Here is a 72,089-nt window from a genome sequence, read left to right on the forward strand (position 1 = left end):
GGAAGGACATAGTGTTTACATTGGACCAGGTCAACCTGAAGGTCATGGTATAGATAATGATTACGTTCTGTCTCTGGTTTATGAACAGGAAACTTAATCAGAATTATCACTTTGCAGTTACATCTTACGATCCCTGTTGGAATAGCATACGTGCAAAGCACTAAGTGCAAAATAATTAAGAGATTTGAGAGAATCGAGGTGAAGGAACTGTTTCCTCGAGGCATAACCTTAAAATTAAACTCAGGCCATGTTTGAGCAAGAAGAAGTTTTTCCACATTAAAGTGGAGTGGGAATCTGAAACTCTCACACTAAAGGATGATGGATGCCACAGAGCAACTGGAGATTTTTATTGTTTGTTCATGGGATGAGGGTGTTACTGCCTTGGTCATTGTTTATTGCCCATCCCTAACTGCTACAGTTAAAGTGGTGGTGGGTGGCCTTCTCAAACTGCTGCAGCCCTTGGGAGTGTAGATACATCCACAGTGATGGGAGGGAGGGTGTTTCAAGATTCTGATCCAGCGACAGTGAAGGTTTGAAGATTGTAGGGAATATGGAACAATGATGGGTTGAGGCACAGATTAAGTGGGTCCAGTTGAAAGGCAAGAGGCTGCCTGGCCGATCAAGCTAAAATGAGCAGGTTCAACTGTACCGTTCCTCACTTCTGTGGTAACAGGATCATGAGGAACAGATACATGGTTAATACACTGAGAAGGCTGTTCATGGTCATAGCGTCCATTCCAGTCAAGGGCTGTGACCTTTTTGAGCTGGGTAAGAATTTGGAAAACCAAAAAACAAAGCTCCTTCATCCAGCATCTGTGGAGAGAGATCAGAGTTAAGGTTTAGGGTCAAGTGACCCTTGCTCAGAAGAAGGGTCCCCAGACCTGAGACGTTGACTCTGATTTTTTAGATTACTTACACTGTGGAAACAGGTACTTCAGCCCAATAAGTCCACACCAACCCTCCGAAGAGCAACCTACCCAGACCCATTCCCGTACATCTAACACTGCGGGCAATTTAGCATGGCCAATTCACCTGACCTGTACATTTTTTTTTGGATTGTGGGAGGAAACCCGACCACCCGGAGGAAACCCACGCAGACACAGGGAGAATGTGCAAACTCCATATAGACAGTCACCTGAGACGGGAATTGAACCCGAGTCTCTGGCGCTGTGAGGCAGCAATGCTAACCACTGTGCCTATCCAATTTCTCTCCACTGATGCTGCCAGACCTGCTGAGCTTTTCCAGCAATTTCTGCTTTTGTTTCTGATTTACAGCGTGCGCAGTTTTTTTCGGTTTATATTAAGCTCCTTTGTCCAACAGATTCCATTTGTCTTTGCAATCGCTTTTGGCAATTTGGAGTGAATTTAGTTTCTGTATCGTGACCAGCATTCCCTCTAGATTCCTTTCTGACTGCGACTTCTGGAATTGGAAGTCCACACCTCGATTGGATTGCTGATGCCAGTCATAGAATCCCTACAGTGTGGAAACAGGCCCTTCAGCCCAACAAGTCCACACCAACCGTCCGAAGAGTAAGCCTCTCAGACTCATTCCCCTACCCTATTACTCCTGATTAATGCACCTAGCTTACACATCCCTGAATACTGTGGGCAATTTAGCATAGCCAATTCACCCGACCTGCACATCTTTGGACTGTGGGAGGAAACCGGAGCACCCAGAGGAAACCCATGCAGACACAGGGCTGGAATTGTACCCGGATCCCTGGCGCTGTGAGGCAGCAGTGCACACCACTGAGCAACTGTGCCACTGTCAGACTGCGCAGAACCTTGGAGCAGGATCTCTGGACATTGACGTAACCGTTCTTTGTAGGATCTTGCTATGTACAAATCGGCTCCCATTGCTCGCCCACATTTCAGCAGTGACCACGCCTCATGTAGGACCTCTTTGGCCACCAAGTGATTTTAGTTAAGACATCCTGAACATATACAAATGGGAAAGCATTTGCTTGCTGGCATCAATTAAACATTTCACAAATGAGAGCGATTTGGAACAGATGCTCCAGATGCATTTCCTGATGGTGATGCGCAAAATAGATTGCAATTCAATGTGTATTCTAACCGAAGCACGAGGCCCAATGACATGTGATAGGGGGAAGCCAGCTTATTAATTGACTCCCAGCATAGCACCACTGGGATTTAAAATTTCTTCAGACGTTCCCAGATCCTCACCCTCCACCTTTGTCAATCCTTATTTCTGTAACCTCATTCAGACCCTCTGAAATGTCCACACCTTTTATCCTGGCCTCACGTACACCCCTAATTGCCTTTGCTTTGGGAGGTTATACCTTCAGTTGTCTTGGTCTGCAGCTTCCTCTATAAACCTCTTTGCGACCCCACTTCTTTCTTTCACATAAAATGTTCCATAAAATCTATCTTTTTGGGAAGCTATGGTATCCTTATGTGATTTAGTAGTGAATTTTTGTTTTGAGTTGTGTTCCAAATTTCACATGCCTTCCTCTCCCCAATATTCTTTGATTCCCCTGCCTAACAAAAGCTGCCTTATAAATGCTGGTTGCTGTTTACTTCGGAGCTCCACAGTTTTTGTAAGATTTTCCTCCTTGAGAATATTGCCAGGAAATTTCTGTTTCTGCTTCTAGCTTGGATAGGGTGTACCAGTGGTATGTGGCATGCACATCAAGAGATGGGCATCTAGACATTACCAAGGCTGAATATTTGCTTTATCTGAGGGCCTGGAAACAACCTGAACCAGAGCAAGTATAGAAGCCCCACAGCGTGGAAAGAGGCTATTCAGCCCATTGAATCTCCACCAACCCTCTGAAGAGCATCCCACCCAGAAACACCCTATCCCCTGTAACCCTGTCTTTCCCCCCAGCTGATGCACTTAACCTACACATCCCTGGATACTACGGGCAATTACCCATGGTCACGCCACCTCACCTGTACATCTTTGGACCGTGGAGGAGACAGTGAGGACAGCAGATGCTGGAGATTAGAGTCAAAAAGTGTGGCGCTGGAAAAGCACAGCAGGTCAGGCAGCATCCGAGGAGCAGGAGAGACGACGTTTCGAGCATAAGCTCTTCATCAGGATTGTGGGGGAGGCCCAAGGGGGCTGAAAGATAAATCTTTGGATTGTGGGAGGAAACCCACACAGACATGGGGGGAGCGTGCAAACTCCACACAGACAATCACCCGAGGCTGGAATTAAACACAGATCCCTGGTGTTGTGAGCAGCACTGCTAACCACTGAGCAGCCCATAGGTGGCAAAGTTTCCTTGTGCATGTAGCAGTCAGGAGCCAACAAGACCTCTCAGTGACCTTTCAGCCCACTGAGCTCTGCCTTGGGTGGCTCAGTGGTTAGCACTGCTGCATCACAGCCCTGGGGACCCAGGTTTGATTCCAACCTTGGGTGACTGTCTGTGTGGAGTTTGCACATTCTCCCCATGTCTGCGTGGGTTTCTTCCGGGTGCTCCAGTTTCCTCTCACAATCCAAAGATGTGCAGATTAGGTGAATTAGCCATGCTAAGTTGCCTGTGTTGTTAGGTGCATTAGTCAGGGGTAAATGTAGGGGAATTGGTCTGGGTAGGTTACTCATCAGAGGGTAGGTGTGGACTCATTGTGTGGGAAATAGAACCCACTCACTTGAATAATTTCAGTCTGAGACAAGATCTGAAGCAACAGTATCGTTTATTATACGCTTGCAAGCGTGGTGCCTAAAATAGACACGCAGAGTTTAGCAAGTACATACTTATATAAGATTCGTTTCTCTTTCCCTCCTCCCATTACTCCAAACCCAGTGCCCATTACTATTGTTTATCTCCTGCCTTATCCAGCCTTGTGCATCACAAAGTACAAGTTTTACTTGGCCATTTCACCACATCCTGCTGTGGTCCATCTGTTTCCCTTGCTGGTAACATTTCCTCCCATTCTTCATCCATACTGAGCCTTATGACCTTTTAATTATAGTTTGTTTTTGTTTTTGCAGAAGTGGAAAACAGATGCTTATAACTACTGTTTGTACAGGCATATCTAGCTTAACCTACAACCCCCTCCCCTCACAGCACCTTATCTATTTACCTGTAACATCTACCATTGTTTGCAGGCACATTTCATTCTTGTATGCACATTTTAGCTAATACAAAACAATTATATATTTCCTTCACATAGTTTTCATTCTTGTTGACTCAGCTCTTGGTTGAAACAATTATGCACTGGAGTGAGTTCAGTGGGCGGCACGGTGGCACAGTGGTTAGCACTGCTGCCTCACAGCACCAGAGACCTGGGTTCAATTCCAGCCTCAGGCGACTCTCTGTGTGGAGTTTGCACATTCTCCCCGTGTCTGCATGGGTTTCCTCCAGGTGCTCTGGTTTCCTCCCACTGTCCAAAGATGTGCAGATTAGGTGAATTGGCCATGCTAAATTGCCTGTAGTGTTAGGTGAAGGGGTAAATGTAGGGCAATGGATCTGGGTGGGTTGCGCTTTGGTGGGTCAGTGTGGACCTGTTGAGCCGAAGGGCCTGTTTCCACACTGTAAGTAATCTAATCTAATTTACCTTGCATAAGTAATTATGATTGCAGAAATAACAATACTTTACCTATATCCCACAATTGGGTCAAAGAGCCTGTTTCCATACTGTAGGGAATCTAATCTAGTATTTGATTGTGGGACTGAAAGAAAAAAAACTTGCATTTATATTGCACCTTTGATGGCCACTGGACGTTTCAGAAAGCATTACAGCCACAGTGTATGGTTATTGTTGCAAAGCAGTAGCCAGCTTTGCGAACAGCAAGTTCCCACAAGCAATGAGGCAGTTCCCAGAACACCATGAATAACCCCTTTTCAAAATTCTGCCCCAGAGTATTCCACCCAAGAAGGCAGCTGGGACCCCCATTGAGATCTCACCCATTAAATTCTGACAGTGTAGCACTGTCTGTATACCACACTGGAGTATCAGACTTGATGGTACACTTAAGCCCTGGAGCAAAACATAAGTCCTGAACCTTAAGACTCGAGAGTCAAGGCTTCAACCAACTTCGCCACGGCTGACATCTGCCTGAGTGAAATTTTCCGCTGTATCGTCGGGATTGATTTAGAGCAGAATAGTATCAGTGCTCCCTTCCGCAGAACTGATTGTGTTAGCTTGCTGGAACATGTTTGTAGCTTTTTGCATTGTCATCGTGAGTCTGGCAGTCAGGCTAAACCTCTAGGGTGTAGCTTCTAATACGTTTGAACTTTGGATGCACTCAATGTTGAAAAAGGGAAGAGGCTGTGTACTCTCAGTAGTTGCTTGCAAGCTGGCAAGTCATCTATCAAAAGATTAGTGCCTACAATAGAAAGCCTGCCTGGGTTTTGATGTTATTATATATTGAACAACAGCTTGTATTCGTAACCCCTTTAAATTCCCTTAGCTTCTTCCTTCCTCACTCCCTCTCTCTTTCCATCTCAAAGCTGTTCACAGGAGAGTTGACAAACAAGATTTGCCATGAATACATGAGTGGATAGGGAAAGTCAACAACAAAAGCATCATAGAATCCCCACAGTGTGGAAGCAGGCCATTTGGCCCACTGAGTCCACACTGACCCTCCAAAGAACATTGCACCTAGACACACCCCACTATCCGTTCCCTCTAACCCTGCCTTTCCCATGGCTAATCCACCTACCCTGCACATAATGGGCAATTTCCCAAGGGCAATCCACCTGCCCTGCACATCTTTGGACTGTGGGAGGAAACTGGAGCACCTGGAGGAAACCCAAGCAGACACGGGGAGAATGTGCAAACTCCACACAGACAGTCACCCGAGGCTGGAATTGAACCCGGGTCCCTATCACTGTGAAGGCAGCAGTGCTAACCACTGAGCCACTGTGCTGCCAAAAGCTTGGCCAAAGAGGTTTTAAAGGAAAAAGGAGAGCCGGATAGACTTAGGGAGAGAATTCTGAGTTAAGGAATCCAACAAAAGTGCAGTTAAAGGCACAGTTTCCAATAATGGAGTGACTAAAATTAAGGATAGTTACATTCCCAGGATTGGGTGAGTGCAGATAACTTGGAGAGTTTTGTGGGGGTTGGAGAACATTATGGAAATACAGGAGGGGCAAGGCCATGGAGGCATTTGTAAGTGAGGTTGAGAATTTGAATATGAATGCTTTGCTTGAATGGGAGTCTGTGAGTGAGTGAGCTCAGTGTGATGGGTGAATGCGATGATTGAGGACACAGACCACAGGCTTGCAGAGTGAGAACTGGAGGGTCGCCCAGCAGTAATGAGAACGTCTCAGGGTACGTAACAGGGCATTTTTTTACATTCACTAAGATTAGATTATATTACTTACAGTGTGCAAACAGGCCCTTCGGCCCAACAAGTCCACACCGCCCCGCTGAAGCGCACCCACCCAGACCCATTCCCCTACGTTTACCCCTTCACCTAACACTACGGGTAATTTAGCATGGTCAATTCACTTGACCTGCACATTTTTGGACTGTGGGAGGAAACCGCAGCACCCGGAGGAAACCGACGCAGACACGGGGAGAATGTGCAAACTCCACACAGTCAGTCGCCTGTGTTGGGGCCTGAGGTGGGAATTGAACCTGGGTCTCTGGCACTGTGAGGCACAGTGGCACATGGGCGTCGTTGACTGGGCAGCGTTTATTGCCCGTCCCTAGTTTCCTCTTGAGAAGGTGGTGATGAGCTGCCTTCTTGAACTGCTGCAGTTCACATGCTGTAGGTAGACCCACAATGCCCCTAGTGAGAGAATTCCAGGATTTTGACCCAGCGACAGTGAAGGAACCATGATATATTTCCAGATCAGGTGCCTTGAAGGGGAACTGGCAGGTGGTGTTCCCATGTATCTGTTGCCCTTGTTTTTCAAGATGGAAGTGATCATGGGTCTGGAAGGTGCTGTCTTAAGATGTTTGGTACATTCCTGCAGTGCTGCTACTGAACGCTGAAGGTGGAGGGAGTGGATATTTGCGGGTGTGATGCCAATCAACTGGGCTGCTTTGCCCTGGATGGTATCAAGCTTCTTGAGTGTTGTTGGTACTGCACTCATCAGGCAAGTGAGGAATATTCCATCACACTCCTGACTTGTGCCTTGTGGATAGGCTTTGGGGAGTCAGGAGGTGAGTTACTTGCCACAGTATCCCCAGCCTCTGACCTGCTTTCATAACCACTGTTTAAGTGGTGAGTCCAGTTGAGTATCTGGTCACTGGTAAACCCCATGAGGTTGATTTTTAAAGAAGCCTGGTACCCAGCCAGTTAGGGAATTATGTACTGTGGAGCAATGGTAATGTTATTGGTTCTGGTAAGGCTCAGATTAACGCTTTTTGGTGGTGGTGGTGGTGGTGGAGGGGGCGCAGGTTCAAATTCCACCACAGCAATTAATTTAATTTACGTTCAATTAATGAAGTCTGGAAGTGAAATGTAGTGTTGATTACGGTCATCACGAAACGATCGCTGATTGCTGTAAAAATGCATCTGATTCACAAATATCCTTCAGGGGAGGACATCTGCCCTCATTACCTGGCCTGGCCTACATGTGACTGCAGACCGACAGCAATACGCTCTCAAGCAAAATTAGGGAGGGATAATAAAGACTGGAATTGCCACAACGCCCACATCTGAAAGCAGTTGAGGCCAAAACATTGAGTGTTTCCCAGAAGGAGATAGATAATAGTTCTTAGGGCTAAAGGGCCCAAAGGAGATGAGGAGAAAGTAGGAACAGGGGACTGAGTTGGATGACCATCATGATCATATTAAATGGAAGAGCTGGTTCAAAGGGCCAACTCCTGCTCCTCATGTCTATGTTTCTAGGAATGAATTAATAAAAGTTGGATCAGGTGAAGTGCCGGGTTTTAAAGATTGCCTTAAAAGAGGGAAAGAGAGATTTGTGAAGGGAATTTTCCTGTCATAGAGATATACAGCACGGAAACAGACCCTTCGGTCCAACCTGTCCATGCTGACCAGATATCCCAACCCAATCTAGTCCCACCTGCCAGCACCCGGCCCATATCCCTCCAAACCCTTCCTATTAATATACCCCTCCAAATGCCTCTTAAATGTTGCAATTGTTGCAGCCTCTGCCACTTCCTCTGGCAGCCCATTCCATACACGTACCACGTACCTCTGTGTGAAACAGTTGCCCCTTAGGTCTCTTTTACATCTTTCCCCTCTCACCCTAAACCTATGCTCTCTAGTTCTGGACTCCCGAACTCCAGGGAAAAGACTTTGTCTATTTATCCTATCCATCCCCCTCATAATTTTGTAAACCTCTATAAGGTCACCCCTCAGCCTCCGACGCCTTACCATTAAGTGTATCAGTCCTGCTCAGATTTGCTTTCCCAAAATGCAGCACCTCACATTTAAATGAATTAAACTCCACCTGCCACTCCTTAGCCCATTGGCCCATCTGGTCCAGATCCTGTTTTAATCTGAGGTAACCCTCTTCGCTGTCCACTACACCTCCAATTTTGGTGTCATCTGCAAACTTGCTAACTGCTTACATCCAAATCATTTATGTAAATGTCCTCACCATGGGGAAGAAACATTCAGATGTAGGCTTCAGAATAGCATGGTGTCTACAGCAGGATCACTGGAATGTATGCATATTTTACTGCAGTTAAAGAGCTCAAACACTGAGCTGCACATATAGCTGTTCAACAGTGAATCAAGCAGCCTTTGAGAATGCACTTGTGCTGCTGCCTCAAGCTCTCGATTGTAACAATATCCTTCCACTGAATGTGCCACTGAAAATATAACACCTCACGCATCATGTCTCCACCAGAGCAGGAAGTTATCTGGGGGAGGTGGCAAGGATTACAGCAGAAGATGTAGGCTTTCGGGGAGGTGGGGATTTGTAGCAAGGTGGAACTGGTTGTTGGTGTTGGTTTTCAGAGGTAGTTTCCAATAACCTGTGACTCAGCCACTGCTGTCAACTGCAGAAAGAGAGAGAAATACAATTCACAGAATCATTGCATTATTACAGTGCAGATGGGGGGCATTCAGCCTACTTTGCCTGTACCATTACTTTTATCGTTATCATCATCCAGTCCAGCTCTGTTACCTCGTACAAATTTCCTATCTTCTTCCTGTATCCTGAACCACCATTACTATCCAGAACATCATCCAATTCCCTCTTGAATCCTCAGTTGAAACTGCCTCCACTACATTTCCAAGCAGCACATTCCATACCCGAATGACTTGCTGTTTAGAAGTGTTTTTCTTACATCAATCTTGCTTCCTTTTCACATCATTTTGAAACTCTGCCCTCTTGTTCTTCATTCTTTTACAAGCAGAAACAACTTCTCCCTTTCTACTCTGAGCAGCCTGCTCATGATTTTGACAACCTCACCCAGATCTCCTCTCAGCCTTATTCTCGACAGTCCCAACTTCTTCAATCTGTCCTCCTCACTGAAGTTTCTCATTCCCGGAAAGATTCTTGTAAATCACTCCTGCCCTTTCTCCAATGCGTTCACATCTTTCCATTAATGTGGTGCCCACAACTGTACACAATCCTCCAGGTGGAGTCTAACAAATGTCTTCAATGCCACCTCCTTTCTCCAGTTGCAAGAGGTGTGACTATGAGCAGCAAATTTTAGGGTTGGCAGATTTTGCAGAGGCATCGCAACGATAACTTGTCTTTACTGAATGGCATTGACATGAAAGAGTGCCCTTCCATCTTCCCCCTCCCAATCAACTGAGAGAGGCCCAATCAGATGTAAGTTGATACTGAGCCATTGGGGGCCTTATCGCTGGACTGTTAATCCGAAGAGAAAATGAGGACTCCCGATACTGGAGATCAGAGTCAGAACTTTTGGCACTGGAAACGCACAGCAGGTCAGGCAACATCCGACGAACAGGAGAGTAAATGCTTTGCTTATAAGCCATACATCAGGAATGTGGGGGCCGCGGGGGCAAAGGGGGCTGAGACATAAACCTCCCCCACAGCCTTACCCCCTCCCATTTATCTCTCAGCCCCCTTGGGCTCTCCCTCCCCCCACATTCCTAATGAAGAGCTTATGTGTGAAATGTCGACTCTCCTGCTCCTCAGCTGCTGCCTGACCGGCTGTGCTTTTCCAGCATCACACTGTAATGTTCTGGGGACTGGGTTCAAATTTGAATTCAATAAAAAATCTGGAATTAAGAGTCTAATGATGACCATAAATCCATTGTTGACTGTTGGAAAAACCCATCTGATTCACTCATGTCCTTCAGAGAAGGAAACTGCCAACCTTACCTGGTCTGGCCTACATGTGACTCCAGACTCAGGTCAATGTGGTTAGCCCTTACGAGCCTTCTGGAATGAGTGAGAGCCAGCGATACTCTCATTCCATGGTTGAATAATAAAAATAAAGCTAAGTGGCTAAAAGCTGGGTCAAAGAGATAATTTTTAAAGACAAGCAGATTGAGGAAGAGAGGTTAGAGGAGGAAACTCCAGAGCGTGGGAACCATACAGCTGAAAAGTCACCCCCACCCCCATTGATGGGGTAAATGGAATGGAAGGATGCCCATGTTCAGAGAAATGGAGAACCCTTAGAAAATGATACAGCTAGATGAGGTTCTGAGAATGGGTATGGTGTGATTGGAACATGATTTTGAGTGTTTTAAAACTGGGGGATCTAGGAGCCAACGCAGGTGGGCAAGCACAGGTTAATGCTCTTGGGACAGCAGTTCAAATCTCACCTCAGCAGCTCAATTTAATTCATAAATCTAAAATTACAAAGCTAGTCTCAGAAATTGTGACCGTGAATTTAAAAAAGCATCTGGTTCACTAATGTCCTTTCGGAAATTTGTCATCCTTACACAATTTGGCCTCCAAGTGACTCCAGACCCACAGCAATGTGGTTGATTCTTTACTGCCCTCTGAAATTCTCTTGCAAGCCTTCAGTTCAAGGGCAATTAAGGATGGGCAATACATATTCATTGTTGCTAGTGGTCCCCCCCCCCATCCCATGAAAGAATAAAGAGAATAAAAGTTCCATATAAATGCAAGGATCAGTGGTTATACATTCTGATCTTTACATCTCCCCAGCCACATTTTGAAAGTACCTAATGTTATGAAGTTCTTCATTCATAAAATTTCTGAGGATTAATCTTAAAAAGAATTGTGGACCGTGGTGCATTTGGATACACAAATCTGTTTTTCATAAAAAAAGATGTTGGGACTTTATTTAAAAAGGACACTTCTTGAAAGTCACATGGTTTAAGATAATTCCTCAGCCTTGTTTACTGGAAAGCACATGTCTGGGTCTATGGCTGTTTTAGATATTGTTCGGAGTTCTGTTAGGGTACAGTCTGCAAAGGGAGACAAAAGCTACTGAGCTCATCCTCTACCTTTCTGTATGAACCCTTTGTTGTATCCAGTGGGATAACTGAAACACTGAGTCAACTGTTCTCTTGAAAGTCTACTGAAGGAGTTAAACTCAATTAAATGAACTGCATTTGAAGATGCCAGTGACAAATGTCTGAGTTTAGTGACGACCCATATCAGGATGATGACTGAAGGCCATCTTCAACATCCCATATTTCATCTTCTTTTTCCTTTAGGAACTAACTACTATGGGCCAAAATGTCATTTTTTTCTGACAAAATTAATCTCCAGAGAGATTATTTTTCTTTAATCAGTGGTGAATACTGAAGAAACCCCTGGTTGATGGATCGTTTTATCGAAATCTAATAAACTGATCATATCAGGAATTGTGTAAAACACTGAAACATTAATATTGTGACAGGTGGAGTAATGGGGGACGAGAAAAAGTTAGTGCATTGATCCAAACTCGGTCAGAGCACGATTTGCTCAATTGTAATCCTCTCTGTTTGTAAACAACATGGGGGCTATCATGCAGCCTTGCTTGATCCCAATGTGGACTTTGTAGGGATTTGCAGTCATAAAGTCATAGAGTCATAGAGATGAACAGCATGGAAACAGACCCTTCGGTCCAACCCGTCCATGTTGACAAGATATCCCAACCCAATCTAGTCCCACCTGCCAGCACTTGGCCCATATCCCTCCAAATCCTTCCTATTCATATCCCTCCAAATCCATCCAGATGCCTTTTAAATGTTGCAATTGTACCAGCCTCCACCACTTCCTCTGGCAGTTCATTCCATACATGCACCACCCTCTAAAAAAAAAGATACCCCTTAGGAATCTTTTATATCTTTCCCCTCTCACCCTAACCTATGCCCTCTAGTTCTGGATTCCCCTACCCCAGGGAAAAGACTTTGCCCCTCATGATTTTATAAACCTCTATAAGACCACCCCCAGCCTCCGAGGCTCCAGGGAAAACAGCCCCAGCCTATTCACCCTCTCCCTTAGCTTAAATTCTCCAAAGCTGGCAACATCCTTGTAAATCTTTTCTGAACCCTTTCAAGTTTCACAACATCATTCCGATAGAAAGGAGACCAGAATTGCACGCAATATTCCAAAAGTGGCCTAACCAATGTCCTATACAGCCGCAACATGACCTCTCAACTCCTTCGCTGTCCACTACACCTCCAATTTTGGTGTCATCTGCAAACTTACTAACTATACCTCTGCACCCAAATCCAAATCATTTATATAAATGATGAAAAGTAGAGGACCCAGCACTGTTCCTTGTGGCACTCCACTGGTCACAGACCTCTAGGCTGAAAAATAACCCTGCTCCACCACCTTCTGTTTTCTACCTTTGAGCCAGTTCTGTATCCAAATGGCTAGTTCTCCTTTTATTCCATGAGATCTAACCTTGCTAATCAGTCTCCCATGCGGAACCTTGTCGAATGCCTTACTGTAGTCCATATAGATCACGTCCATCGCTCTGCCCTCAACATGCTTTTTCGTTACTTCTTCAAAAAACTCAATCGTTTGTGAGACATGATTTCCCACGCACAAAGCCATGTTGAGAATCCCTCATCAGTCCTTGCCTTTCCAAATACATGTACATCCTGCCCCTCAGGATTCCCTCCAGATTCCCTCCAACAACCTGCCCACCACCGACATCAGGCTCACTGGTCTATAGTTCCCTGGCTTGTCCTTACCACCTTTCTTAAACAGTGGCACCACGTTAGCCAACCTCCAGTCTTCCAGTACCTCACCTCTGACTATCAATAATACAAATATTTCAGCAAGAGGCCCAGCAATCACCTCCCTAGCTTCCCACAGAGCTCTAGGGTACACCTGATCAGGTCCTGGGGATTTATCCATTTTTAAGTGTTTCAAGGCATCTAGCACTTCCTCCTCCGTAATATGGATGTCACCATCTATTACCCTACATTCTATATCTTCCATGTCCTTTTCCACAGTAAACACTGATGCAAAATACTTATTTAGTATCTTCCCCATCTCCTGTGGCTCCACACAAAGGCCGCCTTGCTGATCTTTGAGGGACCTTATTCTTTCCCTCATTACCCTTCAGTCATATAATGATGAAACCCTTGCAGGATTGTAAGGACTTTTCTCTGACATCCACTTACTGGAGAACAACATCTAATGTCATAAAATCAAAGAGTTGTACAACTTGGAAACAGATCCTTCGGCCCAACTCGTCCTTGCTGACCAGATATCCTAACCTAATCTAGTCCCATTTGCCAGCACTTGGCCCATATCCCTCTAAACCCTTCCTATTGATGTACTCATTCTTTAAATGTTGTAATTGTACCAGCCTCTGCCAGCACCTCTGGCAGCTCGTTCCATACACACACCACCCTCTGCAGGAAAAGGTTGCCCCTCAGGTCCATTTTAAATCTTTCCCCTCTCACCTTCAACCTATGCCCTCTAGGTTTGGACTCCCCCTACCCTGGGAAAATAAAACTTGGCCAATTCACCCTATCCATGCCCCTCATTATTTGATAAACCTCTATAAGGTCACCCTTCCTTCGCAATCTATTGAGTCCAATATTTAATTGGCAAGGCTGATGAAGCCTGGTGTTCTTCTCCCTGTCTTTTCTAGGAATTTTTTGAAGAGAAAATGAGGTCTGCAGATGCTGGAGATCAGAGATGGAAATGTATTGCTGGAGAAGCGCAGCAGGTCAGGCAGCATCTAGGGAACAGGAGAATCGACGTTTCGGGCATTAGCCCTTCTTCAGGAAACGTCGATTCTCCTGTTCCCTAGATGCTGCCTGACCTGCTGCGCTTCTCCAGCAACACATTTCCATCTCTTTTCTAGGAATTGTCTGACAACAAAAACCATGCCATGGATGAGTCCCTCTGGGAGGCCAAAGACCACACTACATCTCTGGGAAGATTTCCTCAGCCACAGGGAGCAGGTAATTCAGGGGAACGTCCGTCTGGATTTTCCCTGTTATAGACAACAGGGAAATATCTTGGTAGTTGTGCTGCAAAGGTTCTGAAGGGGTTCATATTGAAAGCTGCATTGGGCTTCATTTAATCTAAACAAGGACTTTGGTGAGGAAGGCCAGAACAGTGTAGGATCTCAGAGAATGAAGGTCTCAATCCTAAATCTACCAATAGTCTCAGTAACAATGTTGAAGTGACACTTGTACCTGGGAGTACCTGCCCTTGGGAGCTGCCAGCCAATCTGATTGATCAGCTGCTCCATTGCCTCTGATGGATGCAGGCAGGACTGCAGGAAGAAACCCAAAAGGAACATGAGAAGGGATTTCACAATGGGAGGGATTTGAGGATGGGGTTTGTGGCCAGGTCATGTCAGGCACTAGTGCAAATTGGAAGGGTGGGGTGGCTTCTTGGAGTGAAGGCAGGAGATTGGCATCTAGGAATCACTGTGTGCAGGCAGGGTTCAGTCAGTCAGTGTACTGAATACAGATTGAGAGAGAAGATCTCATATCTCATTGTGGAATCTGTGAAAACCCAGGCCTGGAAAATAGTTTGCCATCACTGAAGTCACTTCAGATGACCCTAACCAGCAAAGTTTGTGAGAAGATGCCATTGAAGGGGTCAATAGAATGAGCACTACAATCCAAGGGATATCACGCTTGTAGTGATTGTAATGAGGTCAGCCAGGTGGATTTCGTAGAATATGAGTTCCCTGATTAGGGCAGTTAATCTGGTCTAATCAGGGAGCCCTGGCTGACAGATATAAGCAGGAGTGTCAGAGGTTCTGCTCACTCTAAGAGCTGGCTCTGAGAAGCCAGACCAGCGTTAAGTACTATGCACGTGTAAATAAAAGGATGACTTGGTGACGGGATACCAATCAAAATAAACATCTAATTAAATGGTCACTGGGTTCTAATGGAGGTTGATAGCAGTGTGGCTCTCTCAGTTTTTAAAAATTTCATTCTGGACTCCAACCCCTAGGTTTGTGTAACTCCTGAGCTAGACTGAGAACCTGCATCGAGGAACCTTTACAGATTAAGGTTACAACTTCGGTTCCGATCTCATATGAGAAGCAGCTGGTTCAATTCCCACTGATTGTAGTAAAAGGCTCGAGCCCAAGTCTGATGGGGCGAAATAGGTTGAGAAAGATTCACCTAGATTGGCTCAACATTTTTGAACAGAAAACAGCTGCCTGAGTGAAGACCTAATTAAATACCCGGAGGTTTTTCAGAAAGGTCTAGGGACTATCAAAGGAGCCATGGGCCCCTTACAAATTGACCAGGAAACAAGGCCCACCCAGTGCCACTTGCCCTACATGCAAAAGTAGAGGCAGAAATCAAGAGGCTGGAAAGTGAAGTAATCGTCAAACCAGTAAGTTTGTCGAATGGGCAGAACTGGTTGTACCAATTGTGAAGTCTGACAGGTCAGTTCATCTTTGGTTTTAAACAAATAGTAAATCGCTGCTCACGGTTCGATAAATACCCAATCCCTCACATAGAGGACTTGTACACAAAGCTGGCATGGGGGCTGTCCCTCATAAAGTTGGACATGAGTCCTGTGCACTTGCAATTGCGGTTAGATGAGGATTTCCAAAAGTGTGCTACAATTAATACCCATAAGGGTTTGTACCAACATACAAGGTATCATCAGCTTGCGCCATTTTTCAGCGGATTATGAAGAATATTTTAAAAGGTCACCATTTATTTGGATGATGTGCTAATAACAGGGAAGACCAATAAAGAGCACTTCGAGAACTTCGACATAATCCTCAGATGTTTCTCCAAGGAGGGTGTAAGCCTTACAAGGGAATAATGTTGACAAGATTGGGTTACATGCGTTGGAAGATAAAGCGAGGTTGATTAAAGATGCCTTGGTTCCAACCTCTCTGCTGGAGCTTCAGTCATTCCTTGGATTAGTGAATTATTGCGGAAAGTTCATACATAACCTGGCCTCCTTCCTGACATCCTTTACATCTACTATTGAAAAAGGGTCAGACTTGGAAATGGTCTCGTATCCAAGAAGTAGCCTTTAGGGAAGTGGAGAAGGAGCTATCATTGTCTGAGGTGTTAGCACCCTGTCATCCCAAGCAAGATCTGGCACAGACATGCGATGCCCCCCCCACACGGTATCAGGGTAGTGTTGACTCACAGATGGCACAATGGAGAGAAAGGCCCAATAGCTTATGCTTCCTGGACCTTGGCTGATGCAGAGTGTAAATACGCCCAGAGAGAAAAGGAATTTTGGAAGTCATCTTTGGTGTGAGGAAGTTCCACCAATACCTTTACAGAAGGAAGTTTGTAATAGTGACAGACCACAAACCCCTACTAGAGCTCCTCAAGGGGGACAAAGCCATACCGCCCACAGATTCAGGTCGAATTTAGTGGTGGGCTCTCATTCTAAGTGCGGACAATGACAAGTTGGAACGCTGCCCAGGAGGACGAGTAGCAAATATGGATGTCTTAAGCTGCCTCTGGCTGGGAGAGGCATCAGCAGTGGTGCCACCATTGGAAGAGTCAGTTCCAGTTTTAAACTTTCCAGACACCCTCAGATCACTGCTGATATGTCACAACACCAGGGAGCGGTAGAACCCAGCTACCATCAGTTCTGAGGAAGGGCCACTCCATCAGAAGCACTAATGGTGATTTCTCCCCACAGATGCTACCATGTTCAGAAGCTGAACTTTTCCAGCAACTTGTGTCCTTGTAATAGGTAGAATCTCAATTACTTTGAAGGCAGGTATCTCACCGGTGGTCCAACAGACAATATTCAATCAAGGTCAGTGAAATACAATATTCCCAGTGAGGATTTGACTACAGCCCAAATAGATAGTGTGACTGATGAGGTGAGCTGAGGAATTCTGCTGAGTCATGTGGGCTTGGCTTTTTGAAGATGGGGGAGGGGAAAGGCACGAGCTGATTCTCGCCAGTCATCACAGCAATGAGGTGTGCATGTGAGAGCGGCCAATGTGAGCTGGCTTCCAGGGGAAGTGAGCTAGACAGGTTGGAGTGTCAGTGATCACAGGCAGCAGAGACTCCTCCCCTGATGAGGTTGTAAAAGGCTGCTGCCTGGGATTTGTTTCGTCAGTGAGAGGGGCAGAGCGATTTGAGTGAAGAGCTCAGAAACCTTGCACCCGATGTGTTTGTCAGAAAGGCGCTGTCGGTGAGACTCAGCAGGTAGGGAGTTACATTTTTGCTGTGTTCAGACTTGGGACTACGCAGTGAATGTTATGAAGACTTCATTATTTCCGGGGGGAAAAAAGCCATTTTTGTGTAAATTTTAAGAAAAGCACTCATTCTTTTCTTCTCTTAATGGGTAATGTTTTTAGAACCAGTGTCTTTTAGTCGGTGTGTGGTTTAGGAGGAGCAGAAAGCTCTGAATCTTGTGTGTGTTTCAATGCTATTTCCGCGGGAGAGCGAGTTTGTGTGTCAGGGAAATCGTGTAGCAATATGGAGCTTTCACATTGCTCACTGCCAGATTTAACCCCTTGCCTTCTCCAGCAGCAAGCTGTTAGCTCTCCCTGGCTCTTGCTAAGGTCCACATCTCGCAGATGTTAATTGCAGGGTTTCTCTGGGAAGACTGCACACGTTAACGGGGAAATAACCTGAGTTTTTTTTTCTAGATAGAGGAAACTTGCCCATTGAGACGCGAAGTCTGAAGCGTGCTGCTAATTCCACTTTCTTCAAATGCACAATCTGACCAGAACCAGCAGGGTTAAAAAAAATGCAGCTTCGGAGAGAAATGTTTGGTCTCCTCCCAATGTGCCTTTCCCAAGGAAGGGTTGAATTTGAGAGTATGGTTACATGTCGAGCTGTACAATGAAGGGACGCTGCTGTGTACTACATACTATATCGGAATTAATCTGCACTTCCTTTCTCTTGATAGTGACAAAGCAAAAATTGTCTCTACCAAGCAGGTGATGAGAACGAGTAGGCTAGAAAATGTTTTTTTAAATCGAAGGTGGGGATGTTTAGGGGAAGGCAGAGTTATGAAACGAAGACCGCAGACAATGAGAACATTCGGCCTGTTGTGCCTATACTGGCCCTCTAGCCACTCGTCTGTCTTTCCTTCCTGTTCTTGGGGTAGGGCAAAATGCCAAGGTCACAGTGACAATCAATTCCCTTTGAAAGCTTGCCTGGAACTTCTCCTTAATACACAAACAATGCATTCCCGATCATCCTTTTTTATATATTAAGGAGAGATGTTGTCATTAGTAGTCTCTCTGTCACTTGACCAATGGGACAGTTTAACTTGTCCAGCTATTGGTGAACTGGGTACAATGTTGAATGTTACGCCCTGCTCAATTTAAAATGGAAATAGGTTAGCTGATTTTACATTGTCCAAATTTAACTGATTCCATTGTTAGCCACCTACTATTAATCAGTGAAAATCTAATTTTAAACTTACTCACACGATAGAACTCTGATCAGCATGTTTTATATCCTTCATCCACCCCCTTCATTTTATTGAATGAGGAGAGATGTAAAACTGACTGCTCAATTACTGAGCACTAGCAAAGTTCTTATCAGTGATCTTTGTGCATGGTCCGGAGGAGGCAATTTCAATATGGAAATAAGTTCATGAGAAGTTCACTGATTTTTATCCCCAGGAAACTGTACTTATAGCCTCCATAGTAGTTTTACAATATACTTTATTCATAAGTGCAAATGTTCCAAATCCGATCTGAACAGTCTATGCCGAGGAAAGAAATGAAACAAAACATTGGAGTTGACATTTTTTAGCTCAAGTTGCAGGAAACAAAGGCATTTTATACTTGTGCGGAAAACTATATTAATGTTTGTGTTGGGGCACAGAAGCTCTGACTATTGAATGGGTCCTCACTGTGAAATGTCTACCTACAGGATCACATTCCCTTCTGTGTCTCTCAGAACCAGACCTGAAGTGGGATTGGTAGCAGCCTGAGACAGCATCTTCTGGAGTAGGGTGATTGGAAAGTATTTTAAACCCACCCACCAATTCATCAAAGGACTTATGAACGAAAAGTGCTGGGCTTCTCCTCTCTAAGCAATATCCTGGACAGAATTTGTAGCTTTTTATTGTCTGAATGATTGTTTTGAGGTGTGGGTCACTTCACCTGAATGCTAGCTTAATTGCAAGCTTTGAATTTGGGATTATTATCCCACGCTTCCCCTGAAGAAAGCTGCTCAGCTTGGAGTTGAATTACCAGGAGGTAGATGCCCTGGTGGGAAAACTGGAACAAAGCAGTCTTTCTCCTAATTAAAATATTGCATCTGATAACCTTGCCAGCCAGTTTGATATTTTTCTGATTTTGTTTTTCCCCCACTTAAATTCACTGTTCAGATTGTGTACTTTCAAATTGCCTTTTTACTTTCCGGTTTTTTAAATTCCTTATTACAGTTCTGCTTATGTGATTTTGAAACTTAAATGTTTAGGCTTAGTCATGGTTTATGCAAGAATTCAATTGTGAAGTAAGGTCCTTTGATGGTGAAATAGAATATGAATGTTCTCGAATAAGTGTGGGAGTGAGTGTCCAGTTCCTGTATTGGATCAGATATAACTACATTTGTGGGTTTGAAAAACTAATACAAATTCTGCCTGGGATATTAATATTGAGCAATTGGCTGACAAGGTGCCTTTTTTAAATGGGTAACTTTTTTAACACCATTTTTATTTTGACTTTCAGCTTTATGGTTTTTTGACTTAGGATGTGTGTAAAAGATAGTTAATAACTTTGCAGATGACACCAAAAAAAGACATTGAAGAAGGTTACCTCAGATTACAACAGGATCTTGATCAGATGCGCCAAGGAGTGGCAGGTGGAGTTTAATTTAGATAAATGAGGTACTGCATTTTGGAAAAGCAAATCTTAATGGTAAGGTCCTAGGGAGTGTTGCTGAACAGAGACCTTGGAGTGCAGGTTCATAGCTCCTTCAAAGTGGAGTCGCAGGTAGATAGGATAGTGAAAAGGTGTTTGGTATGCTTTCCTTTATTGGTCAGTGTATTGACTACAGGAATTGGGAGGTCATGTTGCAGTTGTACAGGACATTGGTTAGGCTACTTTTGGAATATTGTGCAATTCTGGTCTCCTTCCTATCGGAAAGATGTTGTGAAACTTGAAAGGGTTCAGAAAAGATTTAGATTTCCTACAGTATGGAAACAGGTCCTTCAGCCCAACAAGTCCACACCGACCCTCTGAAGAGCAATCCACCAGACTTATTCCCCTATGTTTACCCCTGACTCATGTACCTAACACTATGGGCAATTTAGCATGGCCAATTCACCTAACCTGCACCAAGGATGTTGCCAGGGTTGGAGGATTTGAGCTATAGGGTGGGGCTGTTTTCCCTGGAATGTTGGAGGCTGAGGGGTGACCTTATGGAGGCTTATAAAATCATGAGGGGCATGGACAGGGTCAATAGACAAAGTCTTTTCTTTGTGGTGGGGGAGTCCAGAGCTAGAGGGCATAGGTTTAGTGTGAGAGGAAGGATATAAAAGAGACCTAAGGGGCAACTTTTTTCAGAGGGTGGTACATGTATGGAATGAGTTGCAAGAGGAAGGCTGGTATAATTGCAACATTTAAAAGGCATCGTGGGTACATGAATAAGGGTTTAGAGGGATATGGGCCGGGTGCTGGCAGGTGGGTCTAGATTGGATTGGGATATCTGGTCGGTGTGGACAAGTTGGACTGAAGGGTCTGTTTCGGTGCTGTATGTCTCTGACTCTGATTCTATAAATGGAGACCATTTCTTATTGTCCCGCTCTTGACCATTTCTATTGTTTTCCAATGGCCAACCCCACTCCAGTTTTCATAGAATCCCTATAGTGTGGAAACAGGCCCTTCGGCCCAACAAGTGCGCACCCACCCTCCTAACATTAACCCACCCAGACCCATTCCCTGAACCTATTACTCTCCATTTACCCCTGACTAATGCACCTAACCTACACATCCTATGGGCAATCTAGCATGGTCATTTCACCTAATCTGTGCATCTTTGGACTGGGAGGTAACCGGAGCACCTGGGGGAAACCCACACAGGCACAGGGAGAACTTGCAAACTCCACACAGCCAGTCACCCGAGGCTGGAATCGAACCTGGGTCTGTGAGGCAGCTATGCAAGCCACTGCGGCCCCTTTGCATCATGCAAAGGTATGAACATCTTAAACCCTCTGTTATCTGAATTATTGTTTTGAAGTTTGGCTCCATGCAAGGTGGAAAGATAATGTATTAGGTAATCTGAGTTAAAATCAATGGATACATTCTGCACAAGCCTGATCTTTGGCAGGGAGGAAACCATTGTTCTCATACAGCAATGCATTCTTTTTGACCATGTCAATTTCACAAAATTGTGATTAATGGAGTAATTATAGGGAACTGGTTGTGTGAGGAGGAAAAATAGTGTTAACTTCTCCATTAATTTCCCCCTCCTGCTGAAGTTTACGAAGAAGGCGTACCTCCGAGTTGGTTGGTGATGAATGAAGCCGGTGAAACGGAGGGGCCCTTTGACTATGATCTGATTGTCATTGGAGGTGGCTCTGGAGGCCTTTCAGCTTCAAAGGTATGGCATGAGTCAGTGATGACCATCTCTTTGAGCCTGTAGTCTCGTACAAAGATTTGTTAATGTGTGAGGTGTCTGACACTGAACTGAGGTGAATGAATACAATGCAAAATCTTTCACACTGAGGATCACTTGTAACAAAGTACAGAAAACATGCAATAAAGAGTATCCCACTCATGTGAGTATGGAATAACACCCAAACTAATTGAGTGAAGCGTGGATGGTGCTGTAATGGTAATATCACCGTTCTGGTTGACTAGAACTATTAGATATTGAATTCAGATTTTACCAGAAACCTGGACTCTAATTTCCCCTAATGGTGACCATGTGAACCCTGTTGATTTTAAGTTCATCTGGTTCACTAACTTCTATTGGGGGAAAAGAAGCTGCTTACCTTACTGCCCTGGCCTGCATGTGACTCCCGACTGGTGGCTAACTGGGATGGGCAAGAAAGGCAGACCAAGCCAGAGATGCCTACATCCCATGAAAGAAAAGGTCAGGTCAACTAATGTATTTTTGGTTACAATATTTTAAAGAACTTCTCTTGAGATCCTAACAATAGAGAGACAATTAACTGAGTTTAGTTCTCTTTTGAAAAAGTGATTAAGACAATTGTAGTAAGAAGTTTCATGCTTTAACAAGTGGTCTGTTTGGTTTTGATGGTCTTATGTTCGTCATAAACTGAGACCATCAACTGCCATCAAAACCAATTACATTCGTAAGACAACCTTTAGCAACGTATTGCCATCATTGTCCAATACAGCTTGCACGTCACATCGGCCCCATAGCAGGTTTCTGTGTGAAAGTCAGTCGAGACAGGCAGGGTGCTGTAGACCAGTGCATGGGAAGTTAGCAAAAATCATGCAATAGCTGAATGTGTCCACATTATGGAGGTGGTGAAGGAGAGTTGGAGCAACATGTGGCTGAATCCGGTGGAAGGGCTTCCAGTAAATTTCTCGAGTAGTGGGAACAGGTCAGGGAAAATAAAGGGAATTCTAAGAGCTGTGGCATTAGTTTAGTCTCAGGGAAAAAAAGTGAAGAACCTTTTCAGGGTCATAAAGTGTAAAGAAAGGTGACTTTTGGGTGAAACAATAGGAGATTTTCAGGTGGCAACATTTTCTGTTTTTAATTCTTGTGCAGTAGGATAATATTTAAAGCATGAAACCTCTGACTAGAATTGTCTTAATCACTTTTCCAAAAGAGAACCAAATTTGGAAAATTCTCCCTTGAGATCCTAACAAGGGAGAATTTCTTTAAAATATTGTAATGAAAAATACGCTAGTTGGCCTGACCGTTTTTGGCACCACCATTGTCCCCATAAGACGTAGGGAGCAGAAGTTAGGCCAGTCAGCCCGTCAACTCTTCTCCACCATTCAATCATGGCTGATAAATTTCTCAACCCCCTTCTGTTGCTTTATCTCTGTAGCCCTTGGTCCTCTTGATATTCAAGAACCTATCTATCTCCGTCTTAAATATACTCAATGACTTGGCATCAATGTTTTCTGTATTAATGAATTGAATTTTATTTGCTGGACCTCTTTTTTTCAGTGACAAATAACACTTAGCACTGGAAACTAACTGACTGGAAATCTGAAATAAGGTACTTGCCTCTGAAAGCCGTTTTATTGGGTTTTCAGTATTTGGGTTTTCAGTATTTGAGTTCTCTGCACTTGCTTGAGACACCTGATGTTGGTACCAGTCTACTTCCAAAAAAGTTGGGCTGAAGTCTAGATTGTGTGGTTTTCGGAGGGTCTGTTTTTTTTTTTAACCCCCCCCAAAAAAATCAGGTATTCTGCATATTGGTTGTCATGTTTTAAAAATTAAACCTGCTTAATTGACTAAAATGTTTGGGGTTGTCACAGGCAGAACTAAAATTTTGGTGCTTTATTTAATGGACACTAAGGCATTCAAATGCATTTTTTTTAAATGTCTGAAACCTCCTAGGAATGCACATTTTGCAAGCAAAGCCATTCCATCCCTCTGGAAAAGGATGAGGGCAATGTATATGCATGAGCACAATTGGAGGTGCCTGAAAGCTTTTTAAACAGTTGTGATCTTCCTGAGAGGATATGAATCACTTATGTTGATCTGAACTATGCAACAGTGGGATGAGTTGCATGAGGTTTGTTCAAGGCTGAATTAAGGTTTTTTTTAAACATAGTAAGGTTAAAATAAAAAACTTGTACCAGGCACCAATGAGGCCATTCCTAGAGAACTGTACAGTTTTGGCATCCTTACTCTAGGAATGAGCTCTTAGACCTGTGTAAGCACATTCGCAGACCCTTCAGTCCAACACATCCATGCTGAACAGCTATCCTAAATTTAATATACTCATATTTGCCCTGCGAGGGTATGCAACCAAGGCTCATTAAATGAACTCTCATGAGACAACTCTCTAGGAATGAATCTCCTTTTTTTTTTGAAGAAATTAGGCACTCCAATAAAACACACCGAAGTCTTGACCGTGACAGGATGGATGCTAAGTGTTTCTGAGTTGACCATTGGAAGAATGTCTATACAGAGACTGCTAACCACTTAAGATAGGTGAGGAGTTACTCCTTCACTCAAAGGGTTATGAATCATTGGAATTCTGTTACCCAGAGGACTCTGGATGTTTAATCATGAGTATATTGAAGACCCCAGAGCTTTTTGGATACTACAGTAATGTAGGGAAAATGTTAAAGGGCCAAATGTAGTCTCCAGCTCCTGTTGTCCTGTGTAAGTGCTGTGTTTATAGTGGATTTTCCTTTTGCTACATGGCTAAATATGCATTGTGTGCTCTCTTACTCAGGAAGCTGCCAAGTATGGGAAGAAAGTTTTGGTCTTGGATTATGTTACTCCCACACCTCTTGGGACCACATGGGGTAAATGTCTAATAGTTTTCTACAGTTTAAAATCATGCAAAAAAGTAATTTTAGATTTCTAAAGATTTGGCTAGAATCCTTTAGTGTTTTGGGCGTTAGACTAATGTCCTCTCCTAAAGGACATAAGAATTGTTTGATGAAAGCCAGCAATCTCTTTAGTTTTGCTGTTGACTGTCTTGAGAGCCACACGTTTTTGCAATAGAGTTGCTGATCTATCTGTATGCCTGACAAACTTTCTACACTGTATTAGCTCTTAACCTGGTATGTCACCAAGTCTCTCCTTTCTGAAAGAAATCTATACTTGCATTTGAATCCATAACTCCCCCCACTACCATTCCCTTTGGAGTTTATGCTCAAAATGTCGACTCCGTCTTGCTCCTCAGATGCTGCCTTATCTGCTGTGCTTTTCTAGCACCACAAACCAATTCTGGTCTCCAGCCTCTGCAGTCCTCCCTTCCTCCTTCCACCACCTACCCAGGCTGATCAATTCCACTTGATCATTGCTTCTATTAGAATGTTTTGTTCTCTCCCATTGGCCCTGCAGCTGCTTAAGACATCAGGCTCCATCCTGATATGCCTTCAGTGTGACTGGTTTGTGATATGGGTGGGCAATAGAGCCTCTGACTCCATGAAGTAGGGGTGTCCTGATGTCTGATGTGATGAATCTGTGCAGAATGCCATCCAGTGATCAATCATGTACTGAAACCTTCAGGATGTATACTTGCAAGCAAAGCCATTGTCTCCCTCTGTAACACTTGCCCCAAATAAATTGAAAGCCAGTGCAGTGAGGCTTCACTGTCTGGAGTGTGCCTTGTCATTCTTTGGACAGACAGTGACATTGGGAATATGTGAGCTAATGGTCTGACCCTTTGCAGTCCTTTATTGACTCTCTGGAGGAAGAGACACTTAACACTGGCAGCTGAGCTTGCAGAATGGCAGAGGATGACGTTATGTGGGACACAGTTAATATCTGGAATGCATTGCCTGAGGGGGTAGCAGATTCAACAGTACCTTTTTTTTATAACAACTATAACATCCAATCCCATTTGGAAGTAATTGCAGAGTTTTTGCAGAGTAATTGGAGAAAAATTAGGACTAATAATGCTATTGAAAGAGCCAGCATTGACCTGCGAGGGCTGAATAACACCACCCTGAATATGGTGTGCTTGATTCTGGCCTGCACTGCTGGTTGGTAGGATTCCCATTGAGCAGCATGTGTTGAAAATTGACTCTGGAGTGTTTTGTTATTTGAGGCTGAATCTGCTTAATATTTCTAAATTTTATCTGCAGTTGATTTTGTATCTGAAGTTTAAAAACATTATGGAAAGTCTCTGAAATCTATTTGTTTGGAAGTTTTTTTGACACTTTTTTTTGTTGCATCCCTTTATCAGGTCTTGGGGGGACATGTGTCAATGTGGGTTGTATCCCTAAGAAGTTGATGCATCAAGCTGCAATTCTACACCAGAACATAGAGGACGCCAGGACATTTGGCTGGACGTTTGATGAGAAAGGTCTGCTCATCAAAGACTTGTGACACCTACGATTGTGTATCTGAGACTGCTTTAGTACACTGTTCGTGTTTGCTAACGTTGTGTATCCAAGCTTGTTTATTGTAATAGAATTTTTCCCCACCCTCTTTCCTGTCTCTGTTCGCCTTGTTGTTCAAAGTCTCATCCATGCTCCTCTGCTATTCCAACACTGTTCTTCTCCTGAACTCACCACCTACTTCCACCTCTCTCTAACTGGAACTCTCCAACTTTACTCCCATAATCCGAAATGTTACCAGCTGCCACTTATCTGTTAACCCACTGCTTGCCAGCCTACAATTTTTCCATCTTGGCACTAATGTCAACTTCACTGGTTTCCAAATTTTCCTCCCCTCGCCTCATCCCAAATCCAACTCTCCAACTTGGCACTGCCATCTTTACCTGCCCCACTTGTCCATCTTCCTTCCCACCTATTTGTTCCACCCTCCTGATCAACCTATCACAGTCTCCCCCCTACCTGCCTCCAGCTCCCTTCCCCCACTTCCTCCGACCCCCATCCTCTCCTATTTATCTCTCAGCCCCATTCCTGGCCCCACATGCCTGAGGAAAGGCTTATGCCCAAAATATGGACTCCCCTGCTCCTCAGATGCTGCCCGGCCTGCTGTGCTCTTTCAGTGCCACACTTTTCGACTCTGACTCTCCTGCATCTGCAGTCCTCGCTTTCTTCCTTGTCAGACTTCCTGTCAATTTTCAGTCATTCTGCTTTGTAAATCCCTTTTAGGGCCTCGCACCCTCTTTACCTCTGACGCACCCCCAACCCTGTTCCTTTGAGATGGTGCTGGGTCAGTTTTGGCCTCTTGCACGTTCCCAGATTTATCATCCATAAATTGACAGCTCTCCTGTCTATCAGCTGTCTGAATTGAAGGAGAGTTGAATCCTCCCCTTTTTAAGAAGTTGGGGGCTGGAGGATGCAGGTTGCAGAATTCTAGCTTTGTTTTGAGTTGAAATAGGGGACACCCACTCTTGTTCTTGCATTACACTGAATCAATGGTGCTTAGTTGAACAGTATGCCTCTGGTTCTACAATCCCCAAATTGGATGTGCTCTTTAACTGTGGAGCAAAGCTTCCAAAACTTTAAGTCAATGCAGGAGGGACCAATAATCCAACCCTCTAATGTTCCTGCGGATAGTTCTAATCAAGTCAGATTCCAGAATAAAATCCAGCCTGATTTTAGAATTAAATTTTGGTTAATAGCAGGCATGTAGTTTTTCAAGGCTGCAGAATTTCTTTAACAGAACAAAGCTTTTACTGCACGTGGCAAAAAAAATCATGTTTTCTAGCTAGAACCTTTTTTAAAAACCTTCTTTATACCCATAACACTGGTTTAATTGATTTCCCAACGTTGTCAATTATGATTTCAAATCCAGAAAAATTACACTTCTCTCAAATATTTACATTTGATGTAGCTGGTTCTCAGTTCTTTTCTACAAACTGATTTAATCCATCTGATAAATACAGAACAATCTTGATTATCCAAATGAGACAGGCATGGAGTATTTTGTTCAGATAACTGAGTTTGAATAACAGATTATTTGGATAATGGATAGTGTTTTTGCAGGCCCTTGATCTTGTTGGGATAATCGATGTTCAGATAATCGTGGTTGTTCTGTACACAATAGAGCTTGGACCTTTTTTTCAATCCTTTTTGTAACGTGCAGATTTTAAATGCTTGTGGCCTGGAAGTAGAAACTAAGCTTTTCTACTGCAGTAACTGCCTTTTCTGAACTGTTCTAGGCTTCTCTTTTTAAAGGGAGAAACTACATTTATTGACCCTGGTCAAGTCTCCTCCAAACTGCCCTGCTCTATCTTGGTTTTCCAAACTAAAGTCAACCCTTTGGATTAAACCCAAAACATGTCCGTTGGCTTTCTGTTTACACTAAACCAGCATGTTACAAATCTTCCATTAACACTCCATGGTGCTTCTGCACTTGCTAGAGCAATTATTAACCCAGTGTCTAACATGACTGAAAACAAAATGCTGAAGATCAATCTCCACAGAAAGAGGGAAAGGTAACACTAAGTCCAGATGACACTTCATCAGAAGTGATGCCCTGATTCTCCTCCTTGGATGCTGCATGACCTGCTGTGCTTTGCCAGCACCATGCTCTTTGGCACTTCAGAGCTGGCATGAACTTGTGTGGGGTGGGGGGGGAAGGAGGGAGGGTGGGAGAGGCACTATTTATGCAATAGTTGTGTGTGAGGGAGGGTACTAATAGTGCAGATTAAGTGGTTGGACTGGGAGACTCAGGACCATGGTGTCTCTAATGGGAAAGAGTCCCACTGGAGTGGGACAAGGTCAGAAGGGATATGACCGAGAATGCAACAAGTAAAGCTAAAAGAGGAGAACTAGGAGGGAGTTCAGTCTGAAGGTGCTGAACTAAGTCCAGAAGGTTGTAAAGTGCCTGGTCTGAAGATATGTCCTCTAGTTTGTGCTGTGATTTGCTGGAGCATTACAAAATGTCGGAGAGAGATGGGCAAGAAAGTTGGGGGGTTATGCTTATACATGGATTGGAGGGACTCTAAAAGTAGTTACCCAATGAAGAGTTAACATAGCTTGTTTTTAAAATGCTTCAGAAAAGTAACCCACCCCTTTTATAAAACTTTAAAATCCAAACTGTTGATATGATGTAACCTTTCATCGGCACTATTCCAAGCTGTCACTCGATTATGGCAAAGGGAATAGGTTCCTGACCTTCCACTATTGCTACATTTAAAGTTTGGATGACCTTTTGTTCAGAGTTCTGACTAAGAGACCAAATTACATACTGGTCTTTGGTAGTATATTTGTTAATTTGAGACTTATCAGCTGTGGATGCAAAGGATAATGGTGTCTGGAAGAGTTTGGGAAAATTGGGAGCACCCTAAACGAGTGTCCAACTCCATAATCTATTGCAAACTATCTCTGCCTTGCTAAACTTGTACTTTGTTGCATTAAGAGAATTATAGTCAAATGTAACAATGACTTGCCAATGAGTTCTCCTCTTGGGCATAAAGATTTCAATCCCCCAAAAAGATTCTACTCACCTGCTGCGCTTCTCCAACAACACATTTCCATCTTTAAGAGAATTATAGTCAAATGTAACAATGACTTGCCAATGAGTTCTCCTCTTGGGCATAAAGATTTCAATCCCCCAAAAAGATTCTACTCAAAAGTAACATGCGTTTGTTTTCTCAACAGTTCACCATAACTGGACAACTATGAGAAATGCTATTAAAGATTACATAGGCTCCTTGAATTGGGGCTACAGAGTTTCTTTGAAAGACAATGGTGTTACCTATGTGAATGCTTATGGAGAATTTGTCAGCCCTCACAAGATTAAGGTACCAGCTCCATGAATTGTAAATGCACCAAATTATTTCTACTGTAGTGTTAGTGAATGTATCTAGTGAAACCAACCGGGAGTTTTAACTTTAAGCAAGATGTTTCCGTATTGATCACCTCAATAAATCACCCAGGGTTCTTGGCAGTGCCTCACAACCGGCTTAAAGGGGCAAGAATGCCATTCTCCAAGCTTCCCATCTTGACTTGGACATCCATTGCCATACTTTTCAATTATTAGGTCAAACCCTGGACTTCTCCATCTGACTACTGGAAGTAGCCTTACCACTGAGTGAGTGACAATTCCAACACCTTGACCTTGCTGCACACTCCGTATAATTGGTTTGGGTCTTACCCTTTTCCATCCAATGGATTCATCTGAATGCATTTAGATATGGACATGTTGGCCAACCCAGCATCCAGGAGATGAGTTATCGTGAACTATTACCAATGTGTGGTGTGCTGCACGCTGCTTTTGGGGATGGAGCTCTGGGATGTTTGACCCAACGATAGAGTTCCAAGACAAGGTAGCAATTTTGGAGGTTGTGTTCCTGTGCATCTGCTGCACTAAGGGCTAGTCAATATTTTCTCAGTGATTTAATTCCCTTTGACAGACTTACTTACCTCCAATCTTTCAGATTGACCGTTATGAAGCTTTAGTGAGTCTGAGCAGATGTAAAAGATGAACCCTGGTCTGCTACTGGGAAATCACTTGCTTTTGTGATGGGCTTGTGCCTTTGTTACTATTGTTATCTTCATGAGGAATGGCTGATCACACCTACCTTTCAAACAGTTGTAGGAATCCCAGAGGTGTTAATGCATTTTGAGCCCTTGAACTGCCAGCAGCACTGAACTGGTCAAGATGATCAGTCTTGTATCAACCTCTGTTAAATCGGTAGCTTTCCCCCACCCCACCTTCCAGTTTGCTGACTCCATTAATTCTCATGTGTGTACTAGTATCATTTAAATACAGTGAAGATTTAGAGTGCACTGTGGCCTTATTGCATTTTCCTACTGAATTGGACTGTTTCATGGCAGATTACACAATTTTGAGCAGGAAGTTGAAGTACAACTTGGCTAATTTTTTAAAAAGTGCCCAATGGAAAGTACCTTTTATCAAATGTGACTTCTTGGGGGCATTTAGATGTGAAGGAAACGCGTGGAATGCTACAAATCAAGATGGAAGAGGAGATCTGCTCTGCCCTTCAATGAGATCACGGTTGACCTGTGACTTCATTATACTTGCCTTTGACCCATCTGTCTACCTTTTTTAAGTTTGTTACTCTAATTTATTATTTCAAACCAGGGACCACTTGTACCAGAGTCCCACAATCCCTCTTGGCATGAGGGGTTTCCCAATTTTCCTCAAAGATCTGCTTCAAACTTTGGGACTACATCTCCTCTGGTTTGAGTTAGCAGAAGTAATTTTGATCTCTCTTGTATCTTCCTTAAGTTGTTTTTTTTTAAAAAAGAAAACCCTTTGATCAAATTGTCTCTTCTACACTTACACCTAGATTGCAGGGAGTAAAACCTCATTTGTTTAATTTGTGTCCTGTCCGTGTATGACCATTATAAACTTCTAACTGAATTCGTTTGCCCTTATTTTTATAGGCAACAAATAAAAAGGGGAAGGAGACCTTTTACACAGCAGAAACATTCATTGTAGCCACTGGAGAGAGGCCTCGGTACCTGGGAGTACCTGGTGATAAGGAGTACTGTATCACAAGGTATGGTTACTGACCAGTTATCAATTATTGGTATTTACGCATGTATAGTGTGAGCAAGAAGCAATAAACAACTAGCTTGTCAGGCAGGAGCAGAATAGTTCCAGTATAGTTCCCAGTGTCATGATTTGGGTGGCCAAGTGGAGTCACAATGATAGCTGTGGAGCTTACCAGCCGCCATCCACACTGATGGGTCTTCTCTCCTCCATCACCCCCCTCCCCCACCCACTTTTTTCTTTGAGGGGCTGTGACCATTTTCAAGCCTCAAAATGGAGTCCCGTTTGGGAAGTGCTGGCCTAGACTGTTCTGGACACTGGATTCGAAAATATCACCACTGAGAATTCCAAGTTAGCACCTGCAGGATAGAAGCAGCCATTACTAGGGAGAGAGGTGGCTAAGCTCAACGCAAACAGGAAGAACAGCATCTCATCTTCCGAGTAGGCACATTACAGCCTGCCGGTCTCCACATTGAATTCAACAACTTCAGATGATCTCATCTCGACCCCTCTGTTTTCATTCTGCTCTGTAATTTTACTTCATTTTATTTATTTTTTCACTGTTCTGTACCTCCTTTCTTGTTTCTCTTTTTTTCTCTCGTTCCCCACTCTCTCATCACCTTTTTTTTCCTCTCCTCCTCTCTTCCCCCTTTGCTACCCTTCTCAACTGTTTTCCATTTTGCCTCTACTTCACCCATCCTCCCCACATATTTTGTCACATAGCACTGGCTTCAGCCTTGGTCATTCACAGCTCCTAATCTCCCTATAATCTCTCTATGCACTGTCATTATCACCTCTTTATTGCTACCTTTGCTTCTGGAGCCACGACTCACCTTCTCTCAGCCTCATATAAATACCTCCCTTTTTCTCCCCTTTTTTTAAGCTTTGACAAAGGTTCAGTTAGACTCAATGTCAGCTCTTTTCTCTCCTTGCAGATGCAGCCAGACCTGCTGAGATTTTCCAGCATTTTCTCTTTTGATTACTAGGGAGACATTGGCATAAGATAAAAGGGAAAATTTTAAAGGAGATGAGGCTGGAAAGTGCTCAATGTGCTGCCAGAGGGTGTGATGGTAATGGATATAGTAGCAATGTTTAAGATGCATCTTGACAGATAAATGAATAGGCAAGGAGTAGAGGCTATAGCAGCATAGAGGTGAAAGGCATAATGTGTCAGCATAGACCTTCTGGGCTGAAGGGCCTGCTCCTGTGCTGTACTGTCTCTATTCCATTTACTGTGAAACTAGCCAGATTATAGATTAGAATCCCTACAGCACAGAAACAGGCCCTTTGGCCCTACAAGTATCCAATCCAAACCCATTCCCCATTACTCTACATTTACCCATAACCTACACATCCCTTAACACTAGGCACTCTAGCATGCACGTGCTTGGATTGTGGGAGGAAACCAGAGCACCCACACAGACTGGGAGAATGTGCAAACTCCTGAGGCTGGGATCAAACTCCCTGATGCTTTGAGACCGCAGTACTAACCACTGAGCCACCATGCTGTCCTTAGACAGCAAGAGAAAGAGGAACATTATCGCCTTAAATCCAGCAGAAGCAAATCTGCCATCGTTTCCTGGTCTGGTTTCCATGTGACTCCAGACCATTTTAGAATGGCTACTTGGTTCCATTCAGAAAGCTGCTTGCTTCCACCCCTCTTTTAAATTTTTCAGGGTGGTCAAGAATGCTGATAAATGCTGTACCCACATTGCACAGAATGCTTTTAAACCAGTCTGCCCCTCAATGTGCTGTTGTCTGAAAATAGCTGAAAATGTGTTGCTGGAACAGCGCAGCAGGTCAGGCAGCATCCAGGGAACAGGAGAATCGACATTTCGGGCATAAGCCCTTCAGGAATGTTGTCTGAAAATACCAGACTGTTCACTGAATTCTGCATCTGATTTCCATCAAAGGAAGCAGTTAATCATGCTCCAGTAATTGTTACAGTAGTTCCCAGCCTCTTCAGCTTGAAAGCAGACGTCAATGAAACACCCACTTGTTTCAGCTGAGCTGATTGCTCGGTTGATCATAGATTTTACTGTGGTATGGTAGCAATGGAGACTGATCATTTGAGGCCCCTCTGTTACTCAGCTGCCCCTCCATCTACACACCCGTCTCTTGCATAGAGGTTGGCTTTTCTGGCCTAGTCTGACCACAACCAGTTGCTGGTGGCAAGAGGAAAAAGTCACTCCATCATAACAGCAACATTCATCTGGTCTCAGTCCGATTTTTAAACTCGGGCAGCAATGTTAACCACTTTGCCACCTTCCAAATGTCTGATTGTGAAGAGCACTTTATAAATGAGGATGTTTCCCTTTCTGCTTATTTTCACTGCCCATTCTAGTGATGACTGCACTAGGAAATGATCCATATTGGAATGGCGGGGAACTGTAAACCTAGAGACACTGTTTTTAGTGAAGACATGTACATTCCCACATCATGGGAGTGGGATTTACTTTAGAGTTCAAAATCATGAGTTTTGTAGCTTTGGTCCAATGGGTGGCTTACCCAGTAGAGCATAGTGATGTCTACAGTAATTATAGCTGCTATCTTTGTCACAGTTTTGAAGTATCTTTAGTAATTGTTTTAAAATCCTAACTTTTCCACTTTGCTGAAGATGAACAATTTTTAGATATGTTTAAAATTTGAATGGCTAGGTACAAGCTACATGAACTACTTTCCCATTCCCAATAGGTCATTCTCCAACACTTGGGAGAGTAGGAGGTAATGCAGGTAGGGGGTATATCCCTGGTGCCCCAGTGAGTGTTTAACCCTGCCATTGGCATCACTAAATGGATCTTGTCTGGTTTTTTTTCCCCAGTTACTGTTGGAACTGGCTGCTGCATTACAACAGGGAGTGTTTTTCCTTCAGCTGTATGGCAGCATTTCAGATCATAGAATCCTGACTGTGCGAGAGCAGACTACTTGGCCTGACCCTCCTGAACACCAATCGCCTCCACCCTATCCCTGTAACCCTGCATTTCCCATGGCCTTCTCACCTGGCCCAGACACTATGGGGTAATGCAGCATGGCCAATCCACCTAACCACATACCTTTGGATGGTGGGAGGAAACCACAGCACCCAGAAGAAACCCATGTCATTGGGAGAATGTGCAACTCCATGTAGATACTCACCTGAGAAAAGCATTGAACCCTGGTGCTGTGGGGCAGCAATACTGACCACTGTGCCACCTTCGAAATGCCTGATTGTGAAGAGCACTTCACAAATGAGGATGTTTCCCTCACTGCTTTCTATTTTCATCGCCCATTCTAGTGACGATCTCTTCTCGCTGCCTTACTGCCCTGGGAAGACCTTGGTAATTGGAGCGTCCTATGTTGCGTTGGAGTGTGCAGGGTTTCTTGCCGGAATTGGGCTGGATGTGACTGTGATGGTTCGTTCCATCCTGCTGCGGGGATTTGACCAGCAAATGGCAGAACTGATTGGAGACTACATGGAGACCCATGGGGTGAAAATCATTCGGCAGTTTGTACCAACTAAGGTAAGCGTTGTAACCGTTTCTAGCTGGGGTATGCATCAGATGGAGTTAGGGCAGTGCTGAAGATTGCTGTTAATGTTTGTTATAGCTTATAAAGTAATGATTCTTAAAAAGGTTTATGTTGGAGATTGGTGCTTATTGTAAGCTGCGATAGTCTCTGGTTAGGAAATCCGGAAGGATAGCTCTGATCTATTATCTGCCTCCAATAGACTCATAAAGTTTTTTGCATGACTGCATTTAAATTGCATCCAAAATAAAAGCCTCCATTTTTGGATTCACACATGGCCGTTCTATAGTTAGACTCAGAACTTTTGGTCCATCACTCTACCTCTCCCTGGATATTTAAATTTGAGTTCTGTTTGAGGGGGCAGGTGTGTTTCCTCCATTTTCATTGGCCAATATTTTATCAACTTAAATCATTAAAAAATACTCTGGTTACTACCATTTGGTGTGGCAGCTTGTTACATGCAAATTGGTTGTCAAACTTTTCTTCCATTTTTAATCTTTGGTTTTGTTTCTGGAGGAACCTGGTTGCCATTGACTTGTTCACTCCTGGAGAGCAACCCCCTGGGAGTGAAAGGCTGAGGGGATCAGATGGAGGTTTTCAAAATCATGAGTGGGCTAAGTAGAGGTAGATGGGGTGAAGCCGTTCCTGTTGTAAAGGCAATGAGCATAGACTTTATTGATTTGCAAAAGAAGCAAGAGTGAGAATTGTTTACTGAGTTGGGATCTGGAATGCACTGTTTGGAAATGTGGTAAATACTGGTTCAATTGATCCATTCAAGCAAGGGTTTGATGGTTTCTATCCAAATGTGCAAGGCTGGGGGAGCGGTGGGGAAAAGCAGGAGATTAGCACGAAGTAATGATTCCTTGAATTAGTGATGAATGGGTGAATGGCCTCTGTTAGTGCCAAACTTCTTTGTTTTTTTTGTAGTACTTCTAGTGCTTAATGATTTGGATTGGAAACCTTAATGTTCAAGTGAATTGTATTGTGCAGAGAAGTAAAATCACAATGAAGTGGCAGGATGTGATTTGTTTTTGTTCTAATAAAGTTGCTTGTATCCTCCTGTTTGTAGATAGAGCAAATTGAAGCTGGAACTCCAGGGAAGTTGAAAGTAACAGCTCAGTCCACAGATGGCACAGACCAAATGGCAGAGGAATATAACACAGTAAGTGATAAAGGATGAAACTGGACTGTTTGTCAGTAGAAGCATTTGTCTGCCTGGATGTGAATAACCGGCACAGAGATCAAAAATGTAGCTCAGTATTTGACCCAGTTGCTCAAGACTGCTGTTTCTCTTCTAGCTGAGCCATCGTGTAAATGAAAAGTTCTATTCATATTTTTTTAAATTAAAAGTCAGTTGCCTTGGAATCCTTTTTGTGAAAACTTGTGCTGCTTTTTTCCTCAAGGTATTACTGGCAATCGGGAGGGATGCCAGCACTAAAAATATTGGCTTGGAGAAAGTGGGAGTAAAGGTCATTGAAAAGTAAGATAATACTGTTTTTTATATATAATACTGGTAACAGTTTCAATCATTTGTGGAGAATGTCGTTCTTCTGAGCAAAAACACTTCACTTTTTTTATTTTTGCAAATGTTCACCAGATTCTAGTCTGTTCTAATCAAACTTGCTCTGTAAACTGTCACTGTTTTCTCCCCCTTTCCTCGTCCTCGTCCTCCCATTTAACACTCTCAGTTGAGTGAATACTCAATACTAGTTTTATTTCAAAGCTACTTTCTCTAGCATTCAGATCACATGGGTTTGTCCTTTTTTTTTCCCTAAGGCAATTGCAGTTGGCCATTTTTATGGCATTTGTTAAATGGTAGCCTGACACACTCCCTTGTATTATTATCACCTTGGTGTTTGCGGGAGCTTGTGTGAACTGGTGTTGCACTCCCTGCACTACAACAGTGACTACGTTTTCATGAAGTATTTATTGGTTGAAAAATGCCTCTGAATGCCTTGTGATTCAACAAGGTGCTACATAAATGCAATCTGGGCAGGATGAAATGGTTATGCCCTTTTTTTTTTTGAAAAAGTCTCCATTAAAGAGCAAGCTGTAAATGTGCTTTCAGCTGTTCAAATGCAAAATGTTCTGACTCATTATTTTAAAAACAAAGCCAAATTAGTGAGGTGACTTTACTGTCTGTCTTGTCTGGAGGAGTTGTCTTCCATAGCTTTGCATTTTGACTCTCTCCTGTTGACACCTTAACCTCTATTCCCATTGCAACTTGTTCATCTCTCATTGGGTGATTTTTATTCTCAAATCCGACTTGTTTAGGTTGGGTTCTCCAGGGAGAGACTGACAGCAGGTACTATACAGTAAACATGACATTCATTTAGGCACCTGTGAACTGCTGTCTATCCCTCAAATATTGTCAACTAAGACTGTATTGATAACATGAAAAACGTTTTTGCACAGAACAGGCCCTTCAGCCCACTTGTGCCGACCACTGATCCTCACGTATACAACCTCAAATTTGTGACCATATGCATGTCCAGTAGTCTCTTAAATGTCCCCAATGACCTTGCTTCCACAACTGCTGCTGGCAACGCATTCCATGCTCTCAACTCTGTAAAGAACCCACCTCTGACATCCCCTCTGTACCTTCCTCCAACCAGCTTAAAACTATGACCCCTCGTGTTACTTACTTCTGCCTGGGAAATAGAGTCGATAGCCAGAGACTATCTATGCCTCTCATTATCTTGTGTACCTCAATTAGGTCCCCCTCTTTTTTTCTCCAATGAAAAAAGTCCGAGCTCAGTCAACCTCTCTTCATAAGATAAGACTGGACTGCCTCCAGTCCAGGCAGCATCCTGGTAAACCTCCTCTGAGCCCTCTCCAAAGCATCCACATCTTTCCTATAATAGGGCGACCAGAACTGGACACAGTATTCCAAGTGCGGTCGAACCAAAGTTTTTATTTTTTATTTTTTAAATTATTTTTATTTTATTTTTAAGAGCTGCAACAAGATCTCACGACTCTTAAACTCAATCCCCCTGTTAATGAAAGCCAAAACATCATATGCTTTTTTAACAACCCTCTCCACTTGGGTGGCCATTTTAAGGGATCTATGTATCTGCACACCAAGATCCCTCTGTTCCTCCACACTGCCAAGAATCCTATCCTTAATCCTGTACTCAGCTTTCAAATTTGACCTTCCAAAATGCATCCTCTCATTTATCCAGGTTGAACTCCATCTGCCACCCCTCAGCCCATCTCTGCATCCTGTCAATGTCCTGCTGCAGCCTACAGCCCTCTATACTGTCAACGTTACCTCCAACCTTTGTGTCGTCTGCAAACTTGCTGACCTATCCTTCAATCCCCTCATCAAAGTCATCAATAAAAATTACAAACAGTAGAGGCCCAAGGACAGAGCCCTGTGGAACACCACTCACCACAGACTTTCAGGCAGAATATTTTCCTTCTACCATTCGCTGTCTTCTGTTGGCCAGCCAATTCTGTATCCAGACAGCTAAGTTCCCCTGAATCCCATTCCTCTTGACCATTTGAATGAGCCTACCATGGGGAACCTTATCAAATGCCTTGCTGAAGTCCATATACACCACATCCACAGCTCTACCCACATCAACTTGTCTAGTCACATCCTCAAAGAACTCTAAGGTTTGTGAGGCATGACCTGCCCCTCACAAAGCAGTGTTGACTGCATTTAATCAAGCCATGCTCTTCCAGATGGTCATAAATCCTATCCCTCAGAATCCTTTCTAACACCTTGCAGATGACAGATGTGAGACTTACTGGTCTGTAATTGCCGGGGATTTCCCTATTTCCTTTCTTGGAGAGGAATTACATTTGCCCCTCTCCAGTCCTCAGGTACGACTCCAGTGGAGAGCGAGGATGCAAAGATCTTCGCAAGTAGCGAAACAATTACATTTCTTGTTTCCCAAAGCAGCCGAGGACCAATCTGGTCCGGGCCTGGCGACTTGTTAATCTTAATGTTTGACAAAATTTTCAGCACGTCAGCTTCCTCTATCTCTATCCATTCTAGCATGCACATCTGCTCTTCAAAGGTTTCATTCACGACAAAGTTCGTTTCTTTCGTAAAGCCAGAAGCAAAAAACTCATTTAGGGCTTCCCCTATCTCTTCAGACTCCCCACACACATTCCCTATGCTATCCCTGATCGGCCCTACTCTTTCTTTGACCATTCTCTTATTCCTCACGTGTAAAATGCCTTTGTGTTCTCCCTAATCCGTTCTGCCAAGTCTTTCTCGTGCCCCCTCCTGGCTCTCCTCAGACCATTTTTGAGCTCCTTCCTCGCTTGCCTGTAATCCTCTCGAGCTGAGCTTGACCCTAGCTCCCTCCACCTTATGTAAGCTACCTTCTTCCTTTTGACGAGAAGCTCCACCGCTCTCGTCATCTAAGGTTCCTTTATCTGACCATTTCTTCTTGCCTGTCTCAGAGGGACATATTTATTCATCACTTGCAACAACTGTTCCTTAAACAGTCTCCACATGTCTATAGTGCCTTTACCATGGAACAATTGCTCCCAATCCATGCTTCCTAACTCCCGTCTAATTGCATCATAGTTTCCTCTTCCCCAATTAAATATCCTCCCATTTTGCCTAATCCTCTCCTTCTTCTCCATAGCTATGTAGAGTGTGAGGCTATGTAGAAATTTAGATGTTGAATCTAAATTAAAACGTCAGTGCTAGAATTTGCTAAGGTGAGGGGTTTATTCTTCTTGGTTTCACTATGACATCAGAACTGACCTTTTGTCTTTTAGGACTGGTAAGATTCCTGTCAATGAACTAGAACAAACAAATATGCCCCATGTTTATGCCATTGGTGACATTTTGGAGGGGAAGTTGCAGCTCACACCAGTGGCTATTCAGGCTGGCCGCTTACTTGCCGGCAGGTTGTATGGAGGATCCACCATCCAGGTACAAACTCAAATTCTGAATTGCTGGCCTTTTTTTTTTTTTTTGTTTTGTTTTTTGCAGAGTACCCAAATTGCATCCATAGCAGCTTGAGGCTTTTTGTTCAGAGTAAAGATTTCAGTGTGCACGTCGTGAAACTAGATTTCCCAATCAGCACCTTCCTGTTTACTTGGCTGATTGTTAATGGATTGTTCCATTTGTTTGAAGTGTTCTCCATGTCTGCCAACTTTCCTCCAAGTCAAACCATAGAATTCTTCCATGCAATGGGCCGTTGAGGCTAAATTTAGGGATGAAGGGCTTTATACCTGAAACGTTGACTCTCCTGCTCCTCAGGTGCTGCCTGGTCTGTTGTGCTTTTCCAGCACCACGCGTTTCTACTCCAATTTAGAGCTGTGATGCAAATTTCTAATTAAGGGAATCTGATGATCAGGTTGGTCACTATCTCCTTGCATGGCCCAGCAGACTCACTAGGGCTGAATGACTACCTTCTGCTCCTGTGTCTTATGGTCTTAATCTGTTTCCCCAGCTCCAGAAGCTGATTTTTATTTTGGGTTAAATTATGGTTAAAGAACTTTAGTGGTATTTAGAATGATGGCATAGTGGGTAGTTTACTGAAATAGTAGACAAGAGACTTCCAATGCTTTTGAAACAAGTCTAAGTTCCACAGTAGATATTAAATTTTAAAATTGTAATTAAATATCTTAATTTGGGTTCATGAATCTGGTGTGGTTTTGTGACCATTAGTGAACTACATGTTTTAAAGGCAGCTTTGTGGGGGGGGTGAAGTCTCTGTATCCTGTATAAGTCAAGGTCCACAGTCTGAAATGCCCCAGCAAGTTACTAAAGTTGCATCAAAGCACTGTTGTATTGTTACATTTTTCTGCACCTGTACCATAGACCATTGTTCATTTCACTTTGAGGGAAATTGGGAATCAGTAATAAATACTCATCATGCCAATGATTGCCATGTCCCAAGAAAAGAATTTAAGTTTTCCTCTTTAAGAATTCCCAAAGTGCTTTACAACGGTTTCCAGCCAATATGCTGGAGTAGAGTAAGTGAATGTGAAGGAGTTCTTTAATTTCTCTTATTTTAAAACTCTTCCTAATTTTTTTATCACAAGGTTTAATTCAAATCCACAATTTCCTACCATTCACTTTGCTGCACTTCATTTATGCTGCAAATATATTATTGGAAAGCTGGCTAGAACTGCAGAGTGTGGTCTCCCAGTGTAGGTAAAACTCAATTCCACATTTAATCAACCCTATACTTGGTCATGGTCTGTTGGCCCTGCAAGTAACTAGGATCTCAAACAGTGCAAAAGTACCTGTGTCCAAATATGTCACTGCATGATAAATAGACTTAACCATTTTAGGTTCCAGGTTCTGAAGATTTATGCCTAACCCCTCCAACTTGTAAGGTGCTCCTGCATTTAAAAATAACCTCTGATCTAGCTTTGTTACCTGCTTTGGTGTTTATTTTTATTTTGGGCTAAACACAAGCTGCTTCTGCAAACAACCTGACTTCTCTTCAAGAAATCGCCATAAGAAGGCAGCAGTGTACATTTGAGTCTGACTGTTCCACTGATGCTGACTTTGTTGCTTATCAACAGTGTGACTATGTGAATGTACCCACCACTGTCTTCACCCCCTTGGAATATGGAGCCTGTGGTTTTGCAGAGGAGAAAGCTTTGGAAATATATGGAACAGAGAATTTGGATGTAAGTCATCAGATTGGGTGGGGGAAATGCTGCCTGTTGTTGTATCCAGAAACTGACACTTTTTTTTTTTTGCATCTACAGGTCTATCACAGTTACTTTTGGCCCCTGGAGTGGACTATTCCATCCAGGGATAACAACAAATGTTACGCCAAGATTATCTGCAACAAGCAAGATAATGTATGTTCCTCAATTAAATGTGTGGGTTTTTTTGGCTGGAAGCAATTTTAGAGTGGTCTCTGACTTAGGAAAAGACACATTATACTGAGTACTGGCCTAGATTTGAGCACTCCGGTTTCTGCAGTGGCCCTTGAATCCACAATCCTTTCTGAGACGAGTGCTTTTCCCTGATGTAGCTGCTGTCTGTTGCAGAGGCAAGTAAAATGGAGGTGCTGTCTGCCTTGCCCATTTTAAAGAGTCTGAGTCAGATGTACAGCATGGAAACAGACCCTTCGATCCAACTTGTCCATGCTGACCAGATATCCTAACTTAAACTAGTCCCATTTGGCCCATATCCCTATAAACCCTTCCTATTTACATACCCATCCAGATGCCTTTTAAATGCTGTAATTGTACCAGCTGCCTCTTTCTCTGGCAGCTTGTTCCATACATGCACCACCTTCTGTGTGAAAATGTTGCCCCTTTGGCCCCTTTTAAATTTTCCCCCCCCTCACCCTAAACCATGCCGTCTAGTTCTGGACTCCCACCCCAGGGAAAATACCTTGTCTATTTATCCTATCCATGCCCCTCATGATTTATAAACTTCTATAGGGTCACCCCTCAGCCTCCAATGCTCCCAGGAAAACAGCCCAGCCTATTCAACCTCTCCTTGTACCTCAAACCCTCCATTCCTGGCAATGGCCTTGTAAAACTTTTTTCTGAACCCTTTCAAGTTTCACAGCATCCCTCCAATAGGAGGGAGACCAGAATTGCATGCAATGTTCCAAACGTGGCTGAAGCAATATCCTGTACAGCTGCAATTCCTATGCTCAATGCTCCTTCCAATAAAGGAAGGCATACCAAATGCCTCCTTCACTATCCTATCTACCTGTGACTCTACTTTCGAGAAGCAATGAACCTGCACTGCAAGTTCTTTGTTCAGCAACGGGGGTAGAAGAAGGAGCAACTAAAAAGTGGGCCAAGTTACCCCTTGTAACTTGATTCACTCTCCGAGTAAGATGTGATCTAAACCTCCACTGCACATGCCTGACCCTCCTGATCAATCAAGAATTGATCTTCCCTTTTTTTTTTAAATATTCAAAGATTCTGCCTCCAGTATCCCTTTCTTTTTAAAGCAAGTGTTCCATATAGCAGCTGTTCTCTACCTTTTTTTTTTTTTTAATCTGCCTTAAGTGGGCATCTCCTGGTTCCACACTCCTACAGAGAACCTTCCACTGTCAAGATCTTTCAGTTGGTGGTCTCAGTGGTAGCCATGATGTGGAGGTGGACAAAGTTCTAAACCTTTCTCAGCACCAGCTTACTTGGATGTACAAGCTTTCAGGGCACTGCTCTTTCATCAGGTGGGGCAGGGTCATAAGACACAATTTAAAGATCAAAGTGTCATACAACTGATGTAATGTAATGAACAAACCTAGATTGCTGCTCAGCCATCTATTACTTAAAATGTGGATGAAGTCTGTCCTATGATCCTGCCCCACTAGCTACCTGATAAAGGAAGCAGTGCTCTGAAAGCTTGTACTTTCAAATAAACCTGGTGTTGTGATTTTTAACTTTGTCCACCCCAGTCCAACACTGCACCAATCTTTCAGGACTTAGCGGTTGTTCAACCAAGTCACTTGTTACTCTTAACTCCAGGTACAATCTGAACCTGTCCAATCCTTCTTTCTTACACTACCTGCCCATTCCAGGCATTTAGTCCAGGCAACCTTTTGAACTGCTTCCAAACCCTTTTGTTTCCTCCTTTTTTAAATGTCGGGAGACCGATACTCTGTATATGGTCCTACTCATGCCCTGTATAACTGATGCACTCACACTACTGTTTTGTATTGGGTTCAGCACCTTCAAATTGTGAAGCCATTCCTTCCCTTTCTTTGTTACATCCTCTGCCACCACCTGGCCACATTTCTCCACACCCCAGTAGGATTGTCTGCCCTTCCCAATCTGGCTGTTAGACGTCACTCTTCTGCCATTCCCTCATTCCGATCTCTAAATCTGGGCTATTAACAACAATTATTCCCCCCGCCCCCCCCTCCCCAAGTCCTCCAACCTCCACCACCACCAAAAAACTATTGCATAAATATTGCCCCCCGCCACACTCTAACTCTGAACAGTTAGCTCGACTCAACATCAGTTTGCTGTCTCTCCATGGATGCTGTCTGATCCACTGTGATCTCCAGCACTTTGTTTTCAATACAGATTCCAGCATCTGTGGTAACTTGCTCCTTTTTTGATATTTAGCTTCTCTCTGAACAAATGATGATAAAGTTCTATTAGCTTTCTATTCAATAGATCTCTGCTCCCTGTTTATCCTTTCAAAATTCCTTTTGTAGCCTGCTTCACTGTTCTCTCATCTAGTGTCGAGAAGTGAGAAAGGAACTTTGATTTTTCTCTTGGCCGTAAACATAAGATTTAAGTGTGTTGTGCTTTCTTTCAGAATCGGGTAATAGGTTTCCATGTATTGGGTCCGAATGCAGGAGAAATTACTCAGGGATTTGCAGCTGCAATAAAATGTGGATTGACCAAGGAACAATTGGACAGTACAATAGGAATTCACCCAGTCTGTGCAGAGGTATTCACGTGACATTAAAGCTCTGTAATGCTGTTCATTTGAGGTGCTTGTTAATAGATTTTTAAATAGTGTGGCTCGCTAATGGTACAACCTCAAACTGCTCTACATAATATCCTTGTCTAGTCAAACATTCCATATACTTCATGGGAGTAAATATCAAATAAGTTGACTTTGATCCAGAGGGAGATGGTTGAATCAAAAGATTTTGAAACTTTTATTTGAAGCATAAAGGCATTGAGAAGAGAATTGATGCCAGTAACTAAGTTGCGTGGCCATCTACTGTATAGTTTAAAGGAATTCAACAACAGGGTAGATCTGTGGGACATTACCCCTCCTGGTGGGAGTGGTTTGAGAACCAAGAAAGTCAAAGCTATTGGCTGTTTGGAGTCAATTTGGGAATGAAATCTAAACCAGCACACTGCAGAAGGCTTTGGCTGCTGGATGCCACTTGGGCTTTATCAATCTCAGACATGAAGATATTGAGAAATACCCAATTCAGATGGGTGAATTATAGATTACCTGGTCAGCTGGGTTAGCTTGAGGAACTGAACAGCTTCTGTTCATAAACCTTTTTCATTATTAAATCAAAAAAAGTGAAACTATTCATAAATGCAATGTCTACTGACTTTCTTCTAGTATTACTACTTGGTAAACAATTAACATTTAAATTCCAATTGTAAAATTTTTGCACTTTTATTTTGCAGTGCTGCTTGCTTAATGTACAGGCACTAAGTGCAATGTTTGAATCAATGAGAGAACTGAATACTGACTAAGTTTGGTTCTCTGCCTATGATGCATTTGACTTAGAGGTGCCAGTGTTGGATTAGTAGACCAGGTCAGAAGTCACAGGTTATAGTCTGACAGGTTTATTTGAAGTCTCAAACTTTCAGAGCACTGTTCCTGCAGGTGACAAAGGAACAGTGCTCCAACAGCTTGTGACTTCAAATAAACCTGTTCACCTATAACCTGGTGTCGTGTAACTTCAAGGATTTTGAAGAGATCGAGGGCAGACCCCACCACCAGGGATATATTTCCCTCCCCTCTCAGCGTTCTGAAAAGACCACTCCCTCGTCAGGTCCACCCCCCCCCCCCCCCCAACCCAACCTCCACTCCCGGCACCTTCCCCTTCCTGAAGAAGGGCTTATGCCTGAAACGTTGATTATCCTGTTCCTTGGATGCTGCCTGACCTGCTGCGTTTTTCCAGCAACACATTTTCAGTCGTGTGACTTCTGCCTTTATAATACACCTTGGCATTATAATTGTTTTAATTGACAAGTGTAAGCCCTCTGCAGCTAGCATCTCACTGCTTTCTGCTGTGACATGATTAATTGCTCTGTCGCAATCAACCGGCTTGGAGAGATTTCCAAATGCATGCTTATTAGCATACACTGTTTTGAAAAGCATGAATATTCAATTAGCAACTTGCCTCAAACACCTGAAATTCAGATTAATGCTGAGGTGGCTAGACATTTTCTCCTCATCTTTTTTTAACCTTTTTTAAGAAACGTTTCAACTAATTATCTATCTGTATTGATGTTTTAATTCTGTTTGCTTTTGGATCAAAAATTAATTCTTGGATTTTTTTTTCATTTGCAAGGAGTTTCTTTTGAACCCTTTTGAACACGTTTTTTCTTTTTCAGTCTGCAACTTCAAAAGGCCCGCTATTTCTTTTGTTTTAAAAAAAAAAATTACTTTTGTATTCCCCTCAATTTATTTTGATTTCATAAATATGCCATAAATCTTGGCATGCTTTTAATTGAGTGAACTGAGCCTGTACACTAGAGTTTAGGATGTAATTGCAATCAAGCCAAGGAATTGGTCTGACTCAATGGAGAGTGGGTGAAGGTGGCAGGAGAAGAACCGGGTATGCTTCAACATGAGAATCAAACTGGTGAAGCTACAAAATAAGACTAGCATTTGAAAATTCAAGCCACAAGTAATTAGATGGGGATAAATTATTTCACAATGAGCAGATCAGAGCTATGTCCATTCACGAATGGCAGTCAATAACGAAAGCGGGAGGAGGGTCCAAAATATCCCCAGCCTCCAGGATGGAGGAGCCTAGCACTTCAGTGCCAGATGAGGCTGAAACACTTGCAACAATCTTGGCCAGAAATGCCAAGTGGAACTGCAGGCCAGATAGCAAACCATGATCTGTCAGAATACAGGAAGGAGGTGGATTGCTTGATGTAATGATCTCTCTGTCAGCAAAACGAAAGGACTGAACTCCTTCCTGAAAAGGATGGACACTCCCCTATCTACATCAACTGAGTTGAGGAAAGAGGGTTGAAAGTGTCAAGTTTCTAGGAGTGATAACCACCAAGCTGTCCTGGGCCTCCCATGTAGATACATTGTTGTGCCTTTTAACCATTGTATCTCCCCTTCCTTGGGCTTGGACAATTTGGCATGTCCATAAGGATCCTCACTAACCTTTACAGATGCACCATACTACCTGAATGCATAATGGCTTGGTACAGCAACTGCTCTGCCCAGGACTGTAAGAAACCACAAAAGACTCAGTACTACACAGACCCTCATGGAGAGCAACTTCCCATCCATGGATTCTTTGTTCTTCCCATTGCTGTGGGAAGGCTGCAGACATCTAAGACCCGTCCTACCCCATACCGTTCTCCTACAGCCACCTCTCTCTGGTGGAGGATACAGAAGCTTGAATACATGCACCAGGTTCAAGAACAGTACGTACTGTCAATGTAGAGTGGGTTTGGACCCAATCAAGGGGCTGCTTTATTCTAGATGGTGTCCAGCTGCTTGTATTGGAGCTGCACCAGACAAATGAAGAAAACTGTCACCCTCACTCATGACTCCTGTAGTAGATATAATACATGAAAGAGGAAGCCGCTTAAATGCAAAGGAGAAGGGGAAGTCTCTGCTGCTCTGCAGATGTGTATAGGGAGGACTCCTTGTGGGGAGCAGTTTGCCTTTAGACAATACTGAGACATTTTAGACATGATTGATTGGTGGCTCCCCTCCAGGCTAAGAAGGTCACCAGACTCCCCCATTATTTAGGACAGGTTACTGTTGGACCTACTGAGTTTCTCCCACAATTTTTTTGTTTTTGCAAGATAAACCATATTTGGTCTATTCCATTTGTGCTGTAGATAAGTGTTCACTACAACCAATTTTAAAGATGAATTTTTTTTCTTTTAGGTATTCACCACACTATCTGTGACAAAGACGTCTGGTGGTAATATCGAACAGTCTGGCTGCTGAGGTTAAACCCTGCTGTTGTCACTGTTTGTCATAATGGATCGTTTTTGTCTCCGCACTCAACACTCAGATTGTGATAGCCCATCAATCTTCGTGTTAAAGATGCTGCAGCAGCGGGCTCTGCAGTGTGAGACAATGTGAACGTCCGTTTGGCAACTAGTACAATAGCGGGGTTATTCAGAATCCAATGCAATAAGCTGCTGCTCTGTAGGAGCATCAACCCTGATGCTTTCATGAAGTCCTGGCCTGGAACCAGTTTCGAATGGAAGGCTGCGATGGAAAACCTATGAGCACAGTTTAGCAATTCTTAGCTAACTCAGACATAAAGGGCTTCCACTATCACTGGAGAACTCTGGCAGACCAAAATTAGAAACTAGAAGGGAAAAAATTAGTGCATTTTCTGTACTTTCCATTGTCTGGACACTGGCGTTTCCTTTTCTATACAGTACTATAGATTTCACCATCTTTTCACCTTGTGTTTAAATGAAATGTTTGTTTTAGATAACATTTTGATACTGAAGCTGAATATATTTTATTGGTCTAATAGGAGTGAAGTTTTGCCCTGGGCAATTGATGAATACTCAGGCCACTTCAGCCCCTGTTCAACCATTTTTTTGGGCAGCATGTGAAACCAGTTTTAATTGGTTGTTTTTAACTGCCTGCCACTCTCTCCATCACCAATATATTTTAGACTTTGGGCATTAACTCATTGATTCCCAAAAAACATCCTTCCTCAGACATGTTGTTGAACCTAGGATGAGGCCTCCAAGATGTTTGTTTACAGTAGATTTTTAATGTACTAGTCTGATGTCCTTTTTCTCTTTTCTATAAATAAAATGGTTTAGATAGCTATTTGACACATCACAAACTCTCTGCCTTCTGAAGGCAAAACAGTGGGCTGTGAATTAGACATGTAAATGATCACTTAATGTGAGTGGGTTGGAATGTTTGTGCAAAGTAGTTTTTGTCCACACCTTTCGCTAAGTGAGACTGACTTCAGAATCCAGGCAGGTTTTGAATTTGACTTTTATCGTGAAGCTAAACTACTTTGTGCTGCTAGTGCAACCTTGAGTTTGTAACCTCAGGCTTAGAATTACAACTTTTGAACTTTGAGCCAAGAAACAGACATTTGAGATGCCATTACAGCCTCAGGGCATGATCCCCCTGTGCTGGTGCATCAGTTTTGTGTACAAATGCAGCCACTGTCTAACTTTCAAGACTGCGTCTGTCTTCAATATATTGGGAGGAACTCAAATTAGCTATTGCAATCGTTGATCCTAAATCATGAATGTGATCTTTTCCATCCTCCTTTATTGATTTATTGCACTCCACGTTTTGTAGTTTCAAGCACCACTACCCAGTCACGGAGCACACATCTGCAGTTCATGTTGGCTGCATGTAGACAATACAGATGGCACTTGTTTGCCTGAGGAGCTTTGACCTCAGTGCCTATCTGCAAATATTTACAAGTTTACAAGAATTTCTACACTCTAGGTGTTACAGCTTAATACTATATTTGGTACAATACTTCCTGTGATTAGAAATGTGGAAGTAAATTATTTGATTGTACTTCCCGTCAGAAGTATTTTGTAGTCTCCTTTATCAATGTTCAATCAAAATTGCATCATTCTTTTTGAAGAAAAATTACTTCTCTTCTGCATCTGTCTCAAATAACTTAATTTTGCCATGTATACACTTTAAAATATCCCTGATGTACTGTTATTGCAAAGTTGAAATTTGTCTTGCATAATAAAAACTTGAAACAAATCATGTGCCTGTTTTCATCGCTAATGTCAGTGAAGGTTAATGAATAGTGGGGTTAGATTGTAGCATGGAAGGGCAGCCAGGAGCTGTAACAGGTGAAGTGTACAATGGAAAGCTGATGTTGTATTTTTTGCCCTCTGCTTTTCTTTTTTTTTGGGTTTTTTTTCAGATCACAAGCCGCTTCAGAGGCTTGTCAACTTTTTTCCCTGGATGAATTGCTGCAGAAACAAGTCCTGATTAGATTAGTGTGGAACCAGGGCCTTCGGCCCAACAAGTCCACACCGACCCTCCGAAGAGCAACCCACCCAGACCCATTCCCCTCCATTTTACCCCTTCACCTAACACTACGGGGAATTTAGCATGAGAAATTCGCCAAACCTGTACATGTTTGGACTGTGTGGGAGGAAACCGGAGCACCCAGAGGAAACGCACAGACCCTGGGAGAATGTGCAAACTCCACACACGGTTCCTGAGGTGGGAATTGAACCCAGGTCTCTGGTGCTGAGAGGCAGCAGTGCTAACCACTGTGTCACCATGCTGCTTCTTGGGAAGAGCAGGTTTTAAAAATTTCTCGACACCAGGTTTAGTCCAACAGGCTTATTTTGAAGCACTAGTTGCTCCTTTTGTAGTGAGAGTATAAGCTTATATTCCACAACCTCTTGGGGAAGGAGCAGCACTCGGAAAGCTAGTGCTTCCAAGTAAACCTGTTGGACTATTCAAAGTTTGGGAGAAGATTTGTAGCTCAGGTGCTCGTTGTTGTGGTTCTGTTTGCCGAGCTGGGAATTTGTCTTGCGAACGTTTCGTCCCCTGTCTAGGTGACATCCTCAGTGCTTGGGAGCCTCCTGTGAAGCGCTTCTGTGGTGTTTCCTCTGGCATTTATAGTGGCCTGTCCCTGCCGCTTCCAGTTGTCCGTTCCAGCTGTCCGCTGTAGTGGCCGGTATATTGGGTCCAGGTCGATGTTTGTTTGTTGATGGAGTTTGTGGAGGAGTGCCATCCTTCTAGGAATTCCCTGGCTGTTCTTTGTTTGGCTTGCCCTATAATGGTAGTGTTGTCCCAGTCGAATTCATCTTGCTTGTCGTCTGCGTGTGTGGCTACTAAGGATAGCTGGTTGTGGCGTTTTGTGGCTAGTTGATGTTCATGGATGCGGATCGTTAGCTGTCTTCCTGTTTGTCCTATATAGTGTTTTGTGCAGTCCTTGCATGGGATTTTGTACAATACATTGGTTTTGCTCATGCTGGGTATCGGGTCCTTCGTTCTGGTGAGTTGTTGTCTGAGAGTGGCTGTTGGTTTGTGTGCTGTTGAGTCCTAGAGGTCACAGTAGTCTGGCTGTCAGTTCTGAAATGCTCCTGATGTATGGTAGTGTGGCTAGTCCTTTGGGTTGCGGCATGTCCTTGTTCCGTTGTCCTTCTCTTGGGCATCTGTTGATGAAATTGCGAGGGTATCCATTTTTGGCAAATACCTTGAATACCATTTTTGGCGAATACCATCTGTTCACCTCTATCGACAAAACCCTAGCCAGAGAAACAATAGCCAACCTGCTGGACATACAGAACATACAGAACAGACAACAGGATGGTGAACCTATCAACAAAGACTGCATACTCAAACTACTGGACTTGTGCCCCTCAACACACTTCACATTCAACAACCAGATATACGAACAAATCAACGGAACACCCATGGGCTCACCGGTCACTGGACTCATAGCAGAAGCAGTAATGCAAAAGTTAGAACAAACAGTCTTGCTGCAAATTCAACCCAAACTCTGGGTCAGATATGCTGACGACACCTTTGTAATCATTAATAACACAGAAATAGAGAACACACACCGGATCATCAACGTCACACTCGCAGGAATCCGATTCACGAGAGAGGAAGAAAAGGACAACCAACTCCCATTCCTAGATGTGATGGTACAGAGAACACCGAACGGAGAATTCACCACAAAGGTTTACAGGAAAGCCACACACACAGACCAAGTCCTGAACTATGAAAGCAACCACCCCAATACACACAAACAAAGTTGCATCAAGACACTATTCAAAAGGGCCACAACACACTGCAGCACACCAGAACAGCAAGAAGAGGAAGAGGAACACCTGTTCAAGGTATTCGCCAAAAACGGATACCCTCGCAATTTCATCAACAGATGCCCAAGAGAAGGACAACGGAACGAGGACATGCCGCAACCCAAAGGACTAGCCACACTACCATACATCAAGAGCATTTCCAAACTGACAGCCAGACTACTGCGACAACTAGGACTCATAACGGCACACAAACTAACAGCCACTCAGACAACAACTCACCAGAACGAAAGACCCGATACCCAGCATGAGCAAAACCAATGTAATGTACAAAATCCCATGCAGGGATTGGGCAAAACACTACATAGGACAAACAGGAAGACTGCTAACGATCCACATCCATGAACACCAACTAGCCACGAAACGCCACGACCAGCTATCCTTAGTAGCCACACACGCAGATGACAAGCAACATGAATTCGACTGGGACAACACTACTATTATAGGGCAAGCCAAACAAAGAACAGTCAGGGAATTCCTAGAGGCATGGCACTCATCCACAAACTCCATCAACAAACACATAGACCTGGACCCAATATACCGGCCACTACAGCGGACAGCTGGAACTGACAATCGGAAGCGGCAGAGACAGGCCACTATAAATGCCGGAGGAAACATCACAGAAGCGCTTCACAGGGGGCTCCCAAGCACTGAGGATGTCACCTAGACAGGGGACACAACGTTTGCAAGACAAATTCCCAGCTCGGGGAGCAGAACCACAACTGTTGGACTATAACCTGGTGTGTGATTTTGTACTTTGTACACCCTAGTCCAACACTGGCCTGTCAAAATCAGTCTTGGGAAGAGAACTAGATGCTTCTGAGGTGTCCTTAACCACTGCCTACTGTCTTGTCCTTCCCACATGCCTACTGCAGTGAAGTAACATTCCTGAATTTTGTTTTTGTGATGGTGACTGCTTTCTGATCAGCCATGCATCTCTCTGCCCTGGGAAGTTCCTCCCAATGCTAATCTCTCAATCAAAATCACACCATGGGTGTAACCTTTAAAGTGGGTGGGGGTGTGAAGAGAACTAGCACAGTGCTGCCATGCAGTACCCGGGGCCTGGGTTTGGTTCAAGCCTTGGGCGAGTGTGCAAACTTCACAAACACAAACCTTCTCCCCATGTCTGTGTGGGTTTCCTCTGAACTGCTGGGAAACCAGGGCACCCAAAGATGTGCAGGTTAAGTGGATTGGCCATGCTAAGTTGCCCTATAGTGTCCAAGGCCACAGGAATAGATGGGTGGGTCTGGGTGGGATTATCTCCAAAAAGTTAATGTGGTCTCAATGAACCAAATGACTTCTTTCTGTACTGTAGGAATTCTAATCTATGATCTTCCCTTGCTACTTGGATGAACCTTGGTTTTGAATGCATTTGTTGATAGTTAAAATCGACGTTTCGGGCAAAAGCCCTTCATCAGGAATAAAGGCAGAGAACCTGAAGCGTGGAGAGATAAGCTAGAGGAGAGTGGGGGGTGGGGAGAGAGTGGCATAGAGTACAATAGGTCAGTGGGGAAGGAGATGAAGGTGATAGGTCAGGGAGGAGAGGGTCTCCTTCCCCACTGACCTATTGTACTCTCTGCCACTCTCTCCCCACCCCCACCCTCCTCTAGCTTATCTCTCCACGCTTCAGGCTCTCTGCCTTTATTCCTGATGAAGGGCTTTTGCCCGAAACGTCGATTTTTGCCTGTCCTCGGATGCTGCCTGAATTGCTGTGCTCTTCCAGCACCACTGATCCAGAAAATGGTTTCCAGCATCTGCAGTCATTGTTTTTACCTTTGTTGATAGTTACACTGGCTGCTCTAACAGAGGTGGGTTTTGGGTAATCCTCTGAACTTGGTAGCATTGGGGTGCAATTCCAAGAATCTGAGGCCTAAGTAACTAGACATAGTCACAAGTTGAGGAGTCAAAATGCTGATGTTTCTGCGGCTGGAAGTGGAGCTCATCTTGGTACAAGAGGAGATTAGAGGCTTGACGGTGTATGGATGGAGGCAAGGTTTAGGGATCTCTGCAGTGATATCTTGTCAATGATAAATGCTGGAGAAACGGTTTTCAGTTTTAAGTTTGAGGGGTGATGAAAGATGTTGAACAGAAGCCAGTGAGTGGTAATGGTTATAGTGAAGATAAAGCATCAATCTGGGTAAGTGCCAGTAAAGCAAAACAGTGACTAACCAAGGGACTGGGGACAGTGCAGCAAATCTCCAAACAGACTGGTGAGTTCACTGACTGCGGACCATGGAATATTAGGGTCTGAAGGCTATAAAGTGTCTCAAAGCAAAATGAGGTGCTGTTCATCCAGCTTGTCTTGTCATTCTCTGGATTACTTGTCCAGATTTAAGACAAATGTGACAGTATTGCAGTGCTAAGAAACTGGAAGGTCAGAGTCCTGCTTATGGATTGGACAGAGGTATTCTGCAAAACACTCACCCAGTCCGCTCAGCCCTCACTACACATATCCTCTCTCTCTCTCTCTCTCTCTCACATATATACAGAGTGCCCATACTCTCATTCTTAAATGTGCTCTCTTCCTCTCCTTCTCTTCCCCTCCCCAAATCCAAGTGTGCAAACTCTCACGTCTCTGCACGTGCACACACACCCCACCACCACCAGGGGTAGTTTTGAATTTGTGCATATATTCTATTTTGTTCAGAAAGCGCACAACCTGTAGACAGTCAGTCAATGTGGCATTTTATAAATTCCTAATTTGGAAATAAAACCGGTCTGGCTCTAGGATGAGATGCAAACATGGCGTCGCACCCAAAATGCATTGTCTGACCTCAGCCTGAAGTTATCTTGAGGCAGGAATTTACATATTAATCAATTGAAACCTGCAACTCCATTCTAACTGATGAAAGACTTAATAGCCATCTAATGTTTGCTCAATACATTTGCATGAGTTGTATGACCCTTTGATCTTATATTATAAATTATGTCCAATGTACAGTATTCTGTCTCACTAGCTGCCGGAGGAAGGAGCAGAGGCTCTGAAAGCTAGCGGTTTCAAATAAACCTGTTGGACTATAACCCAGTGTCATGTGACTTTTGATAATGTAAAGGAGACTGCATTCTGAAAAGTGGGTTTTGTAGTGTAGATTGGAAGATTGCAAGTTAAACAGTTGCTTCATTGATGAGTGGGGCCTTGGACAGTGAGGAGGTAAAAGAGCAAGTATTTAATTCTGCAACTGCACTGGTGCTGTGGGTGAGGACAGGCCAAGTGACATGTTGGGGGTAGTGGAATGGGACAGGTTACAGAGAAAGCAGTTCCTTCAAAATGAAGAGCAGGTTTATTTGGTGGTGGTATGCAGCAGATATGAGACGGCCATCCTTTTGAAAGCAAAACTTTGTTTGATACAGCCTACCAATTGCAGAGATGTTTGGCCTATGTTCCTGGCATCACACCAGCACAAACTCGTCACATTACGTCTTTGTGTGGTAGGCAAAATGTGTTTTTAGTTTAGACATCCTGTTAGTGGGAAAAACCACACATGGTGTTTACTGCATGGTGGCAGAGTGAGATAGCCAGCTTTGTGAGGTGTTCCCGTTTCTGAGGCACCTTTCCTTTCCAGTACGATTGTGGGTCTGAAATGCACTTGTGTGGTGGAGGCAGGTTTTAATGGAGGCATTCAAAAGGGTGGCAGCTGATCAGACTGATACTTGCAGTGCAACATCATACAGGCTTATATGGGGGGTGTTAGGAGATTAACACTGATTCTCCTGCAGAGAGCTGGTGTGGACAAGGGTCTCTGATTGTATTGTATTAAACCTGAGACTGTGCATGAACGAGTACTGTGATAGGAGATTGATGGTTAGTACTGGGATCCCAGTGACGAAGGGTCAATGATGGGATCAGAGTTGGGGGCTTCAGTGACGCACCTGTCAGTTTATGTATCTGAATGAGTTATAGTTTAATATTAACATTGATTATGCGAGGAAGTGGATAATGAACCAACAATTACAGATTTTCAATACTTTTTGGACAAATTTGTTATATTGAAGAATTTCAGTGTATTGATATTGAAATGTATTTCACATCCAGTGTTACAACTGTCACAATTCCAAATAAAAGTTAACTTTTTAGATGGAAGTAAAATATGCAGCGACAGCCGACATGAATATTGAGTGGTAAATATTAGTAAAAGACATTTCATAAACATCCGCTGATTTTTAGAACAGAATTAGGTTTAGTTATGAATATTAATAAATGAATATTTATACAAAAGCTTTCTAAAGCAATAGAAAGGCTTAGTTTGCTTATTTGCATAATAATAGCATTAACTTCAATTAAAAATGCATTTAATGTGATAGAATGGGAAATGCCATGCATCCGTGCAATAAATTAATGTTAAAATTAGCCATGTTTTTTGATGTCCTCATTATTCTAGAATAATTTGCCAAATGAAAATATTCAGTTCCTTAATCTCAAAGCAAGGCTAAAGATATGAATTTTATTAGTGCAAATTAAATATCACATTGTATTCAGTTTCATGCGGTCAATGAGCTGTTTCTTTCCTAAAACGGAAGTACAATTTAAAATGGATAAAAAAAGCCACCTTCCTCATAAACAGTTTGCAGACTCACACCCTGAATGTTACAAAATCATAGATTCCTAACAGTGTTGAAACAGGCCATTCAGCCCATCGAGTCCACACTGACCCTCTGAAGAGCAACCCAAACCACCCCTATATTTCCCCACTACTGATCCACCTAATCTACACATCTTTGGACACAGACACAGGGAGAATGTGGAAACTGAGCACAGACAGTCACTCGAGGCTGGGATTGAACCTGGGTCCCTGGCACTGTGAGACAGCAGTGCTAACCACTGAGCCATCGTGCCATAATATTATTGCCCTCTCCCTCTATTAAAAAGCCCAATTAAGAGAGTAATTACTATTCAATCAGGCCAATAAAGAGTCAGCCGAGGCTCTTCCCTGTCTTCTTGCCCATCGTCACTGAGCAGACACTAAAGGAATCTTTAAGCAAGTCCCTGAACTATGAATTACTAGTCTGGCCCTTACCTCTCATACTGTATCCAATTCTGGGCACCACACTTTCAGCAGGATGTGAAGGTTTTAGACATGATGCAGAAAACAAAACAAGAGGATGATTTAAGAAACTAAGTTCTCCAGTTGCTGGGATACTTAGGAGAAGCTGGGGCTGGTCACCTTAGAGGAGATTTGATAGAAGTGTTGAAAATCTGATGCAACTATCGGGTTGATAGAAATTGGGGAATAAGACATACTTTTCATTCCTCCTTGAGGACTCCTCTTAAGATTTTCTCATTTGATGTTTGTGGGCTACGTTTTCATTCTTAATTCCTTTATCAGTTCATTCAGTTGAATAGTAACCTTAACTTCAGTGCTTTTTGTTGTCATAATGGATATTTGGACTCACACAGAGGCAGAATTAGAAGAATTCAGCAATATCATCAAACAGCAGAAGGCATTAAGTTCAAGACACCTCACAGGGTAGTTTAAAGTCAACCATGTTGCTATGGGTTTGCAGTCATATGTAGACCAGACCAGACAAAGATGGCAGATGTCCTTCCCGAAAGGGAGTCAGTGACCCAGGTGGGCTTTTATGACAAACACTGATACTTTCATTGCATCATTACTGAGATGGATTTCCAATTCATGAATTAAATTAAAATTTCCACCAGCTGCCATGGTGGGTGGCACAGAGACTCAGTGGAGAGCACTGCTGCTTCACAGCACGGGGACCTGGATTTGAATTCACTCTTGGGTGATTGCATGGAGTTTGCACATTCTCCCTGTGTCTGCGTGGGTTTCTTCCGGGTGCTTCAGTTTTCTCCCACAATCCAACGATGTGCAGTTAGGTGGATTGGACGTGCTAAATTGCCCTGTAGTATCCAGGGATGTGCAGGCTAGGTGGGTTTACCATGGGGAAATGTGGGGCTACAGGGATGGGGTGAGGGCTGGGTCTGGGTGGGATGCTCAGTGTGGACTCAGTGGGCCAAATGACCTCTTTCCACAGTGGAGGGATTCTATGATGGGGTTTCAACCACCCACCTCAGGAAGACCCCTGGATTAATAGTCAAGGAGCATTGCTATTATGTTACTGTTTAGAAATTGGAAACAAATATATGATAGTCACTAATAATTCCAATAGGGAACCTGAGAGAATCATCTTTTATACAGAGGGCGATGACAATGCAAATTGCACTAGTAGAGAGAGGCAAGTTCTACAAATGTATGTTAGTGGGGGAGGAGTAGGTAACACATGAGGAAGAAAGGGAGGTTACATTGATGAGGTTGTATGAAGAGAGATGGTGAGAGGTTCATGTGGAACATAAATATTCTGGCCTGTTGGCTGAATAGCCTTTTTTTGAATTATAAATACAATGAAATGCAATGAATGTAGTTATTGAAATAGTCCCTTTTGTATTTTATGGGACATTTTCCAGTACTTGACCATAGCCTCGGCATTGCAGGTACACATTTAAATACTTCTTAAATGTTTTGATTCCCTCCGCGCTTTGGGTGTACAAAAATTCCCTCAAATCCCATCTGGAATTACATTCCAAGATGGTAGCTCCATCAAGATAGGCAACATTCAGGGTTCTGAGCCCAATAGTATTAATGTACCAATGGATAGATACTGGAGTTTAAAGGTTGATCTATAGAGTCAAAGCCCATTGATGACTTGTTCCCCAGATATGTATACTCACAATCAAATTCTCATCTGATTGCCCTCAATTAACTTATAGTTAACACTTGTTCCAGAGTTCCACTTATCCTTTAGTACCTCTGCCATCTCTACAAAGTAGCAGCAAAAATGGTCAAGTAATCTGTTACAGGTTATGTTGGTTGACTACACCTACAGAAGTCCATGTTCATACAGAAAATGTAAGATCGCCAAGGATAATTAAGAAATGATTCGTGTCTCTGGATGGACCGTATTTTCCAGAACAGAAGCAAGGCCTGTCATATGAATTCTATGTGCAATTCACAGTTGAAAGCCTGGATTTCAAACCCCCAGCATCTCCATTACATTTAATGCCTTTGACAACAACTCTCAGATCCACCCAGTCTTTGTCACTTCCAACAGCAGGAGAATGGCTAGAGCTGAGAGGATTTGTCTACAGAAACTCACCAAGGAGAATCTTTTCTTTCAAGTGTGCGGCCAGGTTCCTCTCCCTCAAATGTGAATGTTATATTCATCAGGGAAAAATTGGTGATGACCTGGCACTGTCTTTCAGGCAAAAAACTGCCAGACGGCTGACCAATTCAGCGATGGGAAAGCCTGCTCACAAATTGAAACATTTGTGGAAACTTTGTCCTACTGTGTGCATATGGGAGCATCTGTGAATGTAGGAGGAGAGTGCATGTGTCTTTGTGTATATGCACATTTCAGCACATGTCTTTGTGTATATACACACACACACACATATATAATAAATTCATAAAATACACATGTGTACATATGTATGTATAAATGTACATGTGTTTTCTACTCTATTAGAACAGAGTATTGTTTGGTTGGCAAGTGGACAATGATTGATAGTGGTGTTGTCGTGGAGAATGCATCAGTTAGATGATGACTGACAATTAACTGCCAAACTTTGATCAAATTTAAACCAGGCAGGTTGACACTGAATGGATGAGAAATTGGCCTGAGGAATGTGAAAATACATGTTGGAACGTGTGTGTGTAAGTGTGACCATGTGAGATATTCTGTAAATGAATCTAGGTATTAAGTAAAAGACTACTGCCTGGTTTCCTATTTTACACAAGCTTCAGAATGAATTAACCATAAGTGTGTGCGCATGTGCCTTTGGTGTACACGCAAAGCATAAAGTTATTTTGGAAAGTATTGAAAATATTTACTTTGGTAACTGTTTATCTTAATATGTAAGTTGGCTGAATGTATTGTTCATAATTGCTTATCTCTTCAGAATGAATCAAGGCTGGTCACATTTTACTGCTGTAGTCAATAAATGGATTGGTTTGATCGTGTCTGCACAACACTGTGAATAGCTTATTTAATTTCTTGATCAAAATAATGAACAGGTTCACAGCGAACCTCATAAATTAATCATGAGAGAATGGCCTCTGGCCAAGGGGGCACAATTACTGTATTGTAAGAATTGTAAGGATACATGCGCATTTTCTCCAGTTGAAATCTAAAATAACAAGTAGTAATTTTAGGACTCACAAGGAATGAATAGAATCTGTGGTTGACAGGAAATCTGGTGGGAAAATCACTCTGTAAATGTAGAAAAATACTGATCATGCTGTTTCTGATTGCAGCTGAACTGAGCAGAGGAATCCTGCCCTCATAGTTGGATAACATTACTCCAAAATGGAAACTTAAGGTGATTGCTGACTCAGTAACAAGTTGCATTTGATGCATTCATCGGGACATTTCAAGAATACGGATGTTACAGGTATTAAGACTGGGTGAGCTTGGGCTGATTTGTTGACATGTGAACCCTAATTGGTAGCAATATTGCCATGAAGAATACACCAGTTAGGTAATGATTGACAGTTAACTGCCAAACTTTGCTTAAATTTAAACCAGGCAAGTTGGCTTTGATTGGTCATGATATGGGACTGAAGAATCATAGCTAGGGATGTGTTGTTACTATTTTAAGGCAAAATGGGTGCAATGTGTATACACGTTTTTTTTGTCTGCAAAGAACAAGTCCCTGTGTATTAGTAGCTTGCAGGATACCCATGTGTGCCACAACCTGGGCCCAAATTACAACCTGGTAATTATAGATCAGTGAGTCTTTCTTCGGTTGTGGGTAAAGTATTGGAAAAGGTTATAAGAAATAGGATTTATAATCATCTAGAGAGGAATACGTTGATTGGGGATAGTCAACATGGTTTTGTGAAGGGTAGGTTATGCCTCACTATTGAGTATTTTGAGAAGATGACCAAACAGAATGACGGTAAAGCGGTTGATGTGGTGTATATGGATCTCAGTAAAGCGTTTGATAAGGTTCCCCATGGTAGGCTGTTCCACAAAATATGGAGGCATGGGATTTAGTGGTTTGGATCAGAAATTGGCTAGCTGAAAGAAGACAGTGGTTGGTGAGAAATGTTCATCCTGGAGTTCAGTTACTAGTGGTGTACAGCAAGGGTCTGTTTTGGGGGCACTCCTGTTTGTCATGTTTATAAATGACCTGAATGAGGGCGTAGAAGGATGGAGTAGTAAATTTGTAGATGACACTAAGGTAGGCAGAATTATTGATAGTACCGAAGGATGTTGTGGTTTACAGAGGGACATAGATTAGATGGAGAGCTGGACGGAGAAGTGGAAAATGGAGTTCAATGCAGAAAAGTGTGAGGTGATTTACTTTGGAAGGAATAACAGGAATGCAGAGTACTGGGTTAATGGTAAGATTCTTGGTAGTGTAGATGAACAGAGAGATCTTGGTGTCCATTTACCTAGATCCCTGAAAGTTGTCACCCAGGTTGATAAGGTTGTTAAGAAGGCATGCGGTGTATTAGCTTTTATTGGGTGAAGGTTTGAGTTTCGGAACCATGAGGTCATGCTGCAGCTGTACAAAACTCTGGTGCGGCCATACTTGGAGTATTGCATACAGTTCTTGTCACCACATTATAGGAAGGATGTGGAAGCTTTAGGAAGAGTTCAGAGGAGGTTTACTAGGGTGTTGCATGGTATGGAAGGAAGGTCTTATGAGGAAAGGCTGAGGGACTTGAGGCTGTTTTTGTTAGAAAGAAGAAGGTTGAGAGGTGACTCAATTGAGACATACAAGATAATCAGAGGGTTAGATAGGGTGGACAGTGAGAGCCTTTTTCCTCGGATGGTGGTGGCTAGCACGAGGGTCATAGCTTTAAGTTGAAGGGTGATAGATATAGGACAGATGTCAGAGGTAGTTTCTTTACTCAGAGAGTAGTAGGAACGTGGAACGGCCTGCCTAAAACAGTAGTAGATTCATCAATTTTAAGGGCATGTAAATGGTCATTGGATCAACATATGAATGAAAATGGAATAGTGTAGGTTAGATGGGCTTCAGATTGGCTTCACAGGTCGGCGCAACATCGAGGGCCGAAGGGCCTGTACTGCGCTGTAATGTTCTATGTCCTATTAAGTAGGTTCTCAGCAGAATTCTTAGCATTCTACGCTGGCTGTACAATTAACACTCCCTTCTTATTTAGGATAAAGACATGTTCCCCTTTATATCGGTATCCTGGTGAATTGTCTCCTGATGAGTGTAAAAGAAAAAACTTTGACAAAATGTTATCAGCAAAACTGAAACTCTGTGCTACCAAATGACCTTTAATGCAGAAAAAATTCCATTCTATATTGTAAGATCATTGAGTTAGAACATAGAACATAGACCATTACAGCGCAGTACAGGCCCTTCAGCCCTCGATGCTGCACTGCCCTGTGAAACCAATCTGAAGCCCACCTAACCCACACTACTCCAGTTTCATCCATGTGTTTATCCAATGACCATTTAAATGCCCTTAAAGTTGGTGAGTTAACGATGGTTGTAGGCAAGTTGATCAAGTTAAGGTTTGGACAGATGGATATGGATAGATTTATTTAAAGCAAGTGGATTAAGTGTTACAGAACCAAGATGAGTTGTCAGAGCTAAGATAGACATCAGCTTTGATCTAACCAAATGGCAGGGCAGAACATGCTTAAGTGGCTGAATGGCCGCTTCCTAATCTCACTTCGTCACCTTCTGCGGTTAAGTGAAACATCTTGGGATGCTTTACTGCCTTTAGGGCGCTATAGAAATGCAGGTTATTGTATGCCAATATCCACATTTAAAATTGAAGGAGAGGATTATATTTTGGCTTGTTAGACAGCATCTTAGCAAGTGCCCACTCCAAATCCAGCAATCCATCAGTGCACAACTGAATCCACCATTTGGCCTTTTTGTTCCCTAATTTTGAATCAATCGTTCTCCATATGTTTAATCTGGGAGTTTTGGGTTCCTAAACCTGATTAGACTTCAAGAAGAGAAATTGCTGGAGAAACTCAGCAGCATCTGCCGAGAGAAAGCAGGACTAACGTTTTGAGTCCAGTGACCCTTCTTCTGAACTCAAAATGAGTTACTGGATTCGAAATGCTAACTCTGCTTTCTGTCCACAGATTCTGCCTGATCTACTAAGTTTCTCCAGCAACAAATCTGGTTTTGTTGCAGATTTCCAGCATCTGCGGTTCTTTGTTTGATTTTCTAGATCAAGAAAACTGGCTGACGTCCATGGGATAGCGTGTTTCTGGCTAAGTCTATAAGGACTGATTTACAAACTGATTAACTATCAATTATCTCACCCTGCTAACTGATTTCCCAATCCCTTTCAGCTGCAGCAGCTTTTGGTGTAAAATATTAACAGGATTTTATGGGACTACTCCAATCTGTTTCTCAGAACACAAGTACAAAATCAATAGCACCTTAAATAAACATTAACATACTCATTATTACTTTGTACCTGAGAGTTACAATTCTTCAAGTGACATCAATTTTAAATCTGGTTCCTAATCAGTGGGGACAGTGTTTCTAAAATCCATATGTTTCTGTCAATCTTTCCCAAATGCTTAAGCAGCTTAATATCAAAATGTTAAAGTACAGAAAGAGGCTACTGAGCCCATCATGTCTGTGATGATTCTCAAAAGACATCCAGCTTGTGGGAGAAGTGTTTTCCTGTTTTAATGACTGGCAGCCCCCTCCCCGTGAGACAGGGTGGGGGGGGGGTCAATTATCTGAAAACAAAATCAGATCAGTGCTAGAGGGCATAGGTTTAGGGTCAGAGGGGGAAGATTTACAAGGGATCCAAAGGGCAACTATTCCATGCAGAGGGTGCTGCATGTATGGAACGAGCTGCCAGAGGAAGTGATGGAGGCCAGTACAATTGCAACATTTAAAAGACACCTGGATGGGTAAATGAACAGGAAGGATTTAGAGGGATATGGGCCAAATGCTGGGCTAGGTCAGATTGGGATGTTTGGTTGGCATGGATGAGTTGGACTGAAGGCTCTGTTTCTGTGCTTTACATTTCTATGACTATAACACCAAATTTGGAGTGCTGCAGGGATACAGCTAGCCAATGAGATTGCTGCTCCAAGAGCCAGCATTGACTTGATGGATGGTAAGACTTTCTTTTCTTCTCTATAACTATAATTTGTGTAATAAGGGATGGCGTAGATAGTTTTTCTTTAACTTAACCTGGAATGAGAGGATTGTCTTTTGACAAAAGCTTAGACTGATCTATCCGCATCACTGGCCTTTTTGAGCTCAATGTGTTTTCCCAATTGGTTCAAGTTTAAAACTTGGGTCCCCCTCCTTTTTTTTAACCCATGGGTGTTATCCCATTTGATTGCCCAATGTTGTCACATTGGTGAGGCCACGTTAGAATGTTGCATACAGTTCTAGTCACCTTGTTATAGGAAGGATGTTAGTAAATTGGAGAGGGTGCAGAAAAGATTTACAGGAGGGTTTGAGTTAAAAGGAAAGGTTGGATAGACTGGGAGTTTCTCCCCCCGGAGCATAGGGGGTTGAGGGGCTGACCTTATAGAGGTTTATAAAATCACGAGGGGCCTAGCTAAGGTGAATAGCCAAGGTATTTTCCTCAGAGTGGGGCCACTCAAAACAAAAGGGCACATTTTTAAGGTGATAGGGGAAAGGTTTAAAAGGGACCTGAGGGAGATCTTTTTCATACAGAAGATGGTTTGTATGTGGAATGAACTGCCAGAGGAAGTGATAGAGGCAGATACAGTTCCAACACTTAAAAGACATTTGGACAGGTATATGAAAAGGAAGGGTTGAGTGGGATATGGGCCAAACGCAGGCAAGTGGGACTAGTTCAGTTGACATGGATGAGTTGGACTGAAGGGTCTGTTTCCGTGCTGTATGACTCTATGACTCTTTGACTCTCTCGTCCAAACTACTCTAACCTCTGCCGTCTGAGTGCTCTCCGCTTCCTCTGCCCCACAGTATGTGACCCCCACTCACTCTGAAATTCTCTCCTTGGCCCATCCTGGCCCACTCTCCTCCTTCACAAAATAAGGAAAATTCTGTTAGAGCCAAAAAAAAACCTGCAGATGCTGGCATCCAAACTAGGCAAACAAGAAGAACGCAGTGAGCCAAGCACCATCAGAAGCTGGAGAAGTCAGCACCCTTGGGTGTTAGTTTTTGTTTCTGGGTCCACCCTACCCACCGGTCTTCCAACTCATCCCACAGCATTGTGAAGCACAAAATCCATCAATTGCCTCGTGACTAACAACAACTTGCATTTGCATAGAGCCTTTCACACAGATAAATCCGTCTGGTTCACTGATGCCCTTTAGGGAAGGAATGTACTGTCTTTAGCTGGTCTGGCCTGCATGTGACTCCAAACCACAGCAACAGTGTTGATTCTTGGGGATGGGTAATTAATGCTGCCTAGCCAGTGGTGCTCACATCCCACGAATGAATTTTAAAATAAATTCTAAGAGGTAGGAGTTCAGGAGTGTCTTAAAAGGAGGAAACTAGAGAGTTAGGGAGGCTTAGTGATAGAAATCCTGATCTTGGATGCCTGGCATCTGAAGGGACCAATGATGGACAGGTTAAAATTGAAGTTAAGCAAGACGCAATGTGGGAGTGCTGAGTCAGCGGAGGCTGGAGGGGATTAGTGAAGTGGAAAGCTGCAGAGCAATAAGAATTGAAAAGTCGAGGATGCTGAATACAGCAGATGCATTATGCAAATGCCAGTTTGTTGCTGCTACTCAATAGATTTTCTTGGCTGGGAGAACCTGAGAGCTGCTGAGGCCAAACCTACCTATTTGTAGTGAATGCCATCTGCAGAAACAGCATGTGATGTTGAATAGATTGAGCTGGCTACAGCCTGGTGTAATGAAAAGCATGTGATTTCTCTAGGTAAAAAGGTGATTTCTGTAGTCCATTGCAAATACTGTATAAGAATAATGGTTCTGATGATGTTACTTCCAATGCCCCTGGATCACAGATCTTTTTTTTTATAACTGAACCAATTCACCAGAGTATTCACTTTAAATTCTGTGCAAACAGTTGTCTCTGTTACTGCCAGAGGGTATTGCTGATCCACCAGTGAGTGTATTATAAAGGGATGCAGTGCTTAATTAGAGAAAAAGATACTTTTCTAATAAGCTCAAATAAGGGGCTTTGAATTTGAGTGCTTTGCCACATCAAAAAGCCTTGTAAAAGCAGAATTGGGGCTGTTTCATTTTACGATGCAGACATGACCTTATGCTTACATCTACCTCCCCAGTAAAACTGTTGTTTTGCCTGCTGCTGATTCCTAAAGGCAATGTGAACGTTTCTGACACATGCTTCGCTGCAAAGAAACGTGTTCTGTAGGAGCAGAAGTAGGGCCATTCAGCCCATCGAGTCTGCCCTGCCGTTCAGTGAGCTCATGGCTGATCCGATAATCCTTGACTCCACTTGCCCTTAATTCCTTTACTGATTAGAAGCCTGTCTATCTCAACCTTGACTATGCTGTGAGGGTGAACCTAGAATGTCCTCTGTGGAAAGGTAGGCCACAGACTCATCACCTCACTGTAACGTTCTACGGACCTTTCCAAAGCTGGCAATCACAAGCTGAGGAGATTTTAGGGTCCTGAGCTCAAACTGGGCGCTGAATGGCTTTGAAGCTCCTTTACATTCTTGTCTTTTTGATTAACGGATAGAACTACGAGGTCTGATTGCGGCTGCAAAAATAAAAAGCTTTTGATAAGGTGGACGCTTGCTTTTTTTTCTTCAAAAGCAAATCCTTTGGTTTTAACATTTTCCCACCACATTGGGTTTCTCCCTCTTGCCCTGCTCAAGAGCTGAATCCCCTGTCTAGACTCAGGAGTTTAAACACTGCAGCCTCACCCCAGGGTTAAAGGCGGTAAAATGGGAGGCACACCAGGAAATGTTTTGGGAAGCTGCTCCCAGTTCCAAAATCCTCACCCGCAGATCTCTCTGCCTCTTGACCCCCACCGTGCTCCTTGTTTAAGAAACCTCTCAACAGTGTTTCCATTTGCAATGTAGATCAATGGTTGGAACGTGGAGATCTCAGTAACAAGGTCAGTCAAGTGGACCTCATAGAATATGAGTTCCCTGACTGGGGCTTTTAACCTGGTCCAATCAGGGAGCCCTGGCTGACACATAGAAACAGGGGTGTCAGAGGTTCTGCTCACTCTAGGAGCTGGCTCTGAGCGAGCTGGATCAGTTTAATGTATGACACATATGTAAATAAAAGGTGATTTGGTGACAGGTGCCAAGCCTTCATGGAGTTAGCTCAGGGATCATTTGTAATCCTTCCAAGTTTCTAAATGACACAAAACTTGGAAATGGGAATTCTGAAGTGGGTGGAATCAGGCTTCAAAGATATTTAAACAGACTTAGTGAATGGATAAGAACACTGCAGAGGGGATGCAATGTGGATATGTGAGAGGTTGGTAGGAGGAGTGGAGTCGTTCTTAAATGCTGAAAGTCTGGAAAGTAGTGACTCCAAAGGGACCTGGGTTTCCTTTCTTAAATCACCAAAGGCTAGAATACAGATACAGCAAGTAATTCAGAAAGCAAAGTGTCTGTCAACCCTCATCGCACGAGAATTCGAGACAGCAGCAAAGAGGTCTTGCTTCAATTGTAAGGAACACTAGTGGGCCTGAAATACTGTGGGCAGTTCTGCTCCTCTTGCCGAAGGAAAGATAAAGTTATCATAGAGAGAGTGCAGTGGAGGTTCACAAGGCTGTTTCCTGGGACTGTGGGACTTTCCCCTGAGGAGTGATTGAGGAAACTGGGCCTACATTCTTTGGAGTTTTGAAGAATGAGAGGCAATCTCATAGGAACTTTCAAAACTCCTAAAATAGCTCAACAGAGTGGAGTCATAGAGTCATAGAGATGTACAGCACGGCAACAGACCCTTCGGTCCGACCCGTCCATGCCAATCAGATATCCCAACCCAATCTAATCCCATTTGCCAGCACTTGGCCCATACCTGCTCCAAACACTTCGTATTCATATACCCATCCAGATGCCTTTTAAACCAGCCTCCATCACTTCCTCTGGCAGCTCATTCCATACACGCACCACCCCCTGCGTGAAAAAATTGCCCCTTAGCTCCCTTTCATTTCTTCAGAAGGGAGAGTTCTCCTGGCTGTGGGGTCTAGAACCAGGCGACACATTCTCAGATTAAAGTGCAAGCTCTTTAGGATTGAGATGAGGAGAATCTGCTTCACTCAGATGGTGGTGAATCTGTGTCATTCTTCGGAGGTTGGGGATGTTCAGTTGTTGAGTGTGTTCAAGACAGAGATTGATAGATTTATAATTACTAATGATATCAATGGATGTGGAGATAGTTTTTATTTATTCTTTATTCATGGGGTCTAGGCACCACTGGCAAGGCCAGCATACCTTGCCCATCCCTAATTGCCCAGAGGGCAGTTCAGAGTCAACCATGTTGCTGTGGGTCTGGAGTCACATGTAGGCCAGACCGGGTAAAGATGGCAGTTCCTTCCCTAAAGGACATTAGTGAACCAGATGAGTTCACAAATGGTAGTGCAGGAGTATGGTGTTGGGGTAGATGATCAGCCATGATCTGGAATGAAGGAGTAGACTGAAAGGGCAGAATGGCCTACACCTGTTCCTAATATTCTAAAGCATTCCTCTTCCACCAAGCTTTTTCTCTTTGGCTCTAATATTTCCTCCTGTCTAAACATTCTTTGTATTGAATTGAATTGAATTTATTGTCCCGTGTACCAAGGCACAGTGAAAAGCTTTGTCTTGTGAGCAATACTGGCAGATCACAGAGTTAAGTAGCATAGATAAGTAAATAATAGGTAAACAGCGGCAAAAACAAAAACACAGGTACAGGCGAATGTTAATAATTTGTGAATTCATTCAGTATTCTAACAACTGTAGGGTAGAAACTGTTTCGAAACCGGCTGGTGCGCGTGTTCAGCCTTCTGTACCTTCTCCCCGATGGTAGAGGTTGTAGAAAAATATTGCCAGGGTGGGATGGAATATGAAATATTCATGTAATATGAAATTGAATTTTGCTTGACTGTGCTCCTGTGAAGTGATTTTACTAATCTAAATAAGCTATATAACAACGCCAGGTTATAGTCCAACAGGTTTATTTGGAAGCACTAGCTTTCGGAGCAGATCTCCTTCATTAGGGTGTTGATGAAGGAGCAGTGCTGTGAAAGTTAGTGCTTCCAAATAAATCTGTTGGGCTATAACCTGGCGTTGTGACTTTTAACTATGTACACACCAGTCCAACACCGGCATCTCTAAATCATAAATGCAAATAATTATTGTTGCTGAGATTGACCCTGCCGTTTACCATGTCTACACACTGTCAGTTCTATTTATCAGCAGGAGGGTCCTCCTCTCTTTCTAAACCAAAAATCAGAAATATGTGCGATTCTACCTTGCACCAGCCAAATCAAACATTGCTAAACGCCTTTCTGATGTCCCAAAACTGTTCAAACATTTGTAGTTTCCTGCAGTACTGGCTATATTCGGTAGATGGAGCTCTTCCTGCAGTTTATCGATAAGTGAGAGGTCCCTGCTTTCAATTGAATACATTTCTCTGGATCGTTTCACTGCTGTATTTCAAGATCTGTACAATTTCCAGCAATCTGTACACAAAAGAAAATTAGTAAAGAAGGTTGAGGGGTGATCTGATTGAGGAGATTAAAAAGTTAAAAGGATTCAATGGGGTAAGACAGACAGAAACCATTTCTGCTGGTGTGGACATCAGGTGGAATAGGAGAGGGGGAGAATAACTAGTGAAGATGGTGGAGTACTGCTAACTAGGGAATGTGGTGATGTGGTAACTAGAGAAGGGGGTAGTGCAGTGGTAACTAGGAAATGCAGTGATATAGTGTTAACTAGAGATGGTGGTGTAGTGTTAACTAGGGAAGGTGGAGGAGTAGTGATAACTAGGGAAGGTGGTGGTTTAATGGTAATTAGAGAAGGCAGTGGTACAGTGTTAACAGTGAAGGTGATGGTGTAATGGTAAATAAAGAAGGTGGTGTAGTAATAGTAACTAGAGAGATGGTTGTGCAGTGGTAATTTAGGGAAGGTCATGGTGCAGTGGTAACTAGAGAAGACGGTTGTGGAGTGGTGACTAGGGAAGGTGGTGTGTAGTGTTAACTAGGGAAAGTAGTGGTGCAGTGGTAACTAGAGAAGGCGGTGGTATAGTGGTAACTAGGGAAGGCAGTGATGCAGTGGTAACTAGAGGAGGTGGTGTTTTAGTGGTAATTAGAGAAGGCAGTGGTGTAATGGTAACTAGAGAAGATGGTGGTGTAGTGATAATGTCACTGCACCAACAATGTAGAGGTCAAGACCAGTAGTTCAAACCCTACCATGGCAACTTGTAGAAATTGGAAGCATTTCAATGATTGATTTCATAAATTGGGAATGTTAAATCAGTGATGGCCATTGTGACAATGGTCACTATAAAAATCCATCTAGTTCATTAATGCCCTTTAAGGAAGGAATTCTGCCATCCTTACCTGATCTGGCCTATGTGTGACTCCCGATCCTCATAGCAATGTGATTGGTTCTGTAATGGCTGTATTAAGCACGGGTAACGTTTGGTGGTGTAATGGTAATATCACTGGGGTAGGAACCTGGCTAATCTTCTGAGGACTTGAGTTTGAATCTCCCCATTGGCAGATGGTAAAGATGGAATTTACAATTGAAGCATTCCAGAGGGGCATTGGATGATTGTTTGGATAGAAATGGCGTGCATGGGTCCGCAAAAAGGCAGGAGATGGGTAACAGAACAATGGGCTGAATGGCCTCATTCTGCTCCACAACAATTCTGTGAAATACTGGCTTTTAATAAACTAAATCTTAAGATCAGAACAGTTGAGGGGGGAGATCAGGAAACACTTTATCACATAAAGAGTAAAAGAAAATCTCTTCCAAAATCTAATCTGTTCTGTTGAAGCCAACCTCGAGCGACTGTCTATGTGGAGTTTGCACATTCTCCCCGTGTCTGCGTGGGTTTCCTCCGGGTGCTCCAGTTTCCTCCCACAATCCAAAGATGTGCAGGTCAGGTGAATTGGCCATGCTAAATTGTCCCATAGTGTTCAGGGATGTGTAGGTTGGGTGCATTAGTCAGGGGAAATGTAGGGGAATGGGTCTGGATGGGTTAGTCTTCGGAGGGTTGGTGTAGACCTGTTGGGCCGAAGGGCCTGTTTCTACACTGTAGGGATTCTAAAAGTCTGTGATATTGTTGTGTTATGATCAGGGACAGAATGTAATTACTCCCTTAAGAGCCTTGCTCATGGCATTATCATTATTTAAGACCCTGTGACCTGGGGGTGTAGAGATCTCACTGAACCTAGCTCCAACTTAACTTGAATGACGTGAAGCAACTAAGAAGAGTGTTTATATCCAGAATCATAATGTTACCCCAGACACATCGGTGTCTGTGAAAAGGTAATAAGTGTCTACTGAATTCTTCAATCCCACACACAGTGCCTTATTGTATGAGGCACAACATAAACATTGCTGTATAAGATAAAATATCCTGCCAAGTTGAATTCACATCGGAAGAAATTGAAGCTTTCAATATTGAGATTTTGTTAGGTAAAGGTGCAAAGTTATAAGCCATTTAGAAGTCAGAAGAAGTAAGAGTGTTACCAATCCAGACTGTCCCTCTCTACCCGTATCGCCCTGTTGGTTTATTTCCCTCAATTTTTCTTTTTGAAGTCATTAATTGTCTCCATTTCCACCTCCTTCAAGAGCAGTGAGTTGTAGGTTGCTGTATTAAAAAGTGTCTGGAGTAAATGTTGGAGAGTGGAGTGAGGTACAGCATGGTGGAGCAGCCTCAAAGGGCGGAATGGCCTCCGCCTGTTTCTATAAATGCAGAACTCACCGGATGAAAGTACACCTTCACCCTTACAATATTTATATGTGGTTTGGAAATAATTTCCAATGAGCTGGAGTGAGTATGCGGCCAAACTTTCAATAAAGATTCTCTTATGAATCATTTAACTCTCTGACCAGATGAAAGCAAATATTATTCCTGACCAATTTCTGACACGATTTAAAAAAAAAATTCCAATATTAAACTTTACCCATCATGAGTAACCTACTCCTACCTAACTGGAAATGAGTGACCTCTGCAAATCTCTGGTCCAGTCAGTGTAGCATCAGAATATTGGCCTGTAACACAGTGTTGGATACACACACACACACGTGCTCATCCGTGAGTGCACGCACACACACACCTGTTCACTCGTGAGTGCGCGCACACACACACACACTCTCTCCAGGTTATAAGAATTTGAGATGATCTCTTTGAAACGTGCAAAATTCTTACAGAGTTGAACAGGTTCAATGTGGGAAGAAGATTTTCCCCTTATTGGGAGTTGGGATTGGTAGCTGAGGGGCTTCTAGAACCAACAAACACTGTCTCAGATTAAGGGACAGGCCATTTCAGACTTACGTTAAATTCTTTGCCCAGAAAATGGTGAATCCTGGTAATTCCCCACCCCTCCCCCCACCCCAATGCATGCATGGGCTCAGTCACAAAGCTTGGTTAAGACAGTAATCGATTTGACGTCCAGGTATTAAAGCTATGAAAGTGTATGAGGATAGTGCAGGAAAATGGTATTGCGGTAGAATACCAGCCATGATGTAGTTGAATGATAGAGCAGGCTTGATGGGCTGAATGGTCTACTTCTTGTACTATTTCCTACCTTCTTTCATGGGAACCCCTTCCTTCATTTGGCTCCTCCTTACACTTCGTCTCTGTTGCTGGATGTGTTGATCCTGAGAGGGTTGGCGCCGCTAGATCTTTGACCTGGACATTTTTAACCATGTTCTGGATATGACTCCATTTCTGTATATTCTGGCTCCCTCAGCCTTTGACCAGTTTGTAGCCCCAACCCTGCAGATCTTCCATACTTGGTGGGCAGTTGGGAAGCTTACAATGTGGCTGTCGTATTTTTGCCTGTAGCT

The 72,089-nt window shown here is 43.2% G+C and overlaps 1 protein-coding gene across 1 annotated transcript; it reads left to right on the forward strand.

The window, feature by feature from the left end:
- Positions 1-17,210: 17,210 nt before the first annotated feature.
- Positions 17,211-49,079, forward strand: LOC122559840 (thioredoxin reductase 1, cytoplasmic-like). The gene is made up of 14 exons (XM_043709946.1): positions 17,211-17,410; positions 21,651-21,772; positions 24,564-24,636; positions 26,028-26,147; positions 29,362-29,504; positions 31,114-31,229; positions 34,497-34,722; positions 35,796-35,888; positions 36,130-36,206; positions 39,467-39,623; positions 41,231-41,338; positions 41,420-41,515; positions 43,950-44,084; positions 47,253-49,079. The coding sequence occupies exons 2-14, from the start codon at positions 21,686-21,688 to the stop codon at positions 47,313-47,315; spliced, it is 1,494 nt and encodes a 497-aa protein (XP_043565881.1). The 5' UTR covers positions 17,211-17,410; positions 21,651-21,685; the 3' UTR covers positions 47,316-49,079.
- The last annotated feature ends 23,010 nt before the right edge of the window (positions 49,080-72,089 follow it).

This window comes from Chiloscyllium plagiosum, chromosome 19 (assembly GCF_004010195.1).
Source record: "Chiloscyllium plagiosum isolate BGI_BamShark_2017 chromosome 19, ASM401019v2, whole genome shotgun sequence".
Classification (NCBI taxonomy): domain Eukaryota; kingdom Metazoa; phylum Chordata; class Chondrichthyes; order Orectolobiformes; family Hemiscylliidae; genus Chiloscyllium; species Chiloscyllium plagiosum.

Excerpts from the sequence above, each read along its gene's own strand:
- LOC122559840 (XM_043709946.1), top strand. The coding sequence starts at position 21,686 with ATGAATGAAGCCGGTGAAACGGAGGGGCCCTTTGACTATGATCTGATT. Across the intron at positions 24,637-26,027 it reads ACCTCTTGGGACCACATGGG|GTCTTGGGGGGACATGTGTC; the intron begins GTAAATGTCTAA and ends TCCCTTTATCAG. Across the intron at positions 39,624-41,230 it reads ATGGAGGATCCACCATCCAG|TGTGACTATGTGAATGTACC; the intron begins GTACAAACTCAA and ends GCTTATCAACAG.